Source organism: Glycine soja, chromosome 11 (assembly GCF_004193775.1).
Source record: "Glycine soja cultivar W05 chromosome 11, ASM419377v2, whole genome shotgun sequence".
Lineage (NCBI taxonomy): Eukaryota > Viridiplantae > Streptophyta > Magnoliopsida > Fabales > Fabaceae > Glycine > Glycine soja.
This window is the reverse complement of record NC_041012.1, coordinates 39,358,539-39,430,627: the sequence shown is the minus strand read 5'-3', so window position 1 is coordinate 39,430,627 and position 72,089 is coordinate 39,358,539. Positions and strand designations below refer to the sequence as shown.

The following is a 72,089-nucleotide window of genomic DNA, read 5'->3' as shown; positions in this document are numbered from 1 at the left end:
ATCTTCACCATGAACTTCCGCCTCCATGGTTTGATTTTCCACAACCCTCCCTTGATTAGAAACTGAGTTCAGCGACTCTTCCATGAGGCTCTGCACCTTTTTGTCTAAGCAAACGAAGCTCAGTTCAAACTCCGCGGCTCCGTCTTTGGTATTCAACTGAGGAACCGCGCCGGCAGCGGTTTGCTCAGATGAAGGGGTCGAAGAAGGTTGGAGCACATTGGAAAACTGATAGTGGATTTCAAGAAGGGTCAACCTCTGAAGAATTTCATCCAGTTTGGTGGACATGGTTTGATCGGAGGTGAGTTCCGCAGTGGCGGCTTCGATGCGGTCCCCATAGGGGACGTGGAAGAAGCGAAGGCAGCCATTGATGCTCTCAATGAAAGCACCAAATGTTATGATCAGAAAGCTTTTTACTCAAGAGAAGGGACAATTCCTAGCATTCGAGGCCTAGGCACCTCCAGAATTAAGGTGAGGAAAAGAGTTTAATTTCTGCTTGCCCATTTGAATACATGCTTCAGTATATATAGAGTTTGCCTACTACAGTATTCTAACGGATTTTGGAATTACATGCCTTGGAGGAAATCAAAATAAAAAACATTTCTAACAGAATTTGGATAATGGCCGACAATACTCTTGAAGGATCACCATTCTGCTGCCAGCTCAGCCTCTGCACCAACTGCTGCCAGCTCAGCCTTCTATACGAAGTCTCTGAGGTAATGAGGTTTGTTGATTTCCCTCCTTGGTCTTTCTTCCTTCTCTGGTTCTTGCTCTGTGTCCTGATGCTTTCTGTTCTTATTCATAACAAGTTTGTTTACAAAATTTATGTGGTTTGTTTACAAATCCAAATAAATTTTGGCCATTTAGTGGCCCTAAGTTCATTGACTAATACAAATTCATTTTGAAAAATGCATGTCACCGTGACAATCCTCAGTAAGTTTACAACACTAACCCTGAACAGTTTAGATCAGGTACTAAATAATTAGAACACATGCCCTCCTTTTCAGGAAAAAAAAAATATAAATAGTTACACAAGAACATAAATAAATAAGAGAAAAATTTCAAGCACAGAGATACTGTTTAGAAGAGTACAACGGATAAAAGTTTTTTTGCTTGTCAACATAAGATATCTAGTATCTACAACGGATATCTAGTACCAAAAACCTAAAAGTTTGTCAATTCTTTTTAATTGGATACAGAATCCATTTATAAATCAAATAGTAATCTCTGATCTCTCTAAAATATATTCTTACATTTCAGATTCAAACCCAATATTCCAAAATCCTTCAGGAGTCATGGGAGGAACATACCTATATCGATGCCTAGAAACACCATCAAGGTGTTCACAGCGGAAGCTCTGCTTACTGTCAGCATCCTTGCCATCAGCATTAGGAAGAACAGCATCATAGAACTTCCTGCATTGTTTGCATTCAACTCCTTTTAAATTTTCACGCTCAGCTTTCTTCCTAACTGGTTCAACGTACTTGAAACTTCTTGTGTTGGCCACTGTAACAGAAGATTGCTTTTGCTTCTTCTGAGGACTGCTTTTGGCATTCATATCGTGTGTTTCGTCATCTGAGCTGTCCGCACTAATGTCTTTCTGAATCAGGCATGGTTGGTCTTCCTTGTTCAAATCCTTATTTAAATTTTCTGATATTCTCAAGAGAAGTATCAAGAAAATCATCATGGGGATCAGGACCTACTCGACTTTGATGGGACCGGGTTTGCCTCCAGGAAGATACAGGGCGCTTTGTACTAGATACAGAGACTAATTTTGTATTGGATGGACATTTTGGGACATCACGAAAACCAGAAGATGGAGAACTCAAATTACACCCTCTGTCAATCTCAGATGGCTTCTCCTTGACTCTCTTTATGACACATGTGGCAACAAACACATCTGGAGTTTTCGTTTCAAGGCCTGAAATAATAGGAAGTAGATGATAGGTTATCAAGTATAACTCAACATAGCATTTAGCCAAAAAAATCTGTGTATATGCAATTTGATACAGATGGATCAGAGTGAAGGCCATTTCATACAAGACAGTTTTTCATACAGTTGAGTAAACTTTAAGGCTGTGTGCATAGCAATAGACAATTCAATTTACCTCCAAAATCTTCCTCTGGGATTTGGTTCCTCACTTCAGCTGTATCGCTATCACTAGGATCCATAGTCATATTTGGGTTCTAAAATGCAAGACCTGCAATAGCATGCAAAAGATAATTGATGAATAAGGAGAAAAGATGCAACCTTAGCCAATGGCTACACAAAGACAGCATCATGCCAGAATCAAATCACTTATCTCCTTACCAGTCTCTCTGCATGCCCCTCCATATGAAAAAAAGACACCTAAGCCAAAAATAAAAATCGCTATGGCAACATCTCCCCTCTAAATTTTAGGCTGTTTGAATTGATGAAAAGGTATGGAATAGAATCATTAGGTTTCTTTATATGGATTGTTTCAAATATGATGGAATGGAATGGAACTCATTGAAATGAAATGCATTACATTCTATTCTATCCAATACTCTTCTTTTTATTCTCCTCCAGTTCGGGGGTATATCAGGAATGGGACAAAACTAATCCGTTTTACTTTCCATCACATAACAAAATTATCTAAACAATGAAATAATAACCTTATTCCCTTCTGTTATATCTCATCCTATTTCATTCCACTCACCAGTCACCACTGAATATCAAAACACGGCTTCAATTTCTTTTTGTTTTTCCACTGAAATGACACTTTTCAATTGAAGGAAGAAGGAATTAAACCACAAAAAGGAAAAGATGGTTTCGATGTCTGAGTGCCTTATGGTGCATGTTTCAATTCAAATGAATATCCACATAGAAATACTAGCAACAAACTCCAACGCTCCTTTTTAAACACATTATCTACTATTGACTGAAATTTATTAGAAAACATGACATCTAGTTAGTCTCACATCACATAAAGTACCAAGGTTTTTACCAATTCTAAGTAGAGAACTTCACCAAAAGTATGATGGAATTATGACCAAGTTTTATCCTAAAATTTAACCAACAATAAAGAGTGTTAGAAATTGTATTGCTATCATTCCATACTCCTCATCTTCACAAAGCTAAAATCAGTTTCATAAATAGACCCATAAATAACCCAAAAACATGTGATAAGCTATTTCTACTAACAGAAACTTACATAATACCAGGTTCTATGATTTGTCCAAAAAAATATCTCTTTCGCAACATCTTTGCCCTAAATTGTTAGACTGTTTTGAATTGGGAAAAAGGTATGGAATAGAATGAAATGTAAATAGGTTTCATTATATGGATTGTTCAAAACATGATAGGATGGAATGGAATGTAACCTAATGAAATGCATTACATTCTACTCTATTCAATCCAATACTCTTCTTTTTATTCTCCTCAATAGTCATGGGACAAAACTGGTCATTTTTTTTCCATCCCACCACAAAAATATCTAATTACTTTATTCCATTCCCTTATATCTCATTCTACTTCATTCCCCTCACCATTAAATATCCTATCACGGCCTTAGTTTTATTTTTTACTAGAGAGACGTCCGTGCCTTATACTTTTATTTGAATATTGATAAATGTGAAGTATGTCAAAATATATGTAAGGAAAGGAAAACATTAATTTAGAAATGTATTGGACACAGAGAGGCCGGTGCTGACACTGTCATACACTAAATGTTGACACAGAGACCCAAACCATGGTTTGTCACGTCATTGTGAGAGACTAGTCCTTACAACCTTTTTATTTTTAATTTTGCTGAAATGACACATCAACTAGTCTTTTTATTTTTTGCATCCCATCACAAAAATATCTAATTACTTCATTCCATTCCCTTATATCCCATTCCACTTCATTCCATTCACCATCAAATATCCGATAATTAAACCATTCGAATATCATCGAAATAGAAACAGTTTTTTTTAGCGCAGAAAAAAGGTAAACAAAATCAAATAAAAAATAATTCATTATAAATTCAGCGAATATACCTAAAAAGATGCATCTATTCTTTAATCATCTAGGAAAAATAGCCTTAGTTTTATTTTTTATTCCTTACAGGTATTTTCATTTGAAAACAATTTTATTTGAGCCAAACATTAAACATGGACACTTCTCCCAACCAAAATCCGAACCATGATTCACTATGTTATGAGATTACTGTACCTACAATTTTTTTATTGTTTTTATTTTGCTGAAATGACACTTTTCAATCGAAGGATTCATAACCAAAAAACATGTGACAAACTATTTCTACCACACAATTATAAGTTTATAAGACAAACTTGTAATAATACCAGGTTTTACGATTGGACTCTGAAGCATCTCCAATTCACTTGCACACTCCAATTTGTTTTCCTGAACCACATTCTCTTCACCGAGACCAACCTTTCTCCGAAGGTAAACGTGCTGAGACTTAAGCCTCTTATACGCCTCCGTCACGCGATTCCTCTTCAATTTCTCATCCCTTAACTCGCACGTCAGCGCCTCCACGCGCTCGAGTAGCTTCCCGTCCGCCTCCTCAATCTCCCGCGTCTTCAATCTCAATTTCTCGTCCAACTCGTCAATTCTCGCCAGCAGCGTCGCCTTCTCGCCCTCGCAGCTCTCGAGCTTCGAAAACGCGGCGTTTCGCTTCGCCTAGGAGTCGCGGAGCGCGGACTCTTTGGAGTGCAGCAACTCCTCGAGGTACTGGATGCGGCGGCGTTTCAATGCGATGTCGGATTTAAAGAGAGGGTGGAGCTTAGAGCAAAAGACACGCTCGATCTGCGAGATGCGGTTCTTGGCGTCCTGAATCGATGCGGCCATGATGGTGCTGAGGCCTGTGATGAGGTTTGCGTCAGCGGCGGCGGAGGAGGGGAGGGGAAACCCTAGTTTCGGAGATTGTGGATGGGGCACTGACTCTGCTTCTTCGTCCATTGAGGATCGGTGATGAAATGCAAATGGGAAATGAGAGCGAAATGAAATGAAAATGCAAATTGGAGCGAAAGTCTGGGTTGGGAATTGGGATGGGGGTGAGGATATTTATATTGTGTGTGTTTGATTGGTTTCACTCTGGCGCGGGATTGAATCTTGTAGAAATGAGTAGCTTTAAAAAAAAAAAAATATATATATATATATATATATATATATATATATATATATATATAATAATTCTAAAATTTTCGAATATTTTCCTAATAATTCTCTTACTTCTTTTTTAATGATAAGTTTTTTCTGATAGAAATTACGGGCATAAACTCTACCTACCTATTATACTCAAAATGTAAATTTGAAATGATTGATTAAGTTAAAATAATTTAATCGTTAGTTGATTAACATGTTTAATATTTTTTATGATAAATAATATTATTAAATATGTTTATATTTGTAAGACATTAATTATATTTTTATTTAATGTAGTGTTTTTTTATAAAATATTAGGGTCATATAGGAGAAGGATTCTCTGTACTGAAATTTTACATGAGAAGGATCATGTAATGTGAATTCATCTCAGGTATTTATAACTTTTAGATACGAGTATACAGTATTTTTTATAAAATAAATTTTAAGTAATTTTGACATTCACCTTGTACCTTTTTTATGTATTTTACCTTTTAACTTTCTTAATATACGATAAGGAAACTACTATTCTAAAAAATATTCTTGACACCTATGGAAAAATATCTGACCACCTCATAAATTTCAACAAATTAAAGATTTTTTCAGCAAGAATAACTCTCAAAGAGTGAAGCAAGCCTCTTACTTTCTTGAGGTCACCTCTTAGATGGGCAAAGAAAAATATTTAGGGCTCTCGTCAATCATTGGAAGAAGCAAGAAAATAATTTTTTGGTCCCTGACATGTAGACGTTTCTTGGTTCCTGAAAGATAAACTATGAAATCGCATCAACCCGAAGACATTTATCAAAGGCAGGTAAGGACATGCTTGTTAAATCTTGTGCCCAAGCTACTACACTCTCATATTACATAGTGTTTTCCTTTTACCAACCACTTTGGAGGATCGATTTCAAAAAATGATGGGTAGTTTTTTATGGGGTTCTAAAAATGATTCTACAAGAGGAATTAATTGGCTAAATTGGGACAAGATGACTATGAAAAAAATAATATGGTAGAATGAGATTAAGAAATCTTGCCTTGTTAGGGGAAGCAATGGTGGAAATTATTCACTAATGAAGATGCTATTGTTACAACAATCTTCAAAGTTAAATATTTTTCCAATGATGAATTCTTGGAGGCCAATTTAGGTCACAATCAAGTTATGTGGCATAGGATTCATGTTTCATGTTGATTTCTCATAGGATTCAATGTTTGGACTTGAAATCAGCTTCAAATCATTAAGATAATTTTTTAACCAAAACTAGGTAGAAATATCATTTATCCTATGTTTGGAATGAGGAAAAGAGAGTGCAAAGAAAAGAAGAAAAAAATGAAATTTAAAGTGAAAAGAAAGTAAAAGATTTTTTTTATTTTTATAAGTCAACTTTTCTTTTTATTTTTTCTAAATTCAAACAAAATAATATATCATTATTCGTGTTTTTTTTGTTTCATTTCTATCAAACATAAAGTTTGTTTGGTAAAATAAAAATAAAATAAATTAATAAAAAATTAAATTAAAGTAGAATATAAAATATGAATTTCATCTTATTTCACTATTTATTACTTTTCCTATCTTTTATCTTTTAACTCAAATCAACGAATCCTTAATTCATGAGACTAAAGCAATTTTAGTTTTTTCTTGCTTGAGGTTTACTTGGATTTTACCATATGGTTAGTGGGGTAGGCCTGGATTATTGTAATCAATGTCCATTGTGAGTTGCTCCAAGACATATTTTGTCATTCGTTGTACATGCCATTATTCAACTCAAATTAAAATTAAAAAAAAAAAAAAATTGACGTGCAAAGGACAGGAAAGGAATCACATTCCACCAAGAGAAAGTTAAAAGTAGAAGAATCTTAATATATCCAAGCACATCTCTGTTTGTTCCATGCTTTGTATTCTTTGGAACTATAAGAATTTTTTTTTAATTTAATTTTTTAAGTGAGCAAATATTGAAAAAAATAATATAATTGATTTAAATTAAAATATTGTGATCTTACTTAATGATAAATATATTTTACTTTCTTACTTTATATATTCATATTTAATTTAAAGGATAGAAAAATCTAATTCAGTTGGTTGAATATGATACATGTGTTTTATAAACATGATATCATATTCAATCATTATAGATAAAAATATACTTAATTTAAAGGAGTTAATTTTTTTTCTAATTCAACAACATATTTTTTTTTAACAACTCTAATTAAGGTTTTTGACTTTTTGATGAAATCCTAAGTAAGAAATTGTCTTTGAGTTAACCATAATTCTTAATTATCAATCTAGAATTTAATTATACTTCAAGCTCGTAACATATGATCAAAAAGAATTAGGTTTCTAATGTGCAATGACATTCAATATTTGAATTAAAAAAATATATTAACACTAATAACATAGTTTTTATACTGAACAATAAATTAGTAAAGTACTAACATATGAGTCATTCATGTTTCAATGATTTAAAATTTTTAGAATGTTCATTTAATTGTAGCATAAAATTGATATGACTAGCGTTACAATGATTCGTAAGAAAAAATAATAAATCACTAAAATGTGCGTAAATATTTAAAATTATATCATTTTTTTTACTGCCATTACAAAGAGAGAGAAAAGTTTGTTCAATGAAGAGAAAAATACAAATTATAATATCAATGTGGTAGACTGTTATTAGATTATTGTCGATTATGGAGTTTAAATGCTTGTCCATTATTTGACATGTGTCAAATAAGGGTCTCATTACGGCAAACTATCTCAAAAGTGAGGTACCAACAAACCACTAATCTTTATCTCTAATAGTAGATTATCCACTTTTTATTAATATGTAGAAGTGAGTTAGTCACTTTTTTTCTCAAGATCATTCTCTCTCTCTTCTTAGCCTCTCACATTTTCCTTCAATGGGATTTTAGATCCAACCATTCTTCTTCTTCTTTTTCTCGTGTTGGAAAAAGCTAATAAACTTATTCGGGTAAACATTAGACTTGGGTAAATATATAGGTCAGTTCAACTTGTTAAAGACTCATTTGTATGGACTTGTATTTTTCTTGTTAAACTTATTGACACAAATAGAGGTGAGTATACATACTGGTCTAACCTATATAAGATCCAACCCACGAAGTCCATATTTTAGACGGGCTGAATAAGCATGGTTCACAAAATAAATATTTTTTTTAAGATACGTATATGGCTCATGAAACTCATGGATAAATAAGCTGATCTATAAACTCAAATAATAATTTAAAAAATATTTTTAAAGAAATAAAAATGTATAAAGTTAGAAGAATTTTTTCCTTCATTTTTTAAGTTAAAATCCACACTAAAACATACCAACATTTATAACTAAAATATACCTATATTTTTAACCTAACAAATTAACAATAGTCCAAAAACACACATTTTTAACATAAAAATTAACAACAGTCTAAGTCCACATGCTAGCCCGCAAACTGATGGATTAAACCTGTCAAATCCATAAATTTCACGGGTTAGACTTAGATATTGCTTATAGTTATACTGATCTAAAAGAAAACAAGTCTGGTATTCACACTGTTTGCAGGCCTAATGAGTATTTACACATTTAATCATGAATCTAGATGTGTGACTTAGGGATTATGCATGAGTATTTTGATTAAGTCAGGGTAAACTAGGTTAAAGATTATTTGACAAGTTGAGTATTTTTGTCTTATTGATGATGGAACATCTCTCTTCAACTTGGATTTAATTGTTGTGATCCTTGAGTCATGTTCTAATCTAGAATAGGGTTATATGTATAATTATTTTTCAAAATATTTTTAAAAAACATTTATATTTAGATATGATAAATGTGAAATATTTTTATAAATTATTAGTTAACAGGATCTAATTTTATTAAAAGAGAGAAATATATGGTTTTTATTTGCAAAGGGTTCACCATTATTGTTTGTAAGGAAAACTAGTTATTTGTGGGTCTTTCTTTCTCTCTCAAACATGTCTTGTAGAAGAGAGACAGTCACAAATGAATAACAAGTTTTTAATAAATCATTTTTTTTTTGTTTGAGACTCTAAAAAAATTCTTGGCAAAATTGCATTTTTGGTCCCCCAAATTATTTTTAATTTTGGATTTGGTTCCCTATAATTTAATTCACAAATTTGGTCTCCCAATTTTATAAATCCCTGCAAAATTGGTCCTCAAAGCTCGATTTGGACGTTGACCGTTAACCTCAGACGTTGAATGCCACGTGTTAATGTTGCATGTCAACGTCTGAGTGGTTCCCTGTAAAGGCTTCATTTTTTATAGGTAAAATTACACTTTTGGTCCCCCAATTTTATTCCAATTTCGATTTTGGTCCCCCTATAATTTAATTCGCACATTTGGTCCCTCAGTTTTATAAATCCCTTTATAAATTCAGCCAAATTTTATTACTAGAGAAGTTGTATTTAAAATTTCAAATAAAAATACCATTATCATACATAGGCCACTTAATAATTTTATTTATCTATTTTAAAAGTATAATACAGTATTAATTTATTCTACTTTTCAATAACATATGATATTCCTTATGTCTTTTAACCCAAATAATGCCTTAGTAGATGTTTGCCAAATTGAAACCAAACAAAGCAATTGGTACCAGCAAGTCAAGAATCAGATTCAAATATTATAGGTGAAAAAATTGTAATCTTTTTATAAAAATTAATAATCAATAAAATTGATAAATACTACTATTTCACACTTATAATGTAATAAATAAAAAATTAAAATAAGTTGGCAAAAGATTAAAGAAATGTAATATATTTTTTTTACTCTAATTTTATATGTTACTTTTAAAATAATTATTATAAAATTAATAAATTTGACCATTTATCATTGGATGCTAAATAGATAATGTAATAAAATTTGTACATATGTTATTTATTTAAAAAATACATACATCATCATCACGCATGATTTACGCAGAAGCCATGACATGGTTTCTAAATACAAAGAAAAAAAACACTCAGAAGAAAATTCATGCGAACCTCTCTAGACTTTTTTCTAACCCGTACACTTCGTATCAACCAGCTAAAATTGTATTTTTAGTTTTTCATTTTAACTCTAATTTTGCATTTGGTCTCTCGCTAATTTAATTCATGAATTTGATCTTCTATTTTATAAAATCCTACAATGTTGATCCCGAACGCCTCAATTAAACGTTGACCCGTGACATTAACGGCCATGTGTCACATCTTTATTCAATCAGAACATGATACATAACCATTATCATCCGATGAAAACGTGACACATCACCGTTAATGTCACTTCTTAATTGTCAACGTCAACGTCTAATCGTGGTCTGAGAGACCAACATTATACGATTGAAGACCCATCCCGTGAATTAAATTATTAGGAGACTCAATTCGTGAATTAATTATTAAGGAACCAAATCTAAAATTAAAGATAAATTACAAGACCAAAAATACAATTTTACCTATTAAGTATTAATAGTATATTGTAATACTTTTTTTATCATTATATATTGTACGTAATACTTTGATGCAGACATTTTTTTCTTCTTTTTATAAATACCTTACCCCACACGGTCCCGTATTAATTATTTTATTTGAAATTCTTAAATTATACCTTTTAACATGTCAATTCAATTATCAACCATTTACAGCACCTGCTACCTTCATATTAAATACTATAGTTAAATAATAATTATATATTGTAGTATTATTTAATAAATTTTAAAGCAAATTTAATTATTTCTAAATTGTCTTTCACAAATCCTTTTGTTAATAATATTTACGGTTCCTTATTTTAAATTATAAAATCATATAGTTCAAAACTTATTCGTACTACATTACCTAATTTTCCAATAAATAATCAAACACGCTCATTCAATAATGAAAAAAACTTTAAAAATATTTTCGTTTTATAATGGGAGTAATAGACAAAAATAGAAATATAATCATCTCTGCATTTTAATTAATTTGAATGCATGTCTTTTACTAATATTTTAATTATTATTAACAAAATAATTTTTAAAATGTTTTTTTAATGAATTTACCGATACTACAAATAAATGGAGTAAAAGCTAGAAAACAAAGTTTGGCCAAAAGATGCCCAAAATGGCATCCACCATGAAATCCTAGGCGTTCGATCATGACATTCCCTCGAGATTCCTCTTTATAATAATAATAATAATAAATAAAAGCAGAACACAATTATCAAAGAGGCCAATTATCGTCTTCCACGTGGCGCAACCCCATTGGCCATCGAAGCGCCAAAAAGTTGAGAGTCACTATCACGAACAATAAAAACCGCAATCGCGAAATCTCGCTGCGGCTACATCACGACACGATCTCACCCACTCACCCAATATATCGCGATAATATTTTAAAAAAGCGTCACATGTCAAATCAAGTGGGTCCACCCAACTTTCTATCATCATCACTATTCTCGAAAATTCCAAATTCAAAGTACAACGCAATTTTACAGCTATACCCTCACACCCCAATCTAATTTCCCTCAACATTCCCCTGAATCCTATGCTCTCTCCTTTTATCTAGTCCTTTATTTTAACTTCACAATTTTAATTTCGTTTGGTAAATTTAAAACATTAATGTCTTTGGAGCAATTTAACCCAAACTTGATTAACATGTTACAAGTTGTAAAAGATGTCACAATTTGGCATGAGTAACAAGTTGCAATAGATGTCAATTATATATGCATTTCCTACGTCAACCAAAACATTATTTTCGTACAAAAACCTGATAAATGAACCACTTTAATCTAATAAAAAAAAAGGCAACGAAAAACCATTCATTAAACTGATTCACATAATAATCACAATAATAATTTATAAATTTCCAACCCAAATTAAAAAAAAAAGGCATAAAAATTTAGAAATTATACATTAAAAATAAGAAAAAGAAAAAGGATCACCGAGAAATTCATCTTTCCGGTTACAAATTCCCCGGGTTTCCACCCACGCGCCTAGTCGCGTCTCGAAGAAAAGACGCGACGCGAGTAATTAATAATTAATTAATCAATCACCTCACCGCGATCGAGTGGAAACGTCGTCGTTTTGTGTTATCCCCTTTTTGCCCCTTCTTCTTCGAGATTTGTTCTCCGATTTAGGGTTGTCAGACTTTGACGATCTTCGCGGCCTTCACGACGGGGTTCTCTCTCGCGATGGCCTCTCTCCCCGCGGCCTTGTAGTCGTAGGAGCAGTCGTGGCGGTCGGAGTAGCGGTGCTCTGCGCAGAAAAGGTCCCCGCAGCGGCACCGGAATCCCGTGAGTCCCACGCGCCGCCGGCAGCCGGAGCAGCGGTTCACGGCGCGTTTGGGCTCAGAAGACGTCGTTTGGTCCGTCTGAGATTCCTCGTCGAGAGGGAGGGATCGCTTTGGGGAGCGCGATGAAGTGGCGGGGGTGGTTGCATCGAAGAATCTAGAAGGTTCGGAAATCGAGGTGGTGGTGGTGGTGGTGGTGGTGCAGGGGTTGATGATGGGTTCGGGGACCTTAAACTCAGTGTCGTTTTTCTGGGCCTTCTGAGCCATGCTTTGGTTTTGCGTTTGGGAGAGAGAGAGAGGGGATTGATGAGTTGTGAAATGAGAATAAAGAGAGAGAGAGAGAGAAGAAGGGATTTGTAATTGGAAGAGAAGAGAAAGGGGTTGTGTTGTGAGGTTGGTAATGAAAGGAGATTGGGAATATGGACCTGGTAGAGACGCGTATCGGAACCCCTTTTTCTTTCATGCCATCTCCTTCCTGCTGCAATTACCAACTTGTCCCACCATCACCGCAACATCCCCTTCTCTTTTGACTTCTTTTTTTTTTAAATCAAATTATTCATTTGAGGGGCTATTTTTCCATTTCTATGGATCAAATATCAATATTGGTAAGAAATAAAATTATTTATTAATTATTATGGTAGGTCTAAGAATAGCATATTTAAAATTTAAATCTTAGATTTATCAATAAAAATATTTATTATTAGTTTTTTTAAAACAACAAGGATTTCGTATATTAATTAAAAGATTTTATATATCATTTCTTTCTATCTTATGTTTCATTATCTGTTAGACGACCTACAATATCATGTCATACCATTTTAAAATCTTTTTACACGTTTCATTTCATTATTCTTATAGAATAATATAATGATATCAAAATTAAACAAGTAAAAATAAATTAAAAAATATATATTTGACATTCCTATAAAATTTGAAAAGTTTATTTTATTTTTAAATTCATCGAGTTGATAAAAAAATTATGAGAGTAAAATTAATATGTTTTAAATTTTAATTAAATTTCGAATATATTTTACCCAATAAATAGCAAGGGTTAACCGTTGAAACCTTTTGGGAACCCTAAGCTAGAGAGATGATAGAGTTACGGGCAAGTTTGGCTTGTGGTACAAAACGTATGTAGTTTATATATATATATATATATATATATATATATATATATATATATAATGATTCCTTCAAAAATTGAGAAAATTGATCCTGTAATATTTTCATTACACAAGCTTTACATCAAATACTCCATTTTAAAACTATTTGTCTTTTTTTTTTAATTTATGTTATCTCCTAGTAAAAAAATTATAGATTAATTGTTGAAGATATTAAAATTTATTTAAGAAATTAATTTTGTTTAAACAAGAGTTATTTCATATACACAAGTTTAAGGATTAAACTCCTGATCATATAATTAAGAAACATGTTTATCTATTAATTATACTACTTTATGTTCATAAACTATTTGTCTTTTAAGCCTAATGTGTAGGTTAATTAATTGAACTATAATTTCATTAAACCTTGATTAAAATATCTTCATTTAATATTTTCTTATATTTTATTTTGTCATTTTTAATGCATTTTATTTAATTATTTGATGCCATTGATTTTTTATGTACCCAAAATAGAATACTAATTGGAACCATTAAACATTGATTAGGATGAGCTTATGAGTGGATCAAGGTTTGAAGTCTTTTAGGACCTATTTGGTGGTTAGGATAAGATACGATATACAAATCCGATAAGAACATGATACGATAAGAATAGGACAAGTATTAATCTTGTCTAATGTTTGATATACATCATGATACGAACTAGATAACGATAAGGGGGTGACGACAATGACAGTGAAAATGGTGGTGGTGGTAGTACTTGTGGTGACAACAATAGTGGGAATAGTGGTGATTGTGGCGATGACAATGACAATGAGTGGTGGCAATGATGATGGTGGTAGTTGTTATGGCGACGATGGTAGTAGTGGTGGTGACGATAGTAGTAATGGTCATGGTTTGCAGTGGCGCCAATGGTAGTAGTGGTGGTTGCAGCGACGGTAATGGCAGTAAGTGGTGGTAGAAATAGTGGTTGTTATGGCGACAACGACAGTAACAATGATTATGATGAGATGTGGTAGAGGCAATGGTGAAAGTGTTGGCAGTGATAATGGCGGTGGTGGTGCTGACAACGATGATGGTGGTGATGGTGCTGACAACAATGATAATGGTGGTGGTGGTAGTGACGATGATGGTAATGGTGGTGATTGCGGTTGTGGCAATGTGACAATAATGAAAATAGTGGTGGTAGTTGCGACGATGACAATGACAATGAGTGGTGACAGTGACGATGGTTATAGTTGTTATGGCGATGAAGTAATGGTGGTGACAACCATAGTGGTTGTTATGGCGGGCACGGTGATGGTGTTGACGACAATGGTGGTAACTATGCCTATGATGAAGATGGTGGTAGAGACTGAAACATCCCTGATTGTTGACTTCTTGGTAGCTCACACTCTAATATTTCACACAGTGACACTTCACTCAACTCTTTATTGGTCAAAATCCTTTATGGGTAGCCCTTTCTGAGACATCAACAATCTGTTTCGACTGCTTTTAAGGTCAATAATTGTTCCCACAAACCAACATGATACTTTTTAGCATGTTTTGTCTTCCCTCGCACGCTTTCTAGGAAACTTCCAAGAAGGTCACCCACCCCATAACTACTGCAAGCTAAATACACTTAATTGTGAGAGTTCTTAAGTGATAGGCTACCGAAAAGTATATGCATCTTGTTGGTATAGATAGTACCGATTAATTCCTGTAAATCATTATTAACTATACAGTCTCATACTTGCACAACCTTTGGATCTATCTTATTCTGGTGTGATTCGTCCAGATGGTAGTGGTAATGATGACAATGGTAATGGTGTTGGTTGCGGTGGCAACAATGGTAACGAAAATGGCAATGGTGATGATGGTTGTAGCGACGACAATGGCAATGAGTGGTGGCAACAACAATGATGATGGTTGTTATTTCAACAATGGTGGTGATGATGGTGACAATAGTGGTGATTGTTATGACGACAATGGTGATGGTGGTGGTAGTTTTGTGTATGACAAAGATGGTGGTAGAAACGATGGTGAGAGAGGTGGCACAAATGGTGGTGGTGGTTGTTATATCAACAATGGTGGTGGTGGTGACGATGGTGAAGTAGTGACGACAATAGTAGTGGTGGAGGCTATGACAAAGATGGTGCTAGAGACAATGGTGGAAGTGGTGGCATAGATGGAGGTGGTTGTTATTGTGGTGATGGTGGAGTGGTGACAACAATGTTAATGATGGAGGGGACGACGGTGGTAGTGGTGGTAGTGGTTGCTTTGATGAAGATGATGGTGACAATAATAGTGGTTGTGGTGGTGGTGGTGGCGATTACAGTGATAAGGGTGGTGCAGATGGCAATGACGACGGTGGCGACAAGGACAATAGTGATAGGATTGGTGACCGTGACAGTGATGACGACTACAATGATGGCGATGGTGGCATTGGGAGGTGAAAGGGATAGATGGAGAAAGAACGACTATCCTAACCTATTCTGTTGCTTTTTAACCCAGCTTCCCCCTAAGGATGGCAATGTGGACTCAGCCTGCCAAAAACAGGGCTGGTAAGGTTACCTTGCCATATTTTCTAAGAAATAAATTAAAATTTTAAAAAAACTTGGAGTATATATATAATATTAGTGTTTCTTAGCAAATAACGAAGTACATTTTTATCAGTAAAAACAATAGTATTATTAGGAATGATATTTGCCACAAGGAGTGACATAGTTGAAAATTAAAATCACAAAAATTGGTTGACTACATATCATTATCTCAACCTCCTGTGCATCCTAATAAAGAACAAACTAATTCTTTCCGTATAAAACTAATTCTTGTAACCCATTTGTAGGAGGAATCAATATAAGCTACTTTGTGGAGTCTTCATATTTGGCCATGCACATTTTTGCTAGGTGGTTGGAAGTCATTTACGGGTTCATCCAAGTTAATGAATTATTAACTATGCATGCTTTTATTATGTTAGGAATGTAAACTATAGGATACAATATAGCTTTTACATATACATGGTATAGTATATTTGATGATTGTTATTTTTTATAAGTAGAAGAATGATAGATATATATTTTAAAAAACAAAATAGAAGTTGGTCGGCAGGCCAACCTGTCTTGTCATGTTGGTGGGCTAAGCGGGACGAGGCAAAGCGAATTAGTGGACTGAAGTCTGTGCCTTACCAAATTTATGGTGGGTTGGCAGGCTAGCCCGCCTAACCTTTTTGTATTGCTATTCCTATTCCCCCCTCGGGATAAGAAATACATTACATCAACATGATATGATAGACAATTAGATAAATAAATCATATCTTGTTAGTACACCAAAAAATAGGTAACAACATGATATGATAGTTATCCTATCTTATTTTATTGTGACCACCAAACAGACCCTCGGCGATTATAAGTCACCTCACAATGATAAGATATTAGAAAAAATAAGTAAGTAATCACAAAAAACACTACAATGCTTAAGTTAGGAAAGACTTTATCAAAATAAATATATGTTATAACTAATTATTTGCTAATTAAATCTACTAACTCATGGTCTAAAAGCCTTTTAAGGGTAACAATAGACGTTTTATCTTAGTGTAGCAACAAATATTTTATTTCAAGTCAAGGTATAATTCACTATTTATGATTTCATCTTTAAAATATTGTTTCTGAAAATTGATTGGGGTCTTCCTTCACAATTTAGGTTGGTCGAACTTTATAGGTTGAGATAATTCAATTTAATGGATTTATCCTGAGACATAATTCGGAGTAATTATAAATTAATTATTTATATAATTAAACGAGGATATGATTGAAAAAATTGTCCAGTATATAAAATAAAATAGAATTGGCCAAGCCTTAATTTTTTATAAAAAAATAAAAAAGCTATAAATTTATAATGAAGGAGTAATTAATTTAGGAGTAATTTTAATTTTTTTTTCTTCCGTAGCGTGATTGTGAAGAGTTTTTTTTTTTATCTCACTACAGTATAAATGAAAGTAAAAGTTGAATTATATGTCTGGCCTTAAGAAGTAACATATTTCGAATATGGATTAATCCAAACATGTTAGCAGGAACTTATGGTCCATTAGATATGAGAGAGAAAAAATACCACTTATTAATTTTTTTTATATTTAGTTAAAGAGAAAATGAAAAAAAAAATTAACTTCTACAAATAAAATTTTAATTTTTTTCTTTCCTTCATTTTCTTTTTAATTCAAATTTTAATTTTAATTTTATTTTCCTTCTATCCAATCAAACACACCATTAACTATTTAAACGATGAAATTAAGGAGGAAAGGAATCTAGCATATTTTACATCAATATGATCTTGTTAGGAGCTGGTTGGCAATGGCAATGATGCACAAAAAGTTAAATATATATTTATTGCGGCTCTAACAAAGCACAATGCATTTTTATAGTCTCCATTATCGCAAAATCCAAGAGTTATTGTTTCTGACTGACTTAATCAATTCATTTTTTTAATTCAGTATACCACTCTAAAAGGAGTGAGATATTAATTCTTTAAAATATTTTTTATCATATTATTATTAAAGAGGATTATCAATTTTATTCATGATTCATTTTCACCGGTAAATCTCACTTATCATTTTTAGTAAAAAAATTTATTTTCAAATCATTTTTTTATGACAAAATTTAAGAGTGAAATTTTATTTAAAGAGATCGAGGCCAATATACATGTGTTTATGTTTTTGAATACACATGAACTTGAAAATTAAGTTTATAATCATATTAATCAATCATTTTTAATTCCAAGGTTATTTGTATCTATTTATAATAATAAAATAAGTTTTTATATATTGGTGTATTTCTTTAAGAAAAAATTCATAGCAATTTTTTTAAACAAAGGAAAAGAACAATAAACATGACAATAAAAAATGAAAATTTTATAAAAGATTAAATTTATAAGTTTAATTTTTATGTATTTTTAGTGTAAAAGTTTACACAATTAATCAATCATGAATAATAATAAATATAATTTTAAAGATAATTATTATAAATTTAATAAATTTATTATAGATGATAATTTTTTATTAGATGAAAGTGAAAATATCCTTTATATTTTCGATGCATAGACCATTTATTATAAATTTATATATTTCATACTTTAACTAATTGATACGATTTGAGGAAACTATTGGTATATTTTATTGAACAAGGGAAAAGTGAGATCGATCTACTTGGCTGGTTGCATTTGCCACGGTCTGTGAATGGGTGAAAGTGGCTGAAACTTATATTTTTTTTTATATCTTTTTAATTATTATTAGTATTATATTGTTGTTGGTAACCTGTCAAGAAGAAAGGGTAAAATGGGAAAATTGAAGGGTAAGAAATGGTGAGCCGTGACAACAAGGAAGAAGCTGGCCGCCCAATCTGACCCTCGTTTTCTCAAAGGCCATTTTCGTCCCGTCGTCACTGACACGTGTGCTTCGCACGCTTGTTGCCCCATTCAGCTCGTCCCTCTTTACTGGCACGTGTGCTTACCCATTCCGGTGAAAGGGATGGGAACGTGCCGTGTTTTCCCATTTCGTGGGACTGTAAAACTTGGGTACTAGTAGTCTTCGTTTTACTCTTTCTAAATTTGAAATATTTAGAATATGTTTCTATAAATGTATTATTTTTTTTAATTGAATATAGGTTCGGATAAATTTGAAGGTGATGACTTGTTGCATCGAGAATAGACAAAAAAATATTTAATATTTTGTAGGAAGGAATTTTAAATATTTTCATGTCTACGAAGACGAAAAATATATTTTAGTTTTATAAAAATGATAAATTCTTTATTTGATCTTTGAATTTGTAAAATATTGACACTTGAGTTTCTAAAAGATAAAAAAAAAAAATTTATTCGATTTTTCAAAAAGTAAGATAAATTTATCTTATTATCAATTTTTTTTGTTAATCCAAGTGATTAATCATACATGAGATCATTAAACTTATTTATCATCTTAAATTTTGTTGTGTGTGTTGTGGATGCGAAGAGACTATTGCGAATTTGAAGAATTGTAGTACCACCGTGACTCCTACATGCTCTCTTCTTCCACGTTGGCCTCATTGGATACTCTCACCACAACCACATCAATGACCTTCCCTCTGTCACTACTGACACCGAGTGGCTCTTCTTCATCTTCGTGACCCAGTCCTTTGTCAATGACCATAATTGAAACTTCCCCTCTGTGTCTTCCTCTCTCGTCTCGATGTTGTTATGCCGTGAACATCCTTCACAATCACCGTCAACGAGTAATCTAGCCGTCCTAAGAACTGTCTCTACGTAGTGATCTATGCACACAGAACTTCCACCACTATTGGCGACAGATTGATTTAACATCTTCACACACAAATCACAAAAACTTCTCCAAACCTTCTGAGTTGTTGTCGTGATCACATCTTAGGCTCTTCCAAAAAAAAAAAGAACAATTCATTGATTATCTAAATTATTACTATCTTTCATGCAAATTCATTTATTTGCATTATGCATCAACAGTTGAATAAAACTAGTTTAATAACTAAAACTGATTAACAGAAAAGGTAAACAGATCGAAAATCTAACCACCCAAAGTAACTAAATCTTGTACTCTCTCATAGACGGATCCAACACCATCACCCAAAGTAACTGATTTACCATGTGAAGAACTAGTTCCTTCCGCTAAACCCTCCTCGCTTTCAACTCTCTTTGCGGGTTATAATTATTTTCTAATTCTTTTTCGGCTTTTCTTTTGAGACTCTTCCAATTATCACCAATTTCGATGGACAAGCCTTCATCCATGGAAAGAAAAGAAAAACATTCAGGATGCCGCAGGTGCTTTTCTTTTGCTGCAAGAAAGTCACGGAACCACTGTCTTCAATGAGACAGAAGCGGAAACTTCTCCATCCCAGAATTCTCTTTTTCCATCTCCACTACCCATTTCCTTAATCAAGTTGAACTCTTGCAGATTAATTAGAGAAGGTTTCTTTCTTTTCTTTATGATCTCCTATTATCCTCCTTCACCTCTCTAATATATTATATCTACGGAGGGGTAGTTCCAACAAACTTCACCTGATCACATCCCTTCCTTTCTTGAGTCTTTTCTTTACATGGACTTGCATGCAATTCTTCATCTCCAACATTATTTACTGCTAGCGCCTTTCATAAACGTGCTTTCTTCTCTCTTTCTTTTGGATTTTCTTCTGAGGCTCAAGGAATGAAAATAACTGAGGATTCTTTTGTTGTTCCCGTGCAAGCCATGCACGGAAAACCTTCCTCAATCTGATATCAACCGCATCAAGTTCTTTCTTTGCAGCTCCACTTGAATTCTTTTTTTTCAATTGCCATAGTTAAGTCGTGCATGTACGTTGCAGATTAGAGGTTTCATTTCTCTACTCTCTCTACCTCTATATATGCATAATAATTCAAACTCCATTAGTCTAGATATAATCTCTATCTAATAAAAAGAAAGTCAGATTTTTTTGGACGCCAATTTTTTTTTAAGATATTGATAACTGAATCAATTTAATAAGGACCGCAACAAATAAACAATAAAAATTAATTAGATTGAATTGAATTTTGAATCTTATTTTAAAAATTAATTCAATCTAATTTAAGCAAAAATTGTGTCTTCATAGTTTTATTACTTTGTGAAACAAATTTGTGTGTATAGTTATAAGGTGGCACAAATAGTGGTATACAATATTACGATCACCTATGAGGAGGAACGAGACTACTAATCTAATTCATTTAAAGGTAAAATTTGTTTGAGATTCATATAAAATGTTAATTTGATCATTATAAAATTTTTATATTAATTTCATCTGCCAGAAAAAATATTTTATTTTTAGATGAATCACGTTAATATAAATTTTTTATGGAGATGTAATTAATATTTTTAAAATTTTACAAGAACTTCAAACATATTTTATTTTATTATTATGTATAAAAAAGAAGATTCAATTATTATAACAAATATTTGTATTGGGTTGAATGATTCATATAATTAAACACTAACGATTTACACATTTATTGCATTGAATTTCATGATTCATATAATTAAATTATAAAGAACAATATTCAGTTCTAAATTTTCAAATTTATTAGACCATGTAATTAACCCTTAGGTAGTGTTTACCATTTTAAAAAAAAAAATATTAAATAGATATGAAAGGTTGAATCAAAGTTGTGTCCGTCATGGCTAAATAAATACTAGCTAGCTAATAGTGTCAATGTCGAGATTGATACTAATTGTTGGATTCTATTTCACTCCTTTCTAGTAGTGGCTAGTTATGTATTCCTACTTTGCGTCCACCATATTACGAAGACTGCAAAAGTAATAAATTAAATTAAATAACAAAATCAAATGTATTTTGTGTATGTCCCAGCTTCAATCTCATTGGATTTTCTTGGAGATGATGAAATTAAGTTTATGTATCTTATGCACAAATGCTTAATCGTCCGCTGATTCTCTTCTTTTCAGCTTTTGCGGTTTTTAACCTCGAAACCGTAAAAAAAAAGTCATACTAATTTATAACAAAAAAAATGTCATAATAACAAGTAATTATATTAAGATAATACAGATGATATGAATCAGCCTGAATCAGCCTAAGGTGAAGCAACTTAACACAAAGCAAGCCAACACAGAAGAATTAAGAACAGACAAAGAGTAAACATACACTAACCTGAGGACCAAAGGAAAACATGCAGATTGCATTACCTGGAGGATTTTGTGACCAACACAAATTTCAAACGCTGAGCTGGCAGGCTCTCATTGGTCAAGAGAGATTTCTCTGTCGGCCAGGATCCTTGTTCCAGTGTCATTTTGTTATTTTCCTTTGTGCTCTTTAGGTCTTGTAGAGGAATAGAATAACAAACTCAACATTTTTGTGCCCATATATATGAATTAAAATCTAAAGGAATGCAAACAATATAATCAGAAATTTTCTCTCCTTAATCTTCATTTTTTGGAGGTACCTAGACCTCGAACGCTAGGATCTTATGAGTAGAATTTCTGCTCATAACAATTTGGTTTCATTGAGCACTACCACCATGACTGAAGCAACTCGACCCAAAACCAGAATGAAACACATTGAAGAAGCCATAGCCAAGCTAGCCTCTAACCAACTTCATGTCACCACCAAACTAGATGAACTCATTCACCGCATCATTGTGTTGGAAGCCCGTCGACCCCACTCACCCACACCTTCATCTTCTTCCTCTGTGAAGACATTCCTCACACACACTCTAATACCGTTTCTGTCGCTGCCTTCGCTGCTCAAGCCGACTCTGTCACCCATGCTTTCTTCGCTGCCTATGCCAACTCCGCCACCACATCCTGCAGTCATGCCGAAACACCTCGCACGCTTACCGACTCTGTTTCCTATGCCTGTTCCTCACCTTGCCACCAACAGCAAGCACCAAGTGGCCCACGCGTCGTCCTTCATCTTCAATAAACTTGGCCATGCCCGTGTCGTTGCTTCCCTAGACAACCTCTCATGTATTGTTGTTCATTATGGTCGTGAAGCGGCTCCGCATGACAAGCTTTTAGAACATAGCGACATGACACTGTTTAAGAGGGGAGTTGTGCCCTATGGGTCTGCCATGGTTGCACGCGAGTACCAACCAGCTGCTTTTGCATTAGGGATGTTGTTGACCCAAAGGAGCCTCGTCGGTACAGACCTTGGGATCCTGGAGGACCTCGACGAACTCGTAACACCTTGAGGACAAGGTGTTTTCGAATGGGCATAGAAATGTTATGAATCAACCCAAGGTGGAGCAACTTAGCACAAAGCAAGCCAACACAGAAGAATTAAGAATAGACAAAGAGCAGACATACACTAATCTCAGGACCAAAAGGAAAACATGCAGACCGCACTACCTGGAGGATTTTGTGACCAACACAAATCCCAAACACTGAGCTGACAGACTCTCATTGGTCAAGAGAGATTCCTCTATCGGCCAGGATCCTTGCTCCAGTGCCATTTTGTTATTTTCCTTCGTGCTCCTTAGATCCTGTAGAGGAAATAGAATAACAAACTCAACATTTCTGTGCCTATATATATGAATCAAAATGTAAAGGAATGCAAATAATATAATCAGAAAATTTCTCTCTTTAATCTCTCTTTTCTGGAAGTACCTAGACCTCGAATGCTAGGATCTTATGAGTAAAATTTCTACTCATAACAAGTGACCAATCAAAATGCTTTTTTTGCATCATTGGTCTCTCTCTTAATAAATGATGAAAAGTAGAAAAATACTTAAAGTGGATATTTGAAATATTGGCACAAAAGGAATATTTAGGTAAGTTGAAAATTAACCAAAAATTTAAACATTTTTAAAAAGTATAAAAATAGATGTTTTTTTAATTAGAGAACTAAAAAACTAGCTAATTTAATATAATTTTAAAGAAAAAAAAAGAAAGTTAAATTCTTAAGTTTTAAGCGAACTAAAGAAAAGTGAATTAAAATTCTCAACGTCAAGCAAATAATGAAATCCAAAAATCATTATAAAAATGAGAAAACGAAAAGAAAAAATCATTCATAACTCTTTTTTCCGTGTTTTTGCAGCTTCAGTGTTATTCTCCAATAAAAAATAAAAACCTATTTTATGTGGGCCGTGTTAATGATTCCTCTGACATTCAAACCTATACCACTACGATACTGCTCATATATCAAATAATTTAGTGGATATAATATAAATGTATCAGCTATGTTATTATAAGTATTTTGAGTTTAAGTTATTTTCTTTATAGAAGTGATAAATTAAAAAAAAGAACATGAGAAACATAAAATGACTGGATCTAAATTATACCCATACATAATATATAGCATTACATAATTAACAATAAAAATGTAGAGAGGATCAAAATCCCTCTTATTTCACCCTAAGACCTACAACAATTAATAATAATAATAATAATAATAATAATAATAATAATAATAATAATAATAATAATAATCATAAAATAAACTGAGGTGGTAACGGCGAAACTCGCAATCTAACAGTTTATTATCTCTCTATATATTATTTTGGAATAATAATTCATGAAATGCAAACTATATATAGAATCTTAAAACGTCAAACGCAGTCATGAGAGACAACAGGAGCGAGGCACCGATGATGGCGGCGGAGCAAGGCACGGAGCCTGCAGCTCCGGCTACAGGCGACGGCGCCGGAGAAGAGAGCGAAGGCCTTGAATAGTGGTGCCATAACGAATTAAGGTGGTGGAAAAAGTAAGGAGAAAATGCACGTGTGTAAGGGTAAACCGAAAAGATAAAGAAAGTGAAGAGAGAGAATTACAATGAAAAAGGTAAAGAAGAAGAGGCATCAAGGGAAGCCGCGTTGTTATTTGGGGAAATCATTTGCGTGAAAACTCCGACTACACGAGTAACCCAACTGCTTTTCATTTAGGCTTTGTAGAATATTTAAAAGTAATTATCGAATTAAATTTGTTAATTATTTATATTATGATTTTAAATTTTTTTTATTCAATTACTTATTTTTTTTATTAATGTTTGGTCAGAGAATAATTAAGTAATAATATATATATATATATATATATATATATATATAAAATAATTAATATATCTAAAAATTAATTTTTTTTATAAAAAAGTATAAATATTTTTTTTTAAAAATCTTATAATTAGATAAACACGGAGTATTTGACATGAGAAATGATTTAATTGTTGATTATGGATGAATCTGAATGAATATATTTCTTCAGTCTTTTTTTTTAAATTTTTCAAACAAAAATTAAAATAGGATAAAATGTAATTTTAATATTCCTATTTTACTCTATCTACAATTTTGTCTCAATATTAAAATAAAATGAGACATTAGTCTTCCTCCTTTATAAAATAAAATAAAAAATTGATCTCAATTTTCAGGTTTAGGATGTGAAATTTATTGTGAAAATAATAAGTTATCAGTTTTATAAAATATTTAGTCATACCTTTCTTCTTATTCTACACGGGTTCTCTGCAATTACTTAGGTAAAAGATATTTTTTACTTTTTTTTTTCCTATCATAAACTTTTCTGATGAATTAATCGTGTACATTACTAGAAGAACAAGCCAAATATTATTCTGAACTGACACAAATTTGAGTTTTGCAAGTTTTTACATATTCAAATACTATAATAAATTTGTAGGTATTTTGTTTCTGCCTAAAATACTTTTGTAATTTTGACTTAGGCCCCTTGTATCCAAAAAACACTATAATAAATTAGAATAATAAATTAATAATAAATTTTGACTTAGGCCCCTTGTCTACAATGTGCTAAATCCACTACTGTTGCTGAGTTTGAAGGTCATATTACTCATTTGAAGACGAGACAATCAATTGTTAGGCTTGGGAGTACTTGAATAATTGACCCAAGCAAGCATGGACAAAGCCCATTTCAGTATAATACCCAAAGTGCACAACATATGAAACAATACATATGAGATATTCAATTCTAGTCTGCAGTATAGGTACAAGCCTATTATCACCATGCTTAAAGAAAGTCTGGATCATTATGTCTAGATCAGTACAAAAGACTAGAACAAGAGATTACTTTTGTAATTTGGCTTAGGCCCCTTGTATCCAAAAAACACTATAATAAATTAGAATAATAAATTAATAATTATGATGTAACATAATAATTAGAGAGATTAGAATTGTTCAAAATCAAGCACATAATAATTTGAAATTTTCCTCGGTCAAAAAAATAATTTGAAATTTTCCAGAATAATATGCCTAAAGTGCATAATGTTTTTGGCACTCCCAGTATCGTTGTACTCGTAATGGGTCATTGCTGCTCATGTAATCGTCCATCTCCGCCACCTCAAAACGATTCAATTTCAATTGATGGAAACAAAATGGTTTTTCGCAGAATTAGGGATTAGGGATTGGATCAAATCCGATGATCGGAAAAATCAATAATGAAAATTCCGACCAGAGTGTCGACAATAGAAAGCAAAACTACACACACGCCACTTCACGAACAAACCCATACATATAATAGAGAGAGAACCTTTCCTTCTACCTTTGTCGTCGTAATTTTCTTTTTAATTTTGTTTCCTCTCTCAAGTTCGATTTCGATTCCAATTGCAATTGCAGTTCCATCACGAGAAGTTTATTTTAATAGAACATAAATAATAGAAAATCATATACAACAATCACATTCGAGTCAAAACTCAACCAACGAAGTTTATTTTTTTTTTCTTACCATCCCTATTTTCATCAAAATTCCAATGAATAATACAAACCGGAATCACGAACATCTTCCAAAACAAAAACAAAAACCAAAACCTCTACTTGCATCAACATATTATTCCAAAGACATAGAAGTTTAACTTGGTTGTAAAGGTTTTAATCCAAAGGGCAAAAACAAGATTTGGATCTGTTGACAGAATGATTTTTGCAACAGAATACCAAACATAGACTAAAAAAAATCAGCTCCATTTGGAACCCACAGCAACAACCACCCCAACAACAACACCAACAACACTAAGCACCGAAACCGCACGAACCCTAACAAAGAGCACGTTCAACTGCTTCGCGACCTGGAGTGCAAGCGTGAGGATCTGCAACCTCCCTAGCTCCTCCATCTTCTTGAAAAAATGCATCGGCTTCAGCGCGCGCCGCAGCATGAACGCAAGCGAGAACGGAAACGCAAACGCCAACAAACTCTGCAGCGAAACCTCAGCGATGGGTTCGGATTTGGTGAGGTAGGTTATCCACGCGCCCAGAGTGAGCTGGAGCAGGCCCAGCGCCGCCACGACGCTGCTCAGCGAGTACATGTTCTTCATCATGGTTTCCAGAACCACGCGCGTCTCGTTCGCGAGTGGGGAGAGGTCGCGCTCCACTGTTGGGCCTTCTATCTCCTGGTGCTTGAAGTTTGGGTTTTGGCTCGGGTATGGGCTTGGGCTTGGGCCTGGGCTGGGCTTTTGGGTTTCGTCGGAATCTAAAGTGGAGGAGGAGTCTTTGTTGTTGGTTGAGAGAAACCTGATGGGTGGAAGGAATTGGGAGGGTTTGAAGATTGGGGGTTTAGGGTTGTTGGAGATGAAATTGGTTATAGAATAAGAAGAGGGTTTTAGGAGTGAGGAGGTTAAGGTGGATAACCTTAACCTTCGCGAAATTATGGCGGCCATTAGCGTACGATGGATGACCCGAGAGAGACGAGAGACTCTGAAAGGCGGAAAATAGCGAAAATGTGTCTTCTAGGCAGCGTTTCTTTCTGGGTTTGGAATGGTCAACAAGTCAACACAAACGAAAATACTACTGGTAGCTACTATAAAAAGGTTTTTTTACTGACATAAAGAAGGGTTAATACTTAGTTAATTACAGTTAAAATATATGTTATTCATCTTTAATATATATAAAATTTTATGTTTGTTCTTTTTCTGATAATTTTTTTCTGAGTTCCGGATTAGTGATGAATCTTGGAGCCTAGCAAATGGGGATAATTAATTTTAAAAAATAAATTTAATAATAATTATCATATACATATAAATAAATAAATATTAAGCATATAAGTTGAGGGAGAAAATGAGATAGTGAATTCAAACACATAAAATAAAATAAGATAAGATAAAATGTATAAATATAAAATTTTAAGATCAATACTTATAATTTTAATAAAAGTAGGAGGTACATTTATTTGTCCTCACATGAAATAGCTGAGGAGCTTTAAACATATAAGATTAGGAGGTATAAATTACAAAATTTTAAGATAAATTTATCTAATTTTATTTAAATGAAGGGGTGCATGTTTTGTTCTTAACCTTTTTTTAGTCTTTAATAAATTATCAAATTTTTTGGGTTGATGTTTGATATTTTTTTCATTCATTATTAATACTTGAAAAAGATTAATGACAAATAATTTTTTTATCAAAAAATAAATACAAAATTCGTTATTTATGAGAGACTATAAAAATATTTTTTTTAGTATGTCTAAAGCATCTATTGAAAGAGATATAAAAAGTTTGGTAACTAAATCTTCCAGTTTATTGTTTATAGTAGAGATTGAAGCAAAATAGCTATTAAACAATTATTTTAATTTACTAGAGACATTTCACAAGAACAAGAACAAAAAAAATTATTTATTAGGAAGCAAAACGATTTTTTTTTATTTCAAAGCAAACACAATATCATGTTGGTATTTCCGTTAAATATTGAATATTAAGTTAATAGATAACTAAAAAACATTACTTAAAAAATTATAAACTAAAATTATATAATTAAAATAACAGAATATTAAATTGATAAAAAAATGAGAATCGAAATTTTCATAATGTCTATAATTAAAAATGAAAACACAATTAAATTATAGTAATATGATTTATTTGGTCTAAGCTTCCACAAATTATTTTTGTTCTTGGGTATCCTTCCTAAGCGAGTTTTTATTGGCCTATGCTAGAGTTGTGAAATCTCTCTTTTTCCCTTTCCCCTCATACTTGTCCTTGGCTCTGCATGTTCTCATCACCATGGTGACCAAACACCTTTGATCTGCATCAATCTAGACCCATCATCAGATATGTTCTCAATGTGCAGAGGAACAAGAGGGAAACGAGCAACAAAAGCATATATACTTCTGTTTTTGGGCTGAACAAAACATAAACAACTGTGTTTCCTTTTGAAAATGGTATTTTTGAAAAAAAATGTGTCATCTCCTTATATGTGCCAATAACAATAGAAGTGAGGCCAATCACAACTCCTCCATCCTATATGCAATGAAAGAATTCAGCATCACAAAAAAAAAAAAAAAATGAAAGAAACCAGCCCAAGGTATCAAGCTTACCGTCCCACAGGCCCAAAAGGTAAGTATCCACACATGTTACAAAAACAAAGTTTGTAGTCTCTAGAGCTTCCAATATTAATAAGATTTTTGAGCTTGTAGACAATATAGTCTGCACTTCATTATTCTTTTTGTCAGCCAAAGACATTATATTAAAAGGTTACAACCGTACAAGGGTACCAATCTGTATACAAATGCAATAAATCAGCTGATCAATTTTTTCCTTTATTCTTAAATATAAGATTCTTTTAATTAATTCACATCCTTAAAAAAATTATATTAATAACTCAATATAGTTAGTAATATTAAATTTACTAACAATTTTCTTATTTTGTCAAAATTATCCTTAAATTTGTTTGGAACTCATAATTTTCCTCTTTCCACTTAATTGTTTTCACACCTAATTAATTAATGCATGTTAGTTTTCTTATTTAATCCTTATAAGAGAGATAATATATTTATCTTTTAAATTTATGACATTTATGGCAAAGTAATTAAGAATATTTGAGTCCAAAAATAATTATTACAAAAGAGAACTTAAAAAGAATCTTAAAAAAAAAGAATAAATAAAACTAAAAAAATCTTATATTTAAAGAAGAAGGGAGTATAAACTAGTATGTGGTGCCTAGATATCCTTTAAGCATATAACATTGAGTTCAAAGACCACTCCCAAAATTAAAGGAGAAAGAAAAGCATATAAAAGAACTAAAAAAATACTTTACATATTTGAAGAACTAAAAAAATATAAATTTTAATTTGAAGAAATAGATCCCAAATTTGAGGTTGAAAAAATATATTTAATTAAATCTTATTTTCGAGCAAATTATTTTTAATTCCTTAATGTTTTAAAAATATTAAATTGACACTTATAGATTACCGTGACACTCTTGTAAGAGAGGTTGTCATAAACATTAAATAAGAGGGGTAATACTATTAATTCAAAAAATAAATCATGGATGCTAATTTAATTTGCTTTTAATATTTTAATAATATATATCTTGCTATTAACACTAATAAGTAATCTTGGAAAAAATTATCTTTAAAGAAAAGGTTGCATTGGTTGCAGAAAACGTTGGTTGATGAAAACATTGGTTGAGTGTTGCATCAGATACCAAACATAAAATGCAATACTTCATTGTCGATTTCACCAGCGCAGCTACCAGTTATAAAGAAAACGTTGGCATGGAGAAAAAAAAAAGAAGAAAAGTCCAGGGGTTTCATTTTCCAATTAGCATATATGTCACTTTTCAATTTTCTTTCTTGTTCATCTAACTAGTGCATATATAGCAGTCATCAGAGCAAGAGAGAATTCACCAAAGGCAAATGGAAGAAAGCAAAGGAAGAGTGTGTGTTACAGGAGGTACAGGTTTTATTGGTTCATGGATAATCAAGAGGCTCCTTGAAGATGGTTACTCTGTTAACACCACTGTGAGACCCGATCCAGGTAATAGAAGCAGCCCCATCTGTTATCTGTTATAAAAACATTTTGAGCATTGTTATTATTTCCCTGAAAAACCTTTAGGTGTAGGGTATCTGTACTATATTATTTCCTGTGTGTTATCTGATTTAAAAACATTTAAATGATCCTTACATGTTTTCAACATGTTCCATTTGGTAGAATAGAAAAGATTTAGAGATGTAAATGAGTCAAGTTATGTAAATGAACAAAATTATTTGTTAATTACCTTAGGTCGACACAATATTCAGTCAAATTTGTTTGTTAACTTAAACTTATTATTGAACTCAATTACTTAAATGAGTTAAATTCAAATTTTACAAATTTGATACTAATAGCTTGTGAATAGTTCGTTTATGCATAAATCATACAAAATTAATATTACATAAATTCTACAATATTATATCATATGTTTAACACTTATTTATATTTTTAAATTATTATCTACTATTAAAATATTTTAAATTAATAAAGTTGAAAGATATTTTAATAAAAAAAATTTCAAATTAAAAAATTGAGTTATAAATGAATTAAACAAGTAAAACTGAAACTTTAGTTATTTCAAATAAAAAATTCAAGCTTTTAATCTAACTCATTTAAATAAATGAATTAAGAGTCATCAATTTTTTTCACCCTGAAAAGGATAACACTCTCTTTATAAGTGTTGCAAAAAAATTTATACAAAGAAAAAAAGTTAATAAATAAATAAAAGAATATAATAATTAATTTTATAAAATTAATTTTACTTTATTATTCTTTTCTTTACTTGAAACGATGCAGCACAACAACATTCTAAAAAAATATTTATAGGAATATAAATAGAAAAAAATAGTTAGTATTACATTTAAAAGATAGAATGAAAATCTTTTTTCTTTCTAACACTTGTTATAAGATGAAGAGAATACTATTGATATAATATTCACAAAACCAAGATAATATAATTCTTATTTTTGAGAAAAAAAGAACACAGGAAAGATGTTAGCTTTCTTACTAGCTTACCTAGAGCATCCCAAAGGCTACAAATTCTCAGTGCTGATCTCAGCAATCCAGAAAGTTTTATTGCTTCCATTGAAGGGTGTATGGGAGTTTTCCATGTTGCTACACCAGTCGACTTTGAATTAAGAGAACCAGAAGAAGTAGTGACCAAAAGATCCATTGAAGGTGCACTTGGCATTTTGAAGGCATGCCTCAATTCCAAGACAGTGAAGCGAGTTGTTTACACCTCTAGTGCCTCTGCTGTCGATAACAATAAAGAAGAAATTATGGATGAAAGCTCATGGAACGACGTGGATTATCTTAGATCTTCAAAGCCATTTGGTTGGTCATATTCTGTTTCAAAGACATTGACAGAAAAGGCAGTGCTTGAATTTGGAGAACAAAATGGATTGGATGTTGTCACACTAATTCCAACTCTTGTTTTTGGACCCTTCATTTGTCCAAAGCTTCCAAGCTCAGTTCGTAATTCATTGGATTTTATACTTGGTATGTGATGCAATTGACTTCTCCTGTCTTTTACCTTTTATAAATTAGGGTCAGTTTGGCAGAGAAGATCAAAATAAAAGATTTTTTTATAATTAAAATATAGTGTAAGAGGTGTGAATCCCAGACAATTTCTCATCTATTTGTCTTCTCATCCACCCTATTTCTCTTCTACCAAACACACCATTAATGTGTTTGATCGCGTGTGTAATGATATTTCGAATAGAGTTGGAAAAGTATAGATCATATACACATGAAATCTATAAATTTTGTTTAATTTGTTGAGTACTTGTGCTTAAGACTCTTAATGTATAAAAGGATATTTATGCAGGAGAAAAGGGTACATTTGGTGTCGTTCTACAGACAGATATGGTGCATGTGGATGACGTGGCTAGGGCACATATATTTCTGCTTGAACATCCTAATCCAAAAGGGAGGTATATTTGTTCACAATGTTCAGTAACTTATGAAAGGATCTCCAAACTTGTTTCTGCCAAATATCCAGAATTTCAACCACCACCTGTAGAGTGAGTTGCTATTATACTTCATGATATATGTTACACACTTTACATTATTCGTGATTCAAGTAAATGATTTTTCTTTTATCTCATTGCAACAAATATTTGATTATTTATTCTTGTAGGTCTCTGAATCATATTGAAGGTACAAAAGGATCATATTTGTCATCAAAGAAGCTGATAGATGCAGGATTTGTGTACAAGTATGGACTTGAGGAAATGGTTGATGATGCCATCCAATGCTGCAAAGAAAAGGGTTACCTGTGAAGTAGCTAGCGGTGTACCCTTTTTTATGTTATTATAGGATGAGGATGGCTATATATCCATACAATAAGACAATAATTAACTACTTTGATAAATGGTTGTTCATGCTACCAATTGAATGCTTTTGCCTTTTGGAATTGGATTGCAGTTGGCAATGGAAACTAACTATTTCAGTTGGTATTTAAACCTTTAAATAACACGTGCTGTGTTAGTTGTGACAATATATACCAAAGGTCCAATTCAGTTGGTATTTAAACCTTTTTATGTATTCAATTCTTACAGCTAAAAAAAAGTTGTGACTATGTACATATCTTTTACAAAAGTAGTAATAGGGAGCTCTTTTCATAAATAAAAAAGAAGTAACAGAGTTGTGAGACTTTAAATTCCAAGGCAATTGAACATGGACAGTGTGCGTAAAACTCTCTGGCATTTGAGTCAAGTTCCTGAAAAAAAAATAAAAAAAATAGACATGACACGAGTAACACATTTAAGCTTGACATCACTGTGAGAATGGCAATTGATTTCATTTGCAAAAGACAAGGTTTAGATTAAAAAAAAATGAAAGTTTATTCTCAGATAGTTCTTTAATTTGGTATGTCACTAAGTTTTTCAAAACTCAAAGCATAGAGGTGTAATAAAAAAATATTTTATTGGTAATTAACATGATTTTAAATAATATTTTGCAACTATAATGTTAATGCTCAGGTATTTTGACTCGTAACAGCTATTACGGTCAGATCATTTTTCTGCAATTATCCTCCGTGTAAAGGTATGCTGACTCACCACAACCGCAATAGTAACCTCAACGGTGATTTAAAACCATAATTAATAAAAAAAATATAAATTACCATATAAAAAACAAGAGTTTTAAGAATATTAATTGTAAAACACCTTGAAATTAGTTAACTGTTGGAATATTAATTATTTTTTACAAGAAAAAACCCTTAACTTTGAGTCACAAAAATACCCATAATGTCTACTGCTCTCTGAAAGTCTAATTTTATCTTATATAAAGAGTATTTTTGAAACCATACTTTAATTATTCTCATACATAGGCAATAAAAATTGAAGGAAAAAATATTAATAATGATTAGAAATATTACACGAATTAAAACTAATAATAATATTTAAAAAAAGAAATAAAGGCATGCTTCGTTAATATTAGGGGTAATTTAAAAAACATAATTTTGAAAATTTTAATTCTATTAACTAAATTAATTAATTTCTTTTGGTGCTTTAGTTTCTTTTTAATATGTATGAATAAAAAAGAAACATGAGAATTTTTTTAAAAACTCACAAATCTCACTCAACCATTGGCAACTGAGCTATTAACACATATTACGATTCAGATAATTGGTCAAATTCCTTGAAATAAAAAATATCAATGAACTTTATTATTGAAATTGTTCAAAATGTCCTTTTTTAGCTTCTACAATTTTTTTTTCTTAATCAGCAAAAGGTATATATATATATATATATATACGAGGACATAAATGGGTGCACAAAACCATGTACACAACCCCACAATTATATACCATATTAACACAGACATGTAAATATAGTTTAACCTTTGGGAAACAGCTTTAGCTAACTATTGGCCAAACAAAAATGATGCCCAAGTCCCTGCACTAATAAATAATAAGTGGGAGTAAATGAATATCCCAGCAAGTTCTACAACGTGGGACAAGGACAATGGCCATTAAATGGAATCAGCAACAACATACTAAAAGGTTATTAAAAAACAAATTGTTCCCTCCAAGCCAATAAAATAAAACACAACCCGCAAAAACTCTCTTGGTTGGTGCTTGTTCATGTGAACTCTTTCAAATAAGCCTTGAAGTTCAACTGCCACTAGGAATAAGAGCCTACTTCGGATGACATGAGGTTCTCACATATCATGTTTAATTATTATTTAATTACTTCGGATGACACGAGATGTTAGTTTTGGACCCTTCATTTGTCCAAAGCTTCCTGTCTCAGTCAAAGCTACATTGAATTTCGTATTTGGTATGTAATGCAATTTGATTCTCATGTTTTCTACCGTTTATTAATTGACAATGTGTTTGAAGGTCATCTCGTGACATGATATGTAAGCCATTTTATTTTAATGATTTTAATCTTCCGGGTATTTGCCATCTCGTGTCGTTTTCTGTTGTTAGTGTCACTGACACCAATACAACATTATCATCGCTCTTTACTCTGCCAAACAGAATCCTTCTTAATTCCTAGAAGATCAAACTAACAGCAAAAACCATTCAGATTTCACCTCGATAATTCAGGCAACAAAAATTTACATTAGAATTCAACATAGGCTGTTATAGTGAAATTCTAATTCTTATCCTCTGTCATGCTTCCACCATTGGGTTGGGTTACAAAATACTATTTTTAATTGTAGTTTTGTAAAGCATGACTATATTTACCTGTATAATGCTGTAGGAGATAAGGGTCTATTTTCATTGGCTCCACCACACCAAGGAATTGATGGGGATTGGAGTGATAAATCTGGAGTAATTGTATAAAAATGAAATGAGAAGAATGACCGGCCAAACACTGGCCGAGCCAATTGGAAGAAAAGATGGAGTTGTTGTGCTGAGTATGATGAGAATGCCCCACCCTGTAGACGTGGTTGGCATATTTCCTATGATGATGGTTTTACTTTGTATTAGCTACAATTCTTGTTCTGAATGATAACTCTTTTTGATTTCTTTTGAATCTTCTATTTTTGTTTTGCTTCGAGATATCGCCAATGCCAATAATTAGACATGCAGTTGAAGATACAACTTGTGAAATTGATGTCTAGTATAACCAATGATGATGAGTAATTTAAATTTCCTTTGGTTTCATCTTTGTTCTGTTTTTTGTCTCAGTGAATTTGTATTCACTTCATGCCCTAGTCTATCCATATTCAAGGTTATGAAAAACGGTTTGTGGCCGTAGTTTCGGCAGTAACATCAAGGTTTTTTTAGTCTCTGCAACCACAGCACAATCACAGTTGTGGTAGTCTGCAATTTCCCACAATATCAAGGAAGGCGATGAAACTGTGCTCGTAATTTAAAATCTTGGCTATATTGAAGAGAGATTAAAAGTTTCCAAACTTAATATTCCATGAATGCATCTCCAAAACCTCCCATTGTTCTATTACTATCGTAACAGGTAAGAAAGCAACTTTGCAACAACCAACATAGCACATATTATTAATATTTAATACAAACGAAAAAAGGATTAGAACTGCAGACACTAGTTTCTATTGTAAATAACAGTCCAATCCCAGAAGAAATTAAGTCCCAATTGGTAGCTCTAACAAACATTGCCTTATCATATGGAATATGGATAACCATTCTGACATAGAAATGGCACACTGCTACCTCACAGGTAACCTTTTTCTTTGCAGCATTGAACTGCATCATCTAGCATTTCCTCAAGTCCATACTTGAACATGAATCCATCGTCTATCAGCTTCTTTGCCGATAAATCTGGTACCCTGATACCTTTATTTTGTTTTAAAGCACTACAAGAAGAAATAATAAAATATTTGTTGCAGTGAGATCAAAGAAAAAACATTCACATAAATCAAGAATGTCAAGTGTGTAATAACATGCAGAAATACTACAGTAAAAACTCACTCTGCTGGTCATTGTTGGACCTCTGGGTATTAGGCAGAAACAAATTCATATACCCTTTCAACAGGTACATTATATGAAGAACATATATACCTCCCTTTTGGGTCAGGATGTTCAAGCAGAAATATATGCGCTCTAACCACATCTTCCACATGCACCATAGGTATCCGAGCATTAAAAGCTAATGGATCTTTGTCACCTGCATAAATCTCCTTTTATTAACAATCACAAGCACAAGCACTTAGCTAAAACGAAAAAAGTCAAACATTGCAACACATTCTCTGCCATACACAATTTAAGTTTATTATTAGTTAAAATTTATGTGAGTCTCACTCCTTATTTGTTAAGTTTTATTCCTTATTTAACATGTTCCACATAAATTTCAACCAATATTTCTTGCTGGTATTTCTCAATTCTCGTATTATTTGAGTTGAAGCAAGCACAAACACTCAGCCTAAATGGAAAAGTACAAATTACTATCTGAAGCTGAAGCAAGCACACAAAACATTGTTGCCAACTTTTCATGTATATCTATCCTTTCTTTTACACGTTTTATCGTAGTGAGATGAGTTTCAGGGTGTGTTTGTCTTTCTGTTCAATCCACATTGAATGTGAATCCAACGTGAGAGGAGGATTCACGTTTAACGTGCATCAGGAAGTTTAATTGGAGTAAAACTAACACAATAAATGATAGAAAACAGGACAAGCAAATTGCATCACATACCAAATGCAAGATTCAGTGCATGATTGCATCCTTTCTGTCAATGCCTTAGAGACTGCATAAGATCATTTCAATATCTCTGAAGATCTAAGATAAACTACATCACTCCAAAAGCTTTCATCCATCACTTGGTCTTCTTTGCCGTTGCAAATCACAGCACCAACGCTAGTAGTGTAAACAACTCGCTTCACAGTCTTGGAATTGAGCCATGTCTTCAAAATGCTTAGTGCACCGTCAATGCATCTTTTGGTCACTAGTTCCTCAGGTTCCTTTACTTGAAAGTCAACTGGGTAGCTACATGGAAAAGTCCAATGCATCCTTCAATGGCTGCAGTGAAACATAATTGCTGAGCAAAAAATATAAAATAGTAGCAAACATAATTCCTTCATCTACAAATCAAAATAATTTGTGCATATTGCCCTTCGGGTTATATCAAAATGAAAAATGTTAAAAATGCAACAATCTTGTAACACACTCAGTTAAAAACTGTATGCCCCGGTTAAATGTACTAAACCAATAACAATGCCAGTAACACATTTGTTTTGACATACTCTTTAAAATTTATTAAAAAAACTACAAATTCATAAGTAAGACTGGCTAAATTAAGTGGGACTGAAACTAACAAAGTTGTGTGATTTTGAATGAATTTTAATCAATATTAAAAAGTGTATTCAAAATAGTGTTTTAGAGCATTTCTATTGTTGAAAATGTTTATTTAACAAATGGAGTTGCTTTCTTCCACTGTCTCATGCCTTCTCTCTTCATCCGAGGACTGATTTATATGCAATTATTTGATGAACACGAAAGGAAAAGTGGAAATTAAGGTTGACTACACCACTCTTCAGTTGTCACCACACCGCATAATAATCAAAATGAACGACATCAGAATTTATTAGATTGAATTTTTTAACTTAAAAGTTTATTTAACTAAATTAGTCAATTTTGAAATAGTCCAACTAACTGCTTCCAAAATTTTCTAACCTTTTAAAAATTCACATTTGAGTTTCTATCACAAATGTAACATAATCTCCCCCCTGATGTTTACAGCGCTCGGTATTCCAAGCCATACTATTAAAATCTTTGAATTCTAACATTTCAGAATAAAGATATAAGATATGGGAAATAAATTAAGGACAAAACACTGATGCAGAGCGTGTGTGGTGTGACTACTGACTCGGTAACCCATAATATTAAAATATGTTATAATCTTTGAGTTCTACTTTCTAAGTAGGAGAAAGAAAGGACAAACACTCTTGCAGGGTGTGTGTGTTGATCGACGTTGCTTATTGTTCTTGTCGAACCTTGAGATCAATGTTCACATGTTTCACAGTGGTCACCTGAGTGAGGACTTGGTCTTTCAAGTAAGAAAGAAGTAGAGTGGTGAGAAATTAGAGACAAAGCATTTCTCATAATGTTATCCAAAGTTTAAATGACTTCTTGATTTATTTTTAAGCAATAATATTATGAATGTGCGATCGACTCATTTCTAAAATGTATCGAGAGATAATTTCCAACCGTTATATAGATTCAAATTTGTACAAAGTTCTTGATTCAAATTATACATTTCTCAAATGATCATGATCTTAATGCGATCTAGACACGTTTTCTGCATGCTTGGACTTTAGGCTGATATATTTAATTTCCACTATGAGGCCTAGCCCAAGTCTAGAAACTGATGCATGCATGTGCATGTCGGGTCCCTCCAACCAAACTGCCATATTCAGATTCATGTTCATTACCTTGAAGTGGGGGAACATAATGAACTTCCATCACATTAAGTTTGTGGCACCAACAATCCAACATGCCCCTCTAATCTTCTTGGATCTCATCCTTTACAAAAGTGAATATGGCCAAATTGCTGTTTTAATCGTAGAATCATTGTGGCCCATCCCACCAGTATTTGCAGGTGATACAATACAAAATGAGTGGGACTACATGACAACAAAATTAGTTTTTGTTTTTGTCTCCTTATTTTATACTATTACATATCTTTATTTTAATAAAGTTTAAGGATTTTGAGTCATTTGGCATTTGTTTTGATTAATGCAAACAAATATTAAGTTTTGAAATTTGCACCTTATCACATATCAGACCGAAAGTGGGGTATGTGTTTACATCTGTCCGTCAGACGATAGCCTAACACATGCTAAGTTTATGCATTTATGATTATATTAAATGATTTGATCATTGTGCGGAAAATGTTTTTTATTCTTCATCTATCATAGGATTTATTAAAGAGTAAAGAGAAAAAAAGTCAATTGAAAAAATTACCTATTCCACAAACAGACATATCAAAACAAGTTGTAATGTATTTGAGGGCACAAAAGGTGACTCTTGATCTCTCGCACAAGATATTGAGAGTGAGTTCAATAAAGGAAGGATTAGAAGGATGCTTTATTAAATTAGTTTGATAAGTTAGTGACATGCATTAAATATTTCAACAAATATCTTTACTGACAAATGAAAATGAAAGGTAAGAAAAATGTCATTTAGTCATGACGGTTTTTTTTTTTTAATAAAGATTATAAATAGCTGAAGATTTGAAGTGCTAAAGTTAAAAAAACTAACATGTAAACATGCATTCAAAGTGACTTCAAGGCATTAAAGTTTTTTAGGCTCTGATATTTTGTTGATGATTGATATCCAAACTAAGTAATTTCTAAAATTATATATCAAATTAGGTGGTTTGAAAAATTATTTATTTAAGCTAATGTAGAAAAGTAATTTTTTATATCGATTATAATTACAATCGATGAAAAAAGATATTTTTTACATTGATTATAACTATAATCAATAAAAAAAATAATTTTTCTATATTAATTATCATTATAATTAATGTCAAAAGTTAAAATTCCCAATCTTTGATCAATAGTTTTTTAAACCACTTAATTTGGTATATAATTATGTGAAACCACCTAATTTGATAAAAAAATTGCATTCCATAAAAACTCCCGTGAAAATGAAAAATGTGCAATAACAAATCAGATGCTAGAGATGATAGATATATAAAAGGGTTCCTTCAGTTTGCTCTATCTATTGAAAATCTGAAAATTCATTCTGCAATTCGACTCTAAAGTTTTTAAGAGGTTTTCTTCCGTCGCAGAATCAATAGTTTTATACAATAATTAAGAAGGGCGCGCCCTTTTAAATTATGCAAAATATTCAAACACAAGAAAATTAAAGAAACTAATTACGGTTATAAATCAAACCAAGCACTACATCATTCGTACTTATAATACGAACTTTATTTCGTACCAAAAAGCATTTCCCATAAAAAAATACTTGAGTTTTGTAAAATTATTTTGGGTTGAGCTAGAAGTGGCTTGAGAAATAATATTTGCACATAATTTTAATAATAGAGACAAAAACTGTATTGATATCTTGTTTTATTTGTCTTTATCCAACCAAGAATTTTGTTTTAGTTTAAACACTCATTTTTAAAAGGTTTGATAAAACTAAGCTCTTAAAAAATATTGTTTGTTCTTTGTTATTTGTTGCTTAATTAAACACGTTCTTTTATAAGACGATACCATGTTTTGTTAAAAAGTTTGCAATTTTTTTTTAAGAAATACAATTCAACTTTCCTTGTATTTTTCATGTTTCTATATTTTGATTCACACGACCAGGCAGCTGCTAAGATAATAGTCCAGGAGAAAGTAAGAAAAATGAGGAGAGAAAAGAGTTTAAAAGATAATGCCTTATAGGTCAAAATAGTTATTTCATCTAAGTCCCTAAACTTAGTCACTTTATACTATTATTTGACTCATTAACATATGTTAATATCCCTTAAATCACTTTTTTTTTTATAAAAAAAATAGACTAATATATGTAATGGATGAAATGCACTTAGGGACTTATTTGAAATTTTTAGTTTCAAGAACTAATGTAATAACGTTATACACTTTCAAAGACTAATATATGAAAAAAAAAAAATCTAACTCAATTAAGAAGAATGTGTTAGTTGTTAGTTGTTGTGAATTCTCTTGTATTTGTCGTTGATTCATATAAATAATAACAAATGTTGGTTTACTCTTTTTGTTACCATTGACATTTTAGTGGCATCAATTTTTTTAAAGGTATATATTTCAAAGCAACACATTAAACCTAATAATTGGAATTATAACATTCCAATTTACTGTGGTGCATGTACCTATTTGTTATTGTGACTAACTTTTTGGTACATTTTGTACGTACTAAAAGTTGGCTATCTTTCTTAAATAAAATCTTTTGATTGTAGTAAAAAAAAAAAAAAAAAAAAAGAAACAGTGGCGTATGGGCACACTCAACCGAAACCAGCTACGCTTTAATGTAATAACCTTTTTAAGAAGCAAAGAAGCCTGCCTTACAATCTATAGAAGATCAGCATTTCACTTTTCAGCTATTACTTCAATATTTCAACAAGATCTAAAGTATATATTGATTTACTTTTAACATGCATGACTTTGAATTGAATTCTGGTACTTAGGGGCAACGATTATGCTCGCATGGACACGAAACATTGTAAATTTTCTTATTACACATATATATGTATAATTAATATTCATCCTCTTTTGGCAAACCTTTTGCCACGAAACATTGAACTTAATTTGCTTACTACACATATATGTATTTAAAATTCATGGCATTATGGCAATAGGTTGCCTATAGAAAATAAACATTTGGATGTTATTGAGCTTAAGTCGGTGATCCACTGATCTTGCTTTATGGTAGGAACTAGTGGATAATTAAGCCAATAAGCATTATTACTGGTTTGTTTTCCGCCATGTTGATATGGTGATGGATTTATGAAAAATAGAATTTTTATTATGTTTTAACATTTTTAAATTGAAAATCACAAAATGAATAAAAGAATAATAATATTAACAACATCCTTTTTTTAAACACTTTCATTATATTAGTTTGTTCTCTGAAAGATCAACAACATATCTTTTAAAAAGTCACTTGTTTTTGAGACAATTAATTTTTTAATTTTAAATATACAAAGTAGTAATAAAAATATTTAAAAACAGTGTATTAGCCAAAATCCCAAACAAATTAAAGTCAATAATTTTGGAAACAAAATTTAGATATAATACCATCATCAGTACTAACAATATTGTTCTTGAATCAAAATTAGTTAACTGTTAGTTCATTTAAGTAACTTCTGTTGGCTTTTCAATGTTATAACCATATACATTTTATCTTAGTAACAAAAATTGATGCCCCAATAATTAGAAAAACAGTGCCACCACCGATACTTAATTATGATCTAAGTACTGATCTGTGTATACACTTCTTTCTGAGGCGTGATGCTGCGGTTGCACGTACATGATGTTACAATTCTTCTCTCTGAATAGTAGGACAATATGGAGGGTTGTCTTGTAAAATGATAAAATGGTTACAATTTTTTTTGCTTATCACTTTATAGAGATTTATACTGAAATGACAAACACAAAAATTTGCATAATACAATCATATACAAATCTACATTAAAAAAAAGTATTCCACAAAAGTAATTCACACTTCCATATGGTGATTTTGCTCATTTGGAATTAATTCTACACAAGCCCTAGAGACTAAACAGTACATTTATATATATAATCTCCAGATTGGGTGTATTAACTACGTTTAAGCATGACACACTGGATCCCGTGAAGAAAGAGGAGGGGAGAATCATAATTAAAATAGTACATATAATGCTAATTATATAAAATGAAGGTAGCAACCCACATAATTATGAAAAACTAAAACCGAAAAACAGAAAAGTAGACACTAGGTCAATTCGACTAGACAGTCGATTACAAGCATGTATAAGTGAATTTGGATATATAAAGAGTTCACCCTTTTATATATTTTTCAAATTAAAGTTTCACATTGAACTCTCTCCATCATGTTCAATATCAGAGGCTGCTTCATCTTCTTCTTGTAAGCAATCAATGCCAAAAGATCCATGGCCAAAGCCAAAGGCCTTGATGTGGTCTTTTAGGGACCTTTTGTGTTTGAAATCAGATCCACATAAACAGTACCATATTTTGCCACAGTTCTTCTCATGAGTTCTCCAATCACCTTTCACTGCAAATGCTTTGCCACATTTTCTGCACATGTAGGGCTTTATGCCATGCTTTCTCTTGTAATGTGTTTGAAGAGTTCTGAAATCCTTGAGAGGCCTTGCTCTTGGGTGGTCAATGTTGTGCTTGCAACCTGGTGCACAACAAAAGCATGGAAGCCTTAGCATAGCTGTTGGTTGTGTTCCTTTTAGAGAATCAGGTCCCTTTCTGTATTGAGATCCATGTCCCCACATATGCATCTGAAAAGAAATTAAGTCATCAGAGAAACAGAATTAACAGTGTTAATGGGCATGCACTTGAATGATGCACATGCCCCTGGGAATGTATTCAGAATAATTATTCAAACGGATGGTTATTTGCTTATTGATTCATATGTGTTAAGAGTATTCCTTATACTCTAAAGTCTAAATAAAATAATAAAATGATGGCTATTGATAATTTTATAAATGGGTTAGAGAGTACCCTTATACTTTAAATAATAATATCTTTGATTATGAAGAAGAAAAAAAAGTATACACTAGAATGAAATCGTGTTCTGTTGTATCTTAGATTTAGCATGCTTAGTTATGAAATTTATAATAATCAATTAAAGGTTCTAATTTGCTTCCAATTACTTCATATATACAACTACAAATTTTAAACCCAGTTTTGCAGAAAGAGAAACTAAGGGGCATGTACAATATTTGAGTTTTACTGAACATATATATGGATGCATATGTAAATTCCGCGGGCTTTAATTAGTTTCATAGTTCCCTAGAAAATAATTGACTAGAGAAATCATAGTGATTAATTATCATAAACTTGAAGACTGAAGGTACAAAATGAACCTTGATTCTTTTGGCTTCTTTCATATTCATATGCAAATTTGGAAGGCCATATGATAAAAATATAGAAAGCAAAGTACACAATTTGAAAGGCAAGTAACATACTTTCCCAGCCAACGTTTCAACTAATTAATTTCTAATTTCCACAACAAGATGACAAAGTTAGCAGTAACTCAAAGTTCGTACAATTTGTACAAAATGGTTAACTTGTTCAGTTATAATAAAATTATGTTTTCTTAATTCTACTTAAATTGTCTGGGGTGTGTGGGACTGTGCCTCTTTATTAATGATCTCATCACACACAAGTCTATCAATAATAATTTTATTTTATTTATTTTCTTTTTACCGTTTGCAGTGCTTTGAAAAGGCTGTAGTGAGTTCAGGCTTTTGACGAGGAACATCTGAATCCTGATGAGAGACGCATTGTTATTAATAATTTGTTTTACTTTCAATTCATTTTGCACTTTGCAGTCTGGTGCAGCACAATGTTCTAGGTGACATAAAAGCAGAATAGCAAGAGAGACTCCAAGTTTTCAAAGAAAACAAAATCTTAATTAAGGTACTGAGATCGAGACCAAATAGTGCACGTTGATCAGATACAAAGAACAAAAAACAAAACAAGACCATGCAAAAGGGCTACATACACACAGGAAACAAAAATGATGAAACACACAAGGAGGGGACCTATATCTGATCTGATTCAATGTTAAAAACTTAAAAATTATTACAAACAAAAACTTGAAAACTTGAAGACATTTTAATAAACAAGTTAGGAAAAGCAATAGAAAAGCACAAACACAAGACAAGAGGGGTAGCTGATTACTACTACTTTTTAATTTATGTCAGACTAAGACTAATGATACATGAATCATTTTTTATTTTAAACACCAAAGAGCAAATGAGACCACACCGTACCTGAAGATTATTGTATCTGTTGAAAGTTTTAGAGCACACAGGACATGGGAACTGTGTAGGACCAATGAGAATCTGAGAAGGGGTGGGAATCCAATACTGACCCTTGTTCAATCTATGATCCAAAGGGTGTTCAGAAATCATGTTCACTTCCCCTTTTTCACCAATTTCCATACAAGTTGTCGAGACCACCTTTGGTGGCCCCAGATCAGAAGAAGAGGAAGTATCCATTCTAGGAAGCCCTATGTGTAGGGCAACAGTCACAGTTTCTTCATCAGCATCTTCACCACTCTCATGATGTTTGTTGTTGTTGTCCACTTTCTTCTCATCCTCTTCTTTCTCCTCTAAAACATTTGAGGAGGTTTCATTTTGTTGGTGCTGCTCACTACTTTTGAGGCTTATCTTGTTGATCAGAGGAAGGGCCACTCTAAGAGGAGGGGAAGAAGGAGGAGCTGCATAGAAAGATGAAGATGAAGATGAAGATGAGGGTGCTCCTTGTTGTAATTGAATTCCAAACCTGTTGTTGTTTGAGTAATTATTAGCAAGAGGGTAATTGGATTGCGAAGAGGAGGAGTAGTGAGGATGGAGGAGCATGAAGTTGAACCATTCATGGAACAAATTGGACTGAGGATCTGTCATAGTGAATGATGTTTGATGTGGGAGAAAAGAAATTTAATTTGGTGATATATGGTTTGATTCTTTGGTGATAATATATAAGAATATAGAGTGCATAAGTGTGTGTAAGAGAGAGAGAATGTGGATATATATTATGTGGGGGAATGGAGAGCCATATAAGTTTCGAGGTAAAAGGATTAGAAAGCCAAAGTGTGAGGAAAGTCAAGAAATTACCCCCTGCAAGCTAATTAAAGGCGAAAGGGAAAGGCAAAGGTAGAGTCAGAGATTAGACTTGCAGTTTGTCTCCCAGGAGATAGAGTTTGTGTGTGTTTGTTGCACTTGCACCACCCACACAAAGAGGATTATGGGAGAAAAACAAGAGAGAAAACTTTCTACGACTACTACTATTTTACCTGTTGTAGTCAAATTACATATAACAAATAATTACATACTCGCAGATACAGCCATGAAACCGTCTTAACTTGATAGAAAATACCTACTTCCATAGAGTCTGGATTTAGATATGGGTATTATTCAAACTTTTAAGCAAAAATGAAGATAGATATCAAATTAATCTAGTATCCATACCTATCATCATTATATTTTTTCATATATAGTAATTTTTTGTCCAAACATATATATATAATATATATTAAAATTTTTATTGTTATAATTTTTGAAAATTTTAATCTATTAGTTTAATAGTTAAATAATTAAATAGCAAAGATAAAAATATTCATTCAACTAAAAATATAATTGAATTCTTTATTTATTTATTTTTTGTTATTGATTATATTTATATATTATTTGAATTAAAATATAATTAAAAATTTAATGTATAATTTATTTTAAAATATATAAGTAAATTAAAATTGTAAAAAAAATATAATGGGTTACTCATATACTAAAAAATCAATGAAATACGACGGGAATGAGAATAAGTATTACAATTTTTAACCAAATTCTTTTATATCAAAACCCGTACGCATCCCACACCTTTTGTGGGGATGGAGAGAGGAGAGTCAAACTCTCCATGGTTTCGTTGCCTCCCTAAGCCAAACTAGCACTCACTTGCTTCAGCCAAATATTTTTGAAAAAAAAAACACCTTTCAACACATTCTCTTTTATATGACTAAAATTTATTAAAATAATTTCTCCCCTCTCATAAAATTTGTCATTTTAACTTTTTTTCATATTAACTAAGAAAAGTTAGTAAATAAACAAAAGATTATTGTGATTTTATAAAATTTACTTTTTTTATCATTAACTTATTTACCATCTATGTTGTCCATTACTAATATTATTAGAAATATAAATGAAAGAAAAATATTACACAAAAGTTAATACGACATTTATTTTGAATCCTGTTTTTTTTACACAACATTTATTGTGGAAAGAAGGAATGCATAATTATGAATATGACTTTCAAAGTCAAAAATGAGATTTATAAAATTATTTGATTTTTAATAAACTTCAATTACTAAATAAAGTATGTTAATTTTTTTTAATTATTATATTACAGGTGTGAAATATCAACATATTTCATCTATGATTATTTTTTTTTTATCAAAAGTCATAACTAACTGATTAATTATCTTTTAATGATATCTCTCTTTTTAGTATTTTTTTTTCATTCACAAAAACACCAAAATATACTGTATATGAGTATACTACTTGATAATTGAGGACACACGTAACTCATGTCATGACAAGTTAAGAAAGATCACAAAAGTGAAATTTCTAAGTTATTATACATAAATAATTTGAAGTTTTAATGTTTTTTTTATAATAATATATAGCAGTACTCCCTCGTAATAGCAAGTAACATGAGAATATCCTTATTTATTCTTTGATGTACTTGTCTACATCCAGCATTTGCTTGGGTGGGCGTGTTTAGAAGTGATTGTTTCATTTTGCACAGATAATGATGATGTTAATTCTAGCATTTCTCTCTTCTCTGCTGCCTCGTGGGTCATGCAATACTATTGGTTTTGGTGTCTGAATTCGGTTTGATAATATCGATATCTGTTATAATTCAGGCGTTGGTACATTTTCTCATGCACCTGATTAATTTAGTTTTGTGGGTAAAGCAATTGTCTCACAACCTATGGAGTTGCAAATGTATGTAGCCAGCGTCACTCCGTATGTTTTAACACTATATGGTGTACTAGTACGTTCTTATAATTAGCAGCGCTTTGAAAATTAACATACATACACACACATATATATATATATATATATATATTTCACTATAAAAGAATTTATATATTAATAGATCTAGTTGGTCTCACACATATTTCTTTTTTTCTTTTTTTATATTATAGATGTGTGATTAACTGATTATACATTGTTCTCATAATTCAAATTAAAATATTGAAAAAAAAACTTTAAACACCTAAAAATTAATTAGTTAGTTTATTTATACCTAAAAAGATATAATACAAAAGTATAATGGTTAAATATATTTTCAGTCCTCTAGATTTAAAGTCATTTTTTTAATCACTCAAATTCATAAAATATTTTTTTTAGTCCTTTTAATATAGTGTAATTCAAACAGAGAATAAGAAATTTATAATTTATGACAACTTTTGATCATTAAAATTTATTTGTTTCACAGTTAAAAATTATCAAAATTAAGTCAGTAAAAAAATAAAATTCATTAACTGCTTAACACGTACTGACTTGATTCTGATGGATTTAAGTCATTAAAAAATTATGTTTTAAAATATAAAATAGAAAGTTAAATTCTGATAGTAAAAAATTATTACAAATTACACATTTTTTATTTTATGTTTGGTTCACGCTATGTAGAACTAAATAAAATATTTTGTAAATTTTAGGGATTCAAAATTAACTTAAAATTTGAAGGACTAAAAATATATTTAAATTTATAATAAATAATATGATGAGAATAAACAAATATAAAAAATAATGGCAGCTAATAACGTGTTTGTATAGTTGGAATGCTCAAAATAAATTACTCTATTCTTTTATGAGTTTAAGTTCGGATTTTGTATATATATAAAAAAAAAAAATCACCCCAAAAACATCTAACACGTTGTAAATGTTTTCAATTTAAACAAGCAGCTAAAGACACCACCTTATAGAGTGCAAAAGTGGTTGTACGAGCACTAGTAATCATTATATTTATAATATATTTTTTAATGTCTTTGACGATAAACAATTATATTTGAATTAATATAATTATAATGGATGATTAAATTCTCTCTGAATATTTAACATAATAGTATTTAAGATTTAAATATGAGAGTACTAATTATGGTGAAATAATTTTGCGTTAGTTAATTTACACGTATATTTGGTAGTTTTATATATAATATTTATATTAAAATATTTTTATTTAAATAAATTTTATATCAATAGAGACAAATCAAATAAATGACCATATTATTTTAAAGAAAACAGACAAACTAATAGTTTATGATTTTATGTAAAAAAAACTATTAATTGATGTTTTCCTTCTAATTGATTCTATGTACGCATATTTTTTTTGCCAATAAATATGAATTATTTTATTAGTAAAAATGATTAAATTAGTAATTTTTTCCTCCTTTAATAAGCTAACTCACCTTAGATCTCCTGTAACATGCTATTCAATATGAATATGGAGGAATAGGAATCAAATACTGTCTAGGAAAAGGACATGGGGAGAAAAAGGGAAGTGACTTTGGAGAGAGAGGGAATTGACCACGCATGCATGTTAATTAAGTTGAAATATTTTAGAGGTACTGATAAAGAGATATACTACAGTGTAGACAATGACATCTACATTGTCGTTTCATTAATTCTTTATATATAATACCACTACTACAAGTTTGCAGGTATAATAGAGTGAGAGCCCCTACCTCTTGTAATTAATTAACATCCATTGCTTTTGCCTTTCACACACACAACACAAAATCCCTTAATTTGGACAAGTTTCGAGCAACATGATTTCAACACGTGGAGCACTTTTATGCACAAGATTTTAGTCGGCATGGGAACTGTTTGAGGGGCGTGGAGGACAAAACTGTGAGCCTGAAAATGAAATGCAACGTTTGAAAGATGGTGGCTGAGAGTAGAATAATGTGGCAATGAAGCCAGCAGAGACAGTGATAGACAAAAAGCTTTTTTCTTCTAGCTCCATTAACATTTAACACCCAATTCTTCAGTAGAGGAATGATTTTATGGCTTCGGCAACAAAGGCTAATAATCATCATATTTTAGATATGGAGATCTTCATCAAATATGAAGGAACCATGAAAACATCCCCCTATTTAATATATTTTGCCTTTGCTGATAAAAATAAACATATATAAAGTTTGAGTTATATATCTGAAAAAGAAATGGAAAATATGTTCAAAATCATATTTAGAGGCTGAAAAATGAGTTCAATGTTGCAAGCTATTTATTTGAAGGATAATTATTCAGTGCATCGCCAATTTAATTTTTGAACCTGTAATCATCAGTTAAATTGCTCTTTAAATTAACCAAATAACATAATAATTCTAATAATATTATTTATTATCAATCATTTTATTATCTGAAATTTTAATATATAGTCAAGTTGGTCCTTAAAATAAATAAAATGGAAAAATATAGTCTCCTAAATTGTAAATTATCCATCAATTTAATCTTTAAAATTGTAATAATGAGATCAAATTGGTCTTAAAAACTAAAAAGGCTTAATTGCACCATCTACATTCAAAATTTTGCACATTTTACCCTTAAAAGTGAATTAATTAATTAAGTCTTTAGAAAATAGTAAAAGTGTTGGATGTGAGATTTTAACCCTTGATTGCACTATTTACATTCAAATTTTGTCTCATTTTGCCCCTAAAGTTCAATTTAGTCTTTAGAAAATAGTAAAAATGTTACAAGAGACAAGGGGATATATTGTTTAAAAAAAGACGTAATTGTAGTTCTATCTAATTATGACTTTGCGGTCTTTGGTAGCTGTAGAGAAAGAATAGGTTCTGTAATTTGTATACAATTTTTTAAAGGGTTAGTTGCAATTTAGAGGTAAGATGTGCAATTTTTTAAAGTTGGGAACAAAATTAATTAGACTTTATTAAATTTCATAACATGCGTTTGAGAAATAACAATTCAATTTAGTGTATCTCTCAACTGCATTTACTCTTCACAAAAAGAAAAGACTGCATTTAAATTAATTAAATTGTTGATTAAAAGTAACTATTGTGATATAATATTATTTTATTCATAAGATCTGCCTATTTATTCGATGTATCAATACTAAAAGATATTGAAAATACAGTAAAAGAACCTTTTAGTTAATGCAATATTTTAAATTTATTTTGATTTCAAATTCTAGACACTTCATTTAAAGTAAAAATAAAATTGAATTAAGAATTACACCTTAATTCTTATAACTGAACTATAAATTTATGATCTTGCATCAGTTTTGATTCTAAGAAAGTTACAATTTTACACTAAAAATTGTCATATACTGATGCTTTAATTTAATATGAAGATGGTGTAACTCAATTGATTGAACAAATATAATGGAGTTGTTATAAATTCTCTAATGTTGTTTTCTATTCCCACGGGTCACGAAAAATAAAAATACTAACGCTTTAATGTTAGACTAGCCTTTAAATTATATTAGGATAAATATTGTAGGTCTATACTAATTTGATATATAATATATTAAGATAACTGTTATTAGAGACCTATATTACATTGTTAGTATAAATATACAACATTTATATAATAATTTAATTTCTACTAATCACATTACAATAATTATTAAAATTAGACTAGTATATATAATTTGATATATATATATATATATATATATATATATATATATATATATATATATATATATATATATATAACTTTCAACTAAAATTGTTTGTTTGCTTTTAAAATTAATCTTTCTATTTTTTAAGCAATCTTCCTATTTTATTTATCAGGTAAACTAATACTCTAAACAATTGTTAAGCATTAGTATAATTTCTATGAATATATATTTTTTAATATATTATTGGTATGTAATATTTATTGGTTTTGTCAATGATTATTTTTAGTTGGAAAACTTAACTAATCATTTTTAGTGAGATTTTTTCCTTCCAATTATATTTTTTTATCCACAAAACTTAAATTTGAAGACTTCACTTAAAAGGATTGAGTTCAATGCCACGCGGATAAACAAGTTGATGCTTGCACTACTAAAAAAACATTTTTTATGATAGTTTTTGCAACCTTCATGAAAGTTAATATCATGAAAAATCAAGACTTTATACCATAATTTTTGAACCATCTTAATAAAATATAATTTTTAAGACGATTTTATCTTGGAATCATCTTAAAATGTCTTTAATTGAATATAACCTTCAAAGGAAATCAAACTATTAGTAATATTTTAGTATACATGTTATAACTTCATACTAATAATGTATAATACTTTCTATGTAAAAAACAATGTATAATATTTTATACCGACATTTATTTTATTAATAATATTTATCAATTTTCTATACTAATAGTATTATTTGTTAATATGATATCTTATATAGTTAATGTACGTGTACCAACAACCAACAATAATATCTATTTTAACAGTTTAATTTTAATTAAATAAAAGTTCTACCTGCAAAAGCTAATCTTTTTTATCAGTACAATGCTAAATCTAATCTAAGACCAAATCATTGGTAAATGACATCTTCTCTTTGAGTGTAAATTAATTTTTTTAAGGCAATTAATATTTTTCAGAAACTTGATTTTTTTTAGAGGATCAGAAACTTGATTTTAAGCTTGTGGAAAACGGAGTATCTTTGCTTTAATATCCGTTTGAGTTACTAGTTCACAAGCATACCTTTTTTATATATATGAGAAAGCTTCACAAGCATAACTAATTCATTTAATTAAGCATGTATTTAATAAAAGTAAATATGTATGAAAAACAATTACCAATGTATTTTTTTTTTTGGCATGTATATGTCTAATGTATCTATTTCTAGTATACCTATATGAAGAAAGACATTTTTAACAAGAAAATTTCCCTTAGCTCTACTGAATTTGCTACTTACCCGCCATTGGTTGTTCGATGATCATAGGTACAGCAAATTGAGAGTGCAAAATTATTTCATCTAAGTATTATTTCCTACTGTTTTTACATACATGTTTGATTGTGTGGTGTATGCAGTAGAAAAATTATATCAAAAGTGTCAATTAATGCCGTTAAAATAACTGAACTAAATTAATTGGCGTGTGCCCGTGTTTTCAGGCGAGCTGCAGAAACACATGGGTGTCCAAGTCAAGTTTAATAGTTTTTTGGTGTAAGGGTTGATGCTTTTAAATGCAGTTTTTAACGTGTTACATATATATTAATTGTTTGATTATATATATATATATATATATATATATATATATATATATATATATATATATATATATATATATATCATCGATCTTTACCTATCGTCCTCCTCTTTTTTTTTTTTTCCTTTCCTAACGTTCACCAAGTGCAAATAGCTAAAAAAAATAAGATATATATAGTTAATTAGAAGTTGAGATACGGGCTATATTTTTCTATATATGTATGCTTAATAAATGTTCCAGGGCTCCACATATATAGGTGCTAGCTTCTTGAACGGTTTAAGAAAAGGGAAAGGTCTATTGGGTTTTGTGTTAGTAAAGTATCGGTAACTTATTATTATATAGTAAAAGGTCTAACTAGAGATGTCAGATCAATTGGATTTAGATCTATGAGTCTAATGTGATTTATAGTGACAAACAAAAAGTGTTACTATAGGTATAAAAATTATAAGAATAAATACATTTAACATATACCCAAAACAATATTATTGTGGATTTTGAATGCCAATCAATCACATATTTTGTGTGTAAGTATAGCCTATGCCTACATTTTCTAGCATGTGTGTGAATAAATTTATTAACATATACCAACATGTATTATATGTATTATATGTGTCACTGTAGTTTATTCTCCTCTAGTATCAAATATAAGAAAAACACCATATGAAAAATTAATTAAGAAAATTAGTTAATCATATTTAATTATATCAATTTTAATTAAAAAATATTTTTTCCAACTTATCTTTTATTGGAATTTGATATTACAAATAAGAAAAAATTATTAAAACTAGCATCACAATTAAATAAAAAATATTTTAGAGATAATAACATTAAATAAAATAAAATTAGTTAAAAAAAATTTATATTTAAGATCAAGAAAAATATTTATTTTTTCTTATATATAAGACCAGAAGAAATGTATGTCTACATTGTTAAAGTTTTGTGGGAATAAATTTATTAACATATTCATCTATATATATATGTGTGTCATCTATTGAAACACTTTTGAAAAATTGTTAAGCCGTTGAAGATGAACACGTATTTGTATTCTCAGTAACACATGTATATTATCGATTAATTTCTATGTAGCACGTATTCATTTTTTTTTAAATTTACTATGAATGAATTAATAACATCCAACTACATGACATAACAAGTCCGAATCGTCATAATCGCAAATGGCATAACCGTGATTTAAATTTTCTCAGAGTAATACAAACCAAGTAATTAGCACCGAACAATTAAACTACAATTACCGAGCCTTGTTGACCACGACCAAAACTCGTTGAATTGAAAATTCCTTCATCCTTGTTTCGAGGCCACTCGTGCAACAAACAGAGTACTACTCCTTTATACTCTAGAGGAACTTCAATACAGTATTCTTTAATTGTGGAAAAAGTGGAAGGATGGGAAATCTTTTTTGACCCACTATTACTGTTTCCAATGAGTCACGGAAGAATTAACGTGTTCATAGACCTTGAGGTTTTCATTTTCTAATAACACCAAGTCATTGCACGTTCCACATCATTTCCCAAACATTCAATGAAAAGCGCATAAGAGGATTTTTAAGGCATGGGATAAAATATTAAGAGAAAAAAAATTATTGTGAAGATCATATAAGAATATAAAAAAAAAGTCATGAATAACATAATTTTACGCATCTCAATGCATTAAGAACACTAATTAACATTTATTTAAGTAAAAGTAAGCATAAATCTACTCCCTCTAGTCTTGATTATAAGAAGAAAAAAATATATTTCATGCTTATTAAGAAGATTAGTTAAATTCATCAAATTGTGTTATTTTTAATTAAAAATAAATAATTTTTCTAAACTATCATTTTGATAAATGCTATGTATAGATATATTTTGGACACTCGAACTTTTGTTTTACTTTATTACTTATGACAATTTGGTGCACTTATCAATAGTTCAACACATTCCTTAGAACTTAATATCAAACATAGTAAAAAAATTCTTAACCATATTAATGAAGGATATTTTGGAGTCTCATTAATATGGCATAAGTAAGTATATAAGATTTTCTTATATTTGAAAAAAAAAATAAGAAATTTGTGTTGCTTATAATTGAGACCGAAGAGAATATCATTTATGTTTATTAATATATATATATATATATATATATATATATATATGTGTGTGTGTGTGTGTTTGCTAATCAATGTCCTTAGGGCATTAATTAAGGACTTAAAAGAAGAAAGTATTTAATGTAAAAATTATAAGAGAACACAAAAGAATAAATATGCATAACACAAAAAAATTGATTAACATTCTCGTAATAATATACACATAATTCAGTATAGCAACTTATTCTAGTCTTAAATATAAAAAAATGACATATTAACTAATAAAGTTAGTTAATCACATTTAACTGTATCAATTTAATTTAAATTTATTTCCCCTAATTTATTTTTTTTATTGAAACTTGATATTAAGTATAATAAAGAATCATTAAAATTAACATCTTAATTGAATGAAAGCTATTTTACAAATAATAATATTAAATAAGATAAAATTAGTTAAATTTTTCTTATATTTAAGATAAGAAGAAGAAGAAAATTCTTATATTTAAGACTAAAGAGAATAACAAGAAACAATGAATCAATGTCATGGACAAAAAAAAAGTGTTAGCTAAATCATTAGAGTACATTATTTAAGTTCCCCTAAAGTTTAGTCAAATACTCTCTAATCTTAAATATAAGAAAAAAATATTTTTTCAAATATAAGAAAATTTTAATTAATTTTATCTTATTTAATGTTATTATTTTTAAAATATTCTTAATTTAATTGAATTATTAATTTCAATGACTATTTTTTATTCTTGATATCAAGTTCTATGAAAGAATAAGTTAAAAAAAATACTTTTTGATTGAAATTGATGTAATTAAATATGATTAACTAATTTTCTTAATTAGCATGATATGATTTTTTTTCTTATAGGATTCAAGACCAGAGGAAATATTATAAGTTTATGAGCAGTGTAATTTTCAACCTCTCAATAAAAACATTTTTATTTTAAATTTCTTAACTAATATTGTAAGGACAAGTATAATAATAATAAAAAATAGTGTAGATTACTGTTTTTCTTCGTTCTCTCGTTTAATTAGCACGTAAGGAGATTACGTACTTCTCAGATTTGGTGTTGCCAACCTTAACAATGTATATTGCAGTTCAGTTAGTTAATTTTACCATTTCAATTTGTTTGTTCGGCCTTATCTTAAACATTGAACTTGAGTTGGAATATCCCTTGTAATGTATCTATATATAGCAAGTTTGATTTCTAATCCAAATAACATAATTATTTTTTGTAGCAAAATCTATTAGGAAATTTCAAAAGGACAAATAATTACTTTATCTTTTTGTAAAATAATCGATCAGCGTGTATTATTCTCCGTCTGAGACTTTAGTTTGTAGTCTTCTCCATGTGACTAACTTTGTATTTCATACACATCCTAAAATGAATAGGAAAATATGTGTATTCATTTTAAAAATATATATATAATAAAACATAAAATTAAGAAAGAATGCAAATTGCTTTCAGTGATACAATTAGTACACATCTGCAGCACATTCACATGCAGATGATATTTGACACAAACGTATATAAGATATAAATACATGCAAATTAAATTCCAGATATAAACCCATTTCTTTCTTGAAGTTGTAATTAACAGTAACATTTATGCCATCTGGAAAATGTTGGTTCTATGGCAAGATGCTATATTCTCGCTGTTATATCATCCATGTTCCTCTCAGTTCTTCAGGAATTGCTGGCCCCACTGGCCTCCACCACCACCAACACTTAACGTGAAATATATTAACCAATTTTATTGATGTATGTTATGATATGATTGATATATAATTATATCTTTTGAATACTAATGTGATCAGACATTTAATTTCCAAATATTTATATATAAAAAATATTAATTAAGAGATGTCAGTCCTTTAAATATATTTTTATATATATATTTTAAAGAATTAGTTTCTAATTAAAAAATACTTTGGCACTAAAAAAAATAGTAAGGTAGTTTTTAACCTAAAAATTTCATCTGTAAGAAAAAAACCTAAAAATTTTGTTGTCTCTATTCACTATACCTATTTAAAAGAGTGAAAGTGATGTGTCAATGGAGGGAGCTGCAAAAACTGCACAACACTCCTTGTATCATAAAATGGCCATTATGTGTGAGATATCATTATTTTCTCTAACTTTGATTGAAAGTTGGTACAAGGTGAGGTTGACAGAAGATGAAGCCATGCATGGGAATAAGAACAGAATCATGATTGGAACTCACTGTTCACATGCACATACAACGTCATAATTCTCATGTCAGTACATAATTGCTTCACAATTTTCAGCTGTTGCTAGCTCTTGACACTCTTGAGCACTTAACGGGGAGACACAATCATCGCCCAGTTTCACTTTTCCCTTTTGGTTAAAATGGGAGGGAGGAATTCATATTCATATCAAATAATATCGTAAAAAATTAAAATAACAAAGATTTATTTAATGTTAAATATATACTTAATTATATAGAGGCCAGCAGAAATATATATAGTTATCAAAAGGGTAAAAACGTTATTGGTTCTTTATTTAGTGCCATGGAATGATTAATTGAAGTTGTCTCAATTATCACAAAAAATGGAGTGGTAAATAACATATAGTAATTAAATAAGTGCGTGTACTTGTTTGGCTAAGGTTTCTGTACCAGTATCTGCTTCCCCAACAAATATATATGGTGCAACTCAACATGCTGTGTGGTGTATTCATTGGCATCCTATCAGTTAAAAAAGTGCAACTTCTTATCATCTGATGCTTCAGGAAAATTCAAAATCATTACTTTGCCAGCTATAGCTTGAAGACAAATGAGCCTTGTAATATAAAAGTTTATTTTTTAACTATAAAAAGACAATGTCGTAACTAATGTTTATATGTTGGATTTCCTTTAGTTAATATATATTATATTTAACGAAAATTAAATTGTCAAGATAAACATTACATAATACATTGTTTTTGTACCCTCACAGATATCACTTTTCATAGGCAATCTTGTTTAAAGTAATATAGAATATTAAACGTTCATCGTATTGTAGAGGATTAACTATTTTCGCTAATCCCAAATTCCCAATGGTTAACAGCATAATACATTAATTGAATTAAGAAAAAAAATCTTATTATAAAAAATCAATATATACAATTTAATGATTTATACACCGTACTATAAATATATAATGCATTTATATTATTAGTAGAGCTTTATAATAGTATATATTAATAATTTAACTTCTATTAAACAGAAATTATATTAATATAGAAAATCTGAATATTTGATATTTTATAGTGATTAATTAGTATACAATCATTTTACTTTCTAGCTGTGTGATAGTCTATTTATATTAATGTATATAAATGTGGAAAACTCTCTTCTAGATTGCATTTCACTTACGGGTTATTATTCCAGTTAAAATATTTTAATTTTCCTTATAATTTTCTTTTTCCTATTTACCTTCTTTTTAATTTTTTTGCCAACAGTACCTGGTGCCCACATATGTGCAGAGTATAAAGAAGTTTTATCAGCAAAATAGACTGAGCTAGAGCTTTTACATTATCCTCGTGGCTTTCTCCAGCTTCTGATTAATGCTTTTGGTAATGTTTCCTCAAGCCACTATAGATAGTAGTGTGCAAGTTTGTAGAAAAAATTGACATATAAGAAGGTGGCGTGAAACTTTATTGCGTGGGTACATACATTGCGGTCAATTAATTTTTCTGAAATATGTTTTGCCTAACATTCAAAGAAGTTTCTATGTAGAAGTAGAATAGTATTAACCTACTCCATGATTAAATTTCTCGAGGTTTGATCTATTGAAGAAAATATGAGATTACGTTTTCTGCACTTAATTAAGGACCACGTAAGATGGTCCCCAGAAACAGGTCTTCCGCATGATGCAGACAAACTGGTTACCACATGTAACTGTATAAACTTCAGTTTGGGTCCCAATTATCCTATTACATTATAAACTTTCTAGCGAACTGTCAAATCATATATAGGAAATTTTCAGATCAAGATTGGTAAAATGCCAGTCCTAACCAGTTTGTTTTTTTACGTACCATTTTTGTTATATTATCCTTAAATATATAACTTTTTTTTTGTAATAAAATAAGATAAATTCGTGCATTTCTTAAGAGGATTATATATATATATATATATATATATATATATATATATATATATATATATATATATATATATATATATATATATATATATATATAATATGGTCCCTACAAATATAGTAATTTTTTTTAGTTTTTATATAAAAAAATTCTAATCTCTATAATATTTGTCATCACTTAATTATTTTAGTCTTTAGTGTTAATCTCCCATTAAAATAACATTTTTTACATTCTTACAAATATAATTATTTTTTTGTTACTGCAATATATAGAAATTGTATGTTTTTAATCCCCTATACAAATATAGTGATATTTTTTAGTTCTTGGTGCAAAATATAGCATTGTTTTTTAGTTCTCAGGCATTATACATGTCATAGATAAAAAAAAAGTAACAATAAATATTATAATTAAGAATACAACATATTTAAATTTTCTATAGTTGCATACAATTTCTTTCTTCCATAACTAAATGAAACAAAAAAGAGTAGTCCAAAGCGTACTCATAATCCAATACCAATTAAAGAAACGTATTCATAATCACATAGGATATTTTTATGATTTGAACCTTGAACTCTTAATAACACTTTAACATGTTAAGGCTCACTCTCTAAATATATGCAACAAATGCATTAAAAATATAATGTGAAAGAAACAGGACTCTAAATGCCAAAGGTTATGACTGCATGGTTCCCCATTCTCCATACTCAATTGGACAATGGAATTAAGTTATGAAAATGCGGTTTAGATCACTCGTTTTGACAAGTATATACTTAAGGTGCAAATGTGAGGTAAGAAAAGAAGACTACAAAAAATATAGCATTGCTTTCAGAGAATCTAGAGACCTCATTCACAGAAGTTGAGTGGTTAACTTCCTCCGGCAAGGTTTGTCACTGAAAAACTCAAGGCTTGCAATTCAGGCAAGTTACAGAAAAATTAATTCCTAATTTTCTTAAAATTTTGAATATATAAATATAAAGAATCAATGGCCGAGTTTACATAGTGGGGGTCCGGTAGTGTATACACTGATTGATGCAAACTCCTGTATTTGGTAATTAGTACAATAAGGCCAATGATCAAGGCCACAAAGTGAATGTTATAGATGAAATGCTTTTCAATGGAAATGTATATAATCAATAATATCACTTCCATTATATTCATGTTCATAAAAAATTGAGAGATTCTATTTATTTTAATAATCTTTCTATCTTGAAAGTGATTCAACAATTGACTTAAGGATATTTTGATCCAGGTTTTAATTAATTACAATCACAATCATAGTTGTAATTTTGTCTCAAATTTTAATATTATAGATCGATAATTAATATTATATACAAATGCAATTGATGTGACATAATATTATGATCACAGTGCACCTAGAAGATCCCTTAATGTTATGACTATAATTGTGGCTGGAGACTATTTTTAAAACATTCTTGTTAATAAGCGGATATAGTAAAATAAAATAAAATTATTTTAGGGTTTATTATAACAGTTAGTTAAGCAGAATGTATAAATTATTCAAATAGTTGATTCAACAAAATACATAAATTATTATAATTTTTTTAATATCTACGGATATAAAAATTTCCTCAAGGATTGATTGCTTTAATTTTCATTAATTCTTGAGATCAGCGAATCAAAGGCAGGGGATGTAAAGGGGAACCAAAATCATTGTCATCAAAGGAGTATAAGTCCAAAAGACATCACTCTTTGTGGGCAACGTGTACGGCTTCTATGGTCTGAAAGGTGAAAGCAGAAGGCAATTTCATGAACAATATTACAGCATGAAGCATAGTGTGGCAGAAAATGGGACCATGAAAATAGAGCACCACTACTGCAGAGGTGATAGGGACATCTTCCATGCGATTGCAAGGCCATTTTGTTATCAAGGTGGAGCCACCAAACAACCGTGATCACAGAAGAAACTAACCCGTTATTACGTACAAGACATGTAAAAGCAATATTAGGATCTTTGCACCAGAGTTTAGGGAACTCTTACCAGCATTTGAAAACGAAAACACATATACTACATTTATTGTAGAAAATTGAGTATATGTGAAGTTGGATATATTATAGTTAAAAAATGGATAAATACTATAAGTTTTTCTACTTATTTTAAAAGAAAGTATTACTTTTTTATTCTCTCAATTATCAAGAAATTTTTTGAAGAAAAAATAAACTATAGGAGTAAATAATTTAAGCACTCATATTTACATTTTCTTCTAATTATAAGTCACCTTTTAAGATAAGTTTTATTTTTTTTTACTTTTTAATAACTAAAATAATCTATCGATGGTATTTTTTATTGGTTGATGATGGAATAAAAAATTTCAAACTCACAATGTATATGATATTAAACTTAACTTTTTCTTTAAAAAAGAAGAGTAAATTCCTAATTTGTATTTCACTGTAAGTTTAATCACTAATATTAAGAAAATCACAAAAAAAGTTCCTAAAATTTGTTAGAGTTTCATTTAAGTATTTGAAATTAGCCTCTTTTCTCGTTTTTCATCCTTAAATTTATGTTATTATTTAAATCTCTAGACAAGGGACCATAATGAGAAAAATGAGTTAATTTTAGGGACTTAACTTAAACCATAAAAAGAATTTAGAAACTTATTTAAGTTTTTTAGTAGTTTTATAGACTAAAATAACAATGAGATAATAAATTCAATGATTAAATTAACCATTTATTAAAAAAATATTCTTTGTTTGGCATAAGGTCCACGTTGGGCATAGTCTCTGGAGGGGCAAGGCATAGAATCTAAGACTAGAAGTGGCTAAAAAATTAAAAAAGGTTTATATAATTATGCAGTAAGTGGTTTTCTATATTATCTTAGATTGTTTTTATAAATTAATTGAAATTTCGCCACGTTTCATGTCTTATTTTATCCCAATAAAAATGTCAAGTGATTAAAAGGCATCACTCTCTTAGTTGTTAATCTTTTTTCCTGATGTTATCCATTTATCAATAAATTGTTTTGTTTATCCAAAAATAAAAATAAAAAAAAATTAGTTCATTATGGTATATCAACATGTAATGGACCTATGATAATGCACTTAATTGAAGTGTTTGATTTTTTTAACAAAAATAAAAATAAATTAAAACTCAAATTGTAAAGGAATTAAAGCTAAAACGTAGAAAATTATAAAGAGCAAAAATATATAAGCTTTAATTTGAATTGATAATATTTTGTCAACCATAAATAAAAGGAGCATAGCTAAAGAAATTTCTATAATATCTTTGATTTTTCTGGATAAGAAAAATTTTCTTTGAGGGGAGAAATATAAAAATTAATTAAATTATGATTTCAAAGTTAATTAAATATAAACAACTAAAATATTTATAATAATTGGCCTCATGTCATAAATATCAAAATTATATAAACTAAACAAAAGAAATATGTAACATTGTAGCATAAGAAAACATATCAAGTTTTTAAAATTCATCACAACAATTATAATGATAAGAAAACTTTATCATATTAAGATATCATGTTTAAAGTTTTAAAAACATAATTGACTTCTTCCAACAAAAACAATAATAAAAATAATTGACCCTCAATTTTGTTAAAACAATTTTTTTTAAAACTAAGGATAATCAGAATGGTATATTTTTTGATTAAAAAATATCTCAATGAAGTAGTATTTCTTTAATTTATTTTTTATTAAGAAACATCATTTATAGGGGAAAATAGAGAGGCCTTAAATTTTTTTATGGAAAATGATAGTTATATACTTTTGGGATATGTATCCATCTTGAATGACAAAAAAGATAGGAAGAGGAGATAGAAAATGTGAGATGTAATAGAAGATTTGATGAGAAAGAAAATAAAAGAAATATAAAGAAAGGAAAAAAGGTGTTTTTTAAGGAAAAATGGAGTTATAAGAAATATAACTGTATGAAATCATTATTGCAAATTATATACATTTGTGTACTTTTTTTCTTTGGATTTGTTAAAGCTATACTATTATTTAATGTAATAAAATTATGCATTATTTTTTATATAATGTTATGTATGTTTACATTAATTGTTCAATACTTATATTCAACGAATCTTATGAAATATTTTGTTCTTTGGACGTATAAAATATTAATTATGACCAATCTTAATTAGACACCCCCCCCCCCCCCAACATTTAATTTAGCAATGTTTTCTTCTTAGTAAAAATTTTGGGGAGGAACTTAAAAGTATGCAGTCCATTCATAATTTAATTCACTCTACCGTTAAAAGAATAAAAGAAATAATGAGCATTATTGTGAAGATATATTCTGCCAAAACCTTAGGTATATATATAATTTAAAGTCAGGCATGGTATCAAAATTTCACAAGTGGCATAAAGTTATTACACCTCAATACCTAAAGATAAATGGCATATCCCGGAAATCCAGTGAGAAAATTGACTTTAATTTTTCAGGTCTTAACTCTTAAGAAGAGGAAGCACTTGGAGGTAATGGGCCACACATTATTCAATTCCCTCTTCTTAATACCAATGGTTGGGAACCTTATCCATTGATTTGTATAGAAAGTAAATCAAGAAGATTATCCTTTCTGTTGCTTCATCAACTTGACCAATTCTTGTACACAACAACTTGATATAATTGCAGAGGAGAATTATTCCATCTTTGATACTACAATACAATACAACTAACCTGACAAAATTCTAAGACATGCATCATCCCGTTGAAGTTCGAGTCCAATATTGAAGAAGCTGAAAGCCTTAAACGGGGGAAAGTACATAAAGACACTGTGTAGTGGCAATTCATATTCCTTCCTTCACAGCCTTTTTGAAAAAACAAATTCTTTTAATAGACTTGATTCATGGTTTTAGATTTTATGCTTCCTGCTTGAACAGGAACTTGGACAGTGTCATATGAGGGGTCCCAAATGCCGGTTATGAATTCTAACCTACACAAAGAAAATTACCAACACATTTGCATTGCAAGGTTTGATTTTGAAAGTGGTGGAAGTGGTACTGAGACTAGTGAGTGAAAATGCAGCTAGCACAGTGGCTTCAGAACATATTAGCATGATTGTGTACTGGTAAATAATAAAATGAGCAGTTATAAAATTTGGACAATAATTTTCAGGGAGCAACACTTATTTTATATGTTTACATTTGACCTAGTGAAATTTAATACAGTCACCCACAAATGAAAAACAGAAATATCACTTGGGTACTTGAACAGTTGAACATATGTACATAGAGAGACTAACCCTAAGCTTAACCGAAAAAGGCTTTTTGACATGAGGGGGGTTGATTTTGGTGGAAGAGCTTAATATCCCACAATCACTTTACATTGTGGGATTTTGGTGGAAGAGCTTAATAAAAAAAGGCTTAATTTTTATGGATAAAAAACAATCAGTACTTCTACGTATGTAATCTTTAGTAATATTTTTTTGTTTCATACTTATTAAAAATTTTACTAAAAGATTAGAGGTGTTGTAATGAATGTGAGTGTTATTTTTGTTCTTCTAGACTTAAAAATAAATCACTCAACACAGTAATAAAAATATTGTGTGCTTTCAAATTTTGATATTAATGACTTAAATCACTCAAGACAGTAATAAAAATATTGTGCTTTCAAATTTTGATATTAATGACTTGTCTCTTTTTATTAAACATAGAGAAATGTTTAATGATTTAACCTGTAGTTAGAAATACTTGTCAGCCCAAAAGAAAATATCCAAGGCGTTTTTTCTCAATGTTATTGTCACTATAGAAAATATTAATTGATTAAAGCCCTATCTATCCATTGTTAAGTTGCATGCATGCACCTGATGATTTCCATTGAATCCACTTCATTATGTACAAACAACATCTCACAAATTTAGAAACTTTTCTTCCGATCTAACCTTGTTTTTTTCTTATATGTACTGCTGCTCATTATGTCTTCCCAAACCCATCTTGAAACAAAAGCAAAGGTTTTGGATCCATTAATTTGTTTAACCAGTAATTCAGGGAAAGAAAATATCTAAATTTCATAATAGCCGGCCAAATACATTGGGACAATTAATGATCAACATTTCCTCAAAACTAAAGAAAAATTCATCTGTCACGCAATATTTACCGTTAGCTAACATACATAATTGGCAAGGTCCACAAGACTTGACATATCACTAGAAGGCATTATTGTTAAACAATAAGAAAATGTTAGAATACACGCCATCATTAGATAGAATTCCACACAGTTGATTAGCTTCGAAACTTCACCATCACCAAGCTAGTAGCATACGTCACAGGAGACCTTAATTAACTTTGATAAAATATGAACCAAAGTTTCAAAAATTGTTGTATTTGTCATACTTCCTATTCAATCTACTCATAGTCCACTTGCTCATTTCCCTTATTAGTGCCATATATATGAATATGACCTTACAACTTTCTGGTTCTACCTAGAGAGATGTCTTGTAAATTGAAATTGCAACTTGAACTGTTCGCATGAACAATAAATTAACCAATTCAATCAATTTGTCTTTGAACTCTTGAAACATCAACTTCAAAGGCTGAAAATCCATGTAACTTGAACATAAAAAAGCCTCCCTCTAAATAAGCTTCCATGCCCCCCACTATGTTCATGCATTTTCCACTGTCAATATTGTAGGGCTTCATAGACGATGATCATGACTTCACAAAGGGAAAAAGTAAAGAGTGTGGGGGCTCCAAAAACAACTCAGAAACAGTCCATAGAGTAGAAATTGTCCATCAAATTAAAATCCAGTGCATATGTGCCGTGATATTAATCAACATTGAGGTGGCACTACTGCCATGCACTGTTCCCAGGTTCTGTCCTTATCTGTAAGGCAGTGAGTAAAATTAAAAGCTTTGCAGATTAAAAAAAAAAAAAAGATCTAACAAGTGATGATTCCAATAATGTTGCTATTTATAAATGTGACTGCACATAACTTCCATTATGTTTCCTCATTAATAGCATTTCTTGACCACTCAACCCTTTTTTCATCAGTCCCAAATCTGTGTGCAACTTATGCTCCAGACCTAATAGCTAATTCACCTGAGTTATTTCATACACACCATGCTAACCGACAGTTCCTATAGCAGAATTAGATTTATTTGCTGCAGGCATATAAATCAACAATAAGAAGAAAAAAAATACGTAATGCATTCACTTGAAAAAGTAATTTAGGAGGTTAGTTGTGAAAAGGTGCAATGAATACAATCCAAAAACTTAAGGATATTTTAATTAGCCCAATAAAAAAATTAATGTTTAAATTGAAAGGTTATGGCATTTAGGTTATATATAATTATACAAAAACAGTTATTAATTTCTCCTATGTTTTAAAGCGCTGGAAGGAATTTTCCATCAACTATAACTCAATTACACGTTGTGAAATAAAAGAGAGGAAAATAAAACACGTATACATAAAAATCTTTAAACGAACTGATTAACTAAGCAAACATGGAATCCAAAACTTCTAAAGCAGTAAATATATAGTGAGTTCCAGGAAAAAAAAAAGTGTGACAATGCGTTTTCCAAAAAAAAAAAAAACTAATATACATTTTAATTATGAGACTAACTCAAGCATAGAGCACAAACAAATGTGAAATAAAACTTTACAAACTGAATAGGCAAGTAAGAGTGGAAGAGCTTGTACTTGTATATTTTTCTATTTTTTCTTGGAAGGGGCTTGTACTTTGTATAGTTGAGCCACATTGCTTCCATTTCTCAGAAGCCTTGATAGTTTATAGTAGTTGAATAATGATTTTCTTCAATCATATATAATCTCACCAAGGTAGAGTGACGTGTGACCAGCAAGTGTATCAAATCGCAAAAAATATAAAAATTATTTTTTGGTCATCAACTGAAATTTGTTATTATTTATGAATTATCTTATCAAGATTAGATCGTGGTCTTGGGTATCCTCAAAGCTAAAGAAACTTTTTTATGTACTTATTGTGTTTTACTAATTCAATGTACTGTATGAAAGGTGTTGCGTATATTTTAGACTGTCGTTTGTTGTTGCATGGTTTGGAATTGAAGTTCCACATAGATGGGGTACTTGGGATCGGACTTTATGGTTGTTGTATAAATTTGTACTGCATTTTTCTGCCATCATGTATATATGTAATAAGTAAGCAGCAGGATTATATTCCAATACTGGTTTATTTTTTTGCTGCATATGTTGGAGTAATCTTATGATAACCATGGTAATTAAGGAATGTATGTGGTTAGCGCTTAAGATGTACTTATACTGTTTGAAGATTGTACATTAAGTTGAACAAATATTAGTTTAGGTTTTATAATATATCTTTTAATCCTTGCTTTTGTAATGGGAGAGACAAAAAAAAAAGGATCTCAAAGTATTTATACATAGACTAAAAGAGGATTTTTAAGTGTAAGAATTAAAGGGCTAAATTTATATAATTATAAGAAGTAAATTGACAATTTATTGGTAATTATTCATATAGAAGAAGGATCAAGTGACTTAAAAATAACTTTAAAAAAACATTTTTTTATCTTTATTATTAATTTTTAAAACATTTAATAATAATAGCAAATAATTAATCTTAATCATTTTATTTTAGAAGTAATTCTTACCTAAGAAAAATCTTCTAAAATTTGTATAACCGAAAAGTGCCCAAATGCTGCGGGTTAATATATAGCTTCATCTACAGTCCAATCATTTAAATGATATTATCTTAGAGAGTGTGATCCTATTTCTTTGTCAGAATACTGAAGATTGTCTAATAGTTGTATTGCGCCTGTTATAAGTACAACCAATATTCGGAGCTACTATTAAAACAACCAAGTTTTCTATTCACACTACCCATGTTGATGTTTTTTTTATGTAATTTTAAAATTACATTTTTTCACAAAAATACAATTTGATTGTAAAATTATACAATGGAATCAAATTTCATTGTTTAGTGAAGGGGTGTAAAAAAAAGTTAAACAACAGAAACACAATTTTATTGCATAACATGTTTTCGTTATTTATGGAAGGTGTTAAAAAAATTAAACAGCCAAAACACAATTGTTTATTATTGGTATGTGATGATTGTTTATTATTTATGATGTACTCAGCAACATTTAATAAAATGTCAGGAAAATATATTAATAATATTTATTCATATTTGATGACATTTTTTAAATGTTGTCAAAAGTTTTAATAATTATGTTAGACAAAAAAATATTACTAAATATCACATTGTAGTAGTGAGATGACTTTACTATTTGTAAATGAAGTGAGATCATTCTTTTGGAATATGTTACTGTAATAAAATATTTGACTGTGGTTTTCTTATTAAGTTTCAGCTCAAGTTTATTATACTTTTTCATAATTTTAAAAATCATCTTATAGTCGGTCAAATTGGTTAGACCGGAACCTGTGGTACAATTGGTCCAAGTTGTCATTGCACCAAATATGTCATTGATCCAATTTGAACGATTTGAACTAATTGATTTTGCCGTTGAATTAGTAAATTGATCTGGTTGAACTAATATTTATTATTTTTTAAAATTTAAGTTTTTAATGAAAATCTAACAAAAATTATACACTCAAGAATCAAACTCAAGACCTAAAACTAAAGAAACCAAATTAAATTCATTTTAAAAAAATAAAAAATCTAATTGAACCTTTTAAAAATAAATGTATCAAATGAAAACCTATTAAAGGACAAAAAATAATTTAACCCTTTTATTATTCAAAAGTTACACTAAACTCTAACTAATAAGATTTGAATTAGATGAACGGAAATGTCAATTGTCCACCCCATTTTTGTTGGTGGGTTGGGGTGGAGAGAAGAGAGAGATAGAAAGAAAAAGTAAAATAAAAAAATAGATATAATATTAATATGTGATGTGATAAAAAAAAATAGAAAAAGAGAGGAAAAAAAACTAAGATGGAAATGAGTTATGAAAGAGTGAGATATCTGAATATCACTACTGGATGATGAAACCATCTAATGAAGCATCGAAAATATCTTTTAGCACCCTTTTTAATTTTCATATACAAAACTAATACGTTGTTTAAGAGAAAAACTCTTCAATTGATTGTATTATTACTTTTGCGAGCAACACGGGAGAACATGCAGACGGCATTAAGATATATTAGAAATTTAACCATCTCAAACATGGTTCAATCCATTGTTTTAAAAACCTGATCAAATGGTTGATTTGGTTGAGGCACTCGATTGATGGGTCAACTTAAACCAGTGAGTAAGTAGTTAAACTGTATACACAAGTATAAGTTATATAAAATATAAGTATTTTTATTAATTATGTCATAAGATTAATAATTAATTATGATAATTTGGTGGTAAGTTGATTCACTAAATAAACTTTAGGTCATGGGTCCAATTTTTTAGTGCATCATATTTTTTTTTGGCATTTTCATTAAATTTGTAATTTTTTTTAAATAATTAATTTTGTATCAATCAATTTAACCAAAAATGATTTCACCAGTTCAGTTGAACTGGATACCTAGTTTAATCATCGAAATAGCCAGATCATACCAATCGAGTTAATTACACGACTAATCTAATATGCACGACTAATTTTGGATTGCGGTGGGACTGGTGGGGTCAATTCAAATTTTAATCACCCATTAAATTCTCAATCTTTCAAGTTCTTTTTATACCATCAATTATCATTACACAAATTTTTGTATCATTCTATATATTACTATATATTTTTAAATGACTTGATTTGATTTTGCTCTTTTTATTTTATTCAATCTATAATTTTGATTCTTCAATTTTAAAACAGAAATATTTGATCCTCTTATTTTAAAAATTTATAATTTTTGTTCAATTTTTAATTTTGCCTTTATGTTTTATTTTTTATTTTGGTCCAACTAAACTAAATACATATTTATTTAAGGTACATTAAAAGTAAATAAAATAAGTACAAACAAAATTAAGAATTGAAGCAAAATTTTGAATTTTCTAAAATAAAAGAACCAAAATTACAAATTTAATAAAATAGAAGAAATAAATGCATTTTTAAATCAAACATTCATATTTACACTTTAATATACTTTTTACCCTGTTGTCTTTAATAAAATATTAGTAGTATATTTAACAAAGGAGATGTGGACGAAGTCTTTAGATCCTCTTAAGTAGGAAATTTTTTGTTGTATTTGATTGGAATGAAAAAAAACAGTAAAAAGTTAGTTCTGGATTCTCTCCCTTGCCCTCCCCAAATAGCTCAGCTTGTTGACCTTGACATGTGAAAGTGGATACACATTACAGTGAGGTGAGGATCTTATATATTGTCATTGCATATCAATTAAATTCTAGATTCTGCCTTCTTTTAATTTTGATGAACCAAGCAATCACCTTAATTTCTTGTTTTTCCTTTTCTCATATATGTCATGTTGTGATTATATTCCTAAATTAATTGACATTGGGTTGTTTGCAGTTTGGGAAAGTCACCATGGTTGATCAGGTTTCAGCCCCCTAGAATCATTGAGATCCAAACATGTCTTCATAATTTGTACCAACAACAGACGCACTCATTCGCATATTACTCGAATGTTGCATTGCAGTATCCCGCGATGCCATCATGCAGGGCTGCAATTGATGATGTCTCCACTGTTCCAACAACATCCTCTTCCCCAGTCTTTGTTGCAGCTCTATGCTGAGGAAAAAAAAAACTTGCTTGCTCACTTTCCCATGTGTGCAATTTCAGCAGTTGTGTCCGTAACTGCTGCTGCCCCAATTGCACGCGTTAAACTCTTGATACAGAACCAGAATGAGATTATCAAAGTTGGTAGACTATATGAATCTTATAAGGGTATTGGAGATTGTTTTAAGAGAACAATTCAGGAGGAGGGTGTTTTTTCCCTGTGGAGAGGTAACACTGCAAGTGTCATCCGACATGTCCCTGCTCACGTAACTTAATTAGGTCCTACTCACGTAAGTTATGTTGGTTTTGTCCCTTTTGATTTTGAATAAATAAAAAGGTTTAATTGTTATTTTATTCCTTTAATATAATTTTTAGATTAAATTTGATTCTTTTATTATTAAAAAGTTAAATTTGATCCCTTTAAAGGATTCATTTAGGTCCTTAATTTATTTTTAAAAAAAATTAATTCAATTTGTAATTTTTTTTTCTTTTATTAATTTGCTCCAAAAATTTTGAAAAATGGAATCCAACTTGGTTTATAAGGTGACCAAAATTAATCCATTAAAAAAATAAGAGACTTCATGGGAACTTTTAAAAATAAAATATCTAATTAAATCATTTTTAAAAATTATAGGACCTAATTGAATCTTTCAATAATAAGATGATTAAATTGAACTTAAAAATTAAATTAGAGAACTAAAATAATAATTAAACCTAAATAATAGATCTTTGATAAACCAAAAAGTTAAAACAAAAAAATCTAAATAATATATACATGGATAATTTAAAATATATATATATATATATATATATATATATATTATCTTTCAATCACAAATTCATACGTGTGATAAGCTGATTGATTTTTATAATAACTATTTTAAAAATTAGCCTTAAGGATGATAGAATAAAAATATTTACGTTGACCGTACATATGGCTATTGAAACCGTTTCATTTTTAGCTTGACTATTTCCAACTCTGTTGGTTTATTGAATGTGGGTGCCAGCTTTGGAATTTGAATTCTACAAGCTAGGTCTTGAAGTTTCATTTGAACGGCTACTTCAATAGGCTTTTCAATTTCAACAAGGATAAGGATGGTTACTGGAAATGGTTTTTTGGCAACTTGGCCTCAGGAGGTGCTGCTGGTGCCTCATCCCTTTTGTTTAACTACTCCCTCGACTATGCCCGAACTGGTTTGGCTAATGATGTAAAGAAGGGTGGAGAAAGGCAATTCAATGGTCTTGTTGATGTTTACGGGAAGACATATGCATCTGATGGTATTGCTGGACT

At 30.3% G+C, this 72,089-nt stretch overlaps 6 protein-coding genes, 1 long non-coding RNA gene and 1 pseudogene across 9 annotated transcripts in view; 3 read left to right on the top strand and 5 right to left on the bottom strand.

The window, feature by feature from the left end:
* LOC114376502 (histidinol dehydrogenase, chloroplastic-like) overlaps positions 1 to 5,065 on the bottom strand; it is a 6,514-nt gene extending 1,449 nt beyond the window's left edge. The window contains exons 1-4 of one of the 2 annotated variants that reach the window (XM_028334655.1): positions 4,306 to 5,065; positions 2,106 to 2,198; positions 1,308 to 1,918; positions 1 to 786 (exon numbers count right to left, since the gene is read on the bottom strand). The exon at positions 1 to 786 is cut by the window's left edge and continues 1,449 nt beyond it. The gene's annotated coding sequence lies outside the window, so the exon portion shown is untranslated. Of the gene's footprint in view, positions 1,919 to 2,105; positions 2,199 to 4,305 lie in introns of both variants that reach the window. The other variant, XM_028334654.1, reaches the window with a different exon arrangement.
* Positions 5,066 to 11,851: 6,786 nt separating this feature from the next.
* On the bottom strand, positions 11,852 to 12,844 carry LOC114373573 (zinc finger A20 and AN1 domain-containing stress-associated protein 5-like). Its single transcript, XM_028331061.1, has one exon. The coding sequence runs from the start codon at positions 12,615 to 12,617 to the stop codon at positions 12,204 to 12,206; it is 414 nt and encodes a 137-aa protein (XP_028186862.1). The 5' UTR covers positions 12,618 to 12,844; the 3' UTR covers positions 11,852 to 12,203.
* Positions 12,845 to 15,308: 2,464 nt separating this feature from the next.
* Positions 15,309 to 15,903, top strand: LOC114373279 (glycine-rich cell wall structural protein-like). Its single transcript, XM_028330779.1, has 2 exons — positions 15,309 to 15,555; positions 15,695 to 15,903. Exons 1-2 carry the CDS (start codon positions 15,309 to 15,311, stop codon positions 15,901 to 15,903), a joined length of 456 nt encoding a protein of 151 aa, XP_028186580.1.
* Positions 15,904 to 26,595: 10,692 nt separating this feature from the next.
* LOC114373781 lies at positions 26,596 to 27,696 on the bottom strand. Its single transcript, XM_028331322.1, has one exon. The coding sequence runs from the start codon at positions 27,568 to 27,570 to the stop codon at positions 26,872 to 26,874; it is 699 nt and encodes a 232-aa protein (XP_028187123.1). The 5' UTR covers positions 27,571 to 27,696; the 3' UTR covers positions 26,596 to 26,871.
* Positions 27,697 to 30,413: 2,717 nt separating this feature from the next.
* Positions 30,414 to 33,235, top strand: LOC114375139 (vestitone reductase-like). 2 transcript variants are annotated; one of them, XM_028332891.1, is made up of 4 exons: positions 30,414 to 30,660; positions 31,747 to 32,154; positions 32,483 to 32,678; positions 32,795 to 33,235. In XM_028332891.1, the coding sequence occupies exons 1-4, from the start codon at positions 30,540 to 30,542 to the stop codon at positions 32,934 to 32,936; spliced, it is 867 nt and encodes a 288-aa protein (XP_028188692.1). In that variant the 5' UTR covers positions 30,414 to 30,539; the 3' UTR covers positions 32,937 to 33,235. The 2 variants fall into 2 exon arrangements, with proteins under 2 accessions (XP_028188692.1, XP_028188691.1); XM_028332890.1 differs by having other exon boundaries at positions 30,423 to 30,660; positions 31,636 to 32,154.
* Positions 33,236 to 36,044: 2,809 nt separating this feature from the next.
* LOC114373854 lies at positions 36,045 to 38,062 on the bottom strand. The gene is made up of 3 exons (XR_003658479.1): positions 37,278 to 38,062; positions 36,557 to 36,752; positions 36,045 to 36,441 (listed from the first exon to the last, which is right to left on the bottom strand). It is a non-coding gene; the product is annotated as an uncharacterized LOC114373854 (long non-coding RNA).
* A 4,761-nt stretch (positions 38,063 to 42,823) lies between these two features.
* LOC114375477 (zinc finger protein WIP2-like) lies at positions 42,824 to 45,968 on the bottom strand. Its single transcript, XM_028333262.1, has 2 exons — positions 45,061 to 45,968; positions 42,824 to 43,560 (listed from the first exon to the last, which is right to left on the bottom strand). The coding sequence occupies exons 1-2, from the start codon at positions 45,694 to 45,696 to the stop codon at positions 43,123 to 43,125; spliced, it is 1,074 nt and encodes a 357-aa protein (XP_028189063.1). The 5' UTR covers positions 45,697 to 45,968; the 3' UTR covers positions 42,824 to 43,122.
* Positions 45,969 to 67,220: 21,252 nt separating this feature from the next.
* Positions 67,221 to 72,089, top strand: part of LOC114373278 — a 5,809-nt pseudogene continuing 940 nt past the window's right edge.

Excerpts from the sequence above, each read along its gene's own strand:
- LOC114373573 (XM_028331061.1), bottom strand. The coding sequence starts at position 12,617 with ATGGCTCAGAAGGCCCAGAAAAACGACACTGAGTTTAAGGTCCCCGAA.
- LOC114373279 (XM_028330779.1), top strand. The coding sequence starts at position 15,309 with ATGGCAATGGTGATGATGGTTGTAGCGACGACAATGGCAATGAGTGGT. Across the intron at positions 15,556-15,694 it reads TGGTGGTGGTGGTGACGATG|GGGACGACGGTGGTAGTGGT; the intron begins GTGAAGTAGTGA and ends TTAATGATGGAG.
- LOC114375477 (XM_028333262.1), bottom strand. The coding sequence starts at position 45,696 with ATGACAGATCCTCAGTCCAATTTGTTCCATGAATGGTTCAACTTCATG. Across the intron at positions 43,561-45,060 it reads ACAGATACAATAATCTTCAG|ATGCATATGTGGGGACATGG; the intron begins GTACGGTGTGGT and ends ATTTCTTTTCAG.
- LOC114375139 (XM_028332890.1), top strand. The coding sequence starts at position 30,540 with ATGGAAGAAAGCAAAGGAAGAGTGTGTGTTACAGGAGGTACAGGTTTT. Across the intron at positions 30,661-31,635 it reads CACTGTGAGACCCGATCCAG|AACACAGGAAAGATGTTAGC; the intron begins GTAATAGAAGCA and ends TGAGAAAAAAAG. Across the intron at positions 32,155-32,482 it reads TTCATTGGATTTTATACTTG|GAGAAAAGGGTACATTTGGT; the intron begins GTATGTGATGCA and ends ATATTTATGCAG.
- LOC114373781 (XM_028331322.1), bottom strand. The coding sequence starts at position 27,570 with ATGGCCGCCATAATTTCGCGAAGGTTAAGGTTATCCACCTTAACCTCC.